General features: G+C 50.2%; 2 protein-coding genes across 2 annotated transcripts in view; one reads left to right on the top strand and one right to left on the bottom strand.

Annotated features, from left to right (window-relative positions):
- Window positions 1–231, top strand: part of Tmem37 (transmembrane protein 37) — a 7,262-nt gene extending 7,031 nt beyond the window's left edge. The window contains exon 2 of the mRNA XM_059280287.1: window positions 1–231. This exon is cut by the window's left edge and continues 612 nt beyond it. The gene's annotated coding sequence lies outside the window, so the exon portion shown is untranslated.
- A 3,537-nt stretch (window positions 232–3,768) lies between these two features.
- Window positions 3,769–53,114, bottom strand: Sctr (secretin receptor). Its single transcript, XM_059280203.1, has 13 exons — window positions 53,010–53,114; window positions 40,291–40,408; window positions 32,118–32,225; window positions 26,595–26,698; window positions 21,444–21,541; window positions 20,296–20,428; window positions 18,637–18,790; window positions 12,851–12,911; window positions 12,224–12,293; window positions 11,230–11,321; window positions 10,105–10,231; window positions 5,338–5,379; window positions 3,769–4,162 (listed from the first exon to the last, which is right to left on the bottom strand). The coding sequence occupies exons 1-13, from the start codon at window positions 53,112–53,114 to the stop codon at window positions 3,992–3,994; spliced, it is 1,383 nt and encodes a 460-aa protein (XP_059136186.1). The 3' UTR covers window positions 3,769–3,991.
- Window positions 53,115–57,064: the final 3,950 nt, after the last annotated feature.

Here is a 57,064-nt window from a genome sequence, read left to right on the forward strand (position 1 = left end):
GTCATGACGGGACTTCTCTGACATGGGACCTCTGGCTGGGAGTGAGTGGGACAATGACCTTGAAGCTGCCTCTTAGACACTAAGCTCTAGAAATGGCCCTTGGGGATCTCTCTTCAACTGCCCTCCAGGCCAGAGGCCAGAGGAGCACCTCAGAACCACAGCACAGCAAGCTGTAGAGGTTAGCCAAGCTATTAAGATGTCAATTCTAAAATAAGAATATTCTAAAACTTCTGCCTTGGGTGTTTTCTTCCCTGGACTGGAATAGACTGTGAAAAACACCAGCAGTCTGTTCCAGGCGGGCTGCCCAGCTAAGTCGGGTTCACACCTGTTTCACTGATTCCACCAGGATGTGGGCTGGAGGGGCCCTGGGATACTTTTTTAATTTTTCTTGTGTATATGTGTGTGCTGTGTGTGTGTGTGTGTGTGTACATGTCTTCACATATGTATGAGTTCATGTACGTGTAGATGTCCATGCAAGCATGTGCTGTGTGTGTGTGTATGTGTACATGTCTTCACACGTGTATGAGTTCATGTATGTGTAGATGTCCATGCAAGTGTGTGCATATGGAGATGTGAGGTTGATGTCTGGACTCATCCTCAATTGCTCTTCTACCTGATTCGTGCAGGCAGGGTCTCTCAGTCAAACCCAGAGCTCACCCGTAAGGCTGGTCTCACTAACCAGCTTGCTCTGGAGATGTGCTGTCTCTGCCTCCCAGGCTGGAATTACAGGTGAGCCACCACACCATCCAACACTCTGTGGGTTCATGCAACAAGCACTTTAACCACTGAGCCGTCTCCCAGCCCAGCCCTTGGGACTCTTGAGGTCTCTAAGAACAGCTCAGTCCTCCACCTCAGGGACCAGTCAGTGGCCAGGACCTCCCTCAGCTCTAGGGGGCTTTGCATACATTTCCCTGGGTTAGCAGGATTCCCCCAGAAAGCCTTTTGAATAGTAGGTTTTCGATCTGTTGACTTAAAGTCCTCCCCTGTCCCTTGTGTGGACCCACAAGCTCTGGAACACCCCAGTTTCTAGAGGCTGGACTCTCAAGCTCCGGAACACCCCAGTTTCTAGAGGCTGGACCCACAAGCTCCGGAACACCCCAGTTTCTAGAGGCTAGCTGTCCTCCTCCTGGGCTTAGTTTGAAGTCTTCCCCGAGCAACGTGCCTGCAAGAGTGCTCAGGTGATTTCCAGCATAGTCTTCCCTGAGGCCAGTTTAGACGCAGGACTGTTTGTGAGACTGTCATTTGTAAGGGTCAGGTGACCTCAGCGTCGGTTTCTGATCCTGGAACACATTTCAAAGAGCACATGCTTGCCCTGCTGAACTCCACAGCGGGTGAGGGGACAAACAGATGTTGAGTAATAATTAACAGCTTGCAGGGGATAGGTGGAGGTGAAAGGGGTCAAGAACCAGTGGAGATTTCCATACTCACTGGAAGAACTGCTCTCTCACGCACACACACACACGCACACACGTGTGCTCTCTCTCTCTCCCTCTCTGTGTGTGCACATATGTGCATGTGCATGTGTGTTCAGGTGCATGTGTGTACAGGTGCATGTGTGTGCAGGTGTGTGCAGGTGCATGTGTGTGTAGGCGCATGTGTGTGCAGGTGCATGTGTGTGTAGGTGCATGTGTGTGCAGGTGCATGTGTGTGTAGGTGCATATGTGTGCAGGTGCACGTGTGAGCAGGTGCATGTGTGAGCACCAGTGTATGGAAGCCAGAGGACAACCTAGGCTGTGTTGTTTCTCAGATGCTATCCACTTTTTTTTTTTTAAATCTTTGTGTGTGGATGTGGGCATGCACACACCATGGCACACAGGTGGAGTTTAGAGGTCAATATTCCCTACTGCCCTTCACCTTCCATGTTGTTCCCGAAAGGGTCTTTTTATTGTTCTCAGCTGCATATGCCAGGCTAGCCAGCCTGTGAGCTCCCAGGGATTTCCTGCCTCTTTTCACCCTACAAGCACTGGGATTGCAGATGTGATCACTACCGTACCCAGCTTTATGTGGGTGCTGGGAACCCCATCTCAAGTGGTCAGGTTAGTGCAGCAAGCATTTCTACCCACTGAGACACCCTCAGCCCCATTTTGTTTTTTGAGATGGTCTCTCTCTGGTCTAGAATTTTCTGGGTGGTCTATGTTGGCTGGTCGGTGAGCTCCAGAGACCTCTGGGTCTCATCTTACCAGAGCCGGGATTACAGCACACATGCCATCATGCCCAGCTTTTTTTACACTGCTTCTGAGGATTGAACTCAGGTCCTTGTGCTTGAAAGGTGGTTAATGAAGCCGCTGAGCCATCTCCTCAGGCCCCAGATCTGTTGGCTCATGGTGTTGCTCCATTCCCAGTTCTTCACCTCCCAGGAACAGGTGAAGTGTTTTGCGTTCTCTAAGGTCCTTTCTCCTCCAGCCACTGTGTGTGTGTTCTTAGACTTTGCCCTGATCTTGTCACAAGGGTTTCTTGAAGGGCTGGGTGAATGCACCTGTGATGAATTTTTTTTTTTTTCTGGTGCTGGGGACCAAACCCAGGGCCTTCTAGACACTAATCAAATACTTTACCACTGAGGGCCCATTTTATTTTGAGACAACATGTTGCCCAGGCTGGTCTCTCCTTTGTGGGCTCAAGTGATCCTTCTGCCCCAGCCTCCCCAAGTAGCTTCTATTGTGATTTTGTGTATGTATGCATACGTATTCACGTGTGAACACAAATGTGTGTGAGGGTACACAGGCATGCGAAACTCAGATGCTATCCCCTCCGACTGAGCCATATTGCCATTTCCACCTGAGGAGTTCATGGGAGCTGTCTGGTTTTACCAAAAGTTCATCGACCACCCATGCTGGGTCTCAGCCTGGGAAAGGGGTCCCGCAGCAGCCTGCAAGACGCAAATGGAAGGCCCTGTCTCCATTTCTGTTTCGGTCTCCCTGTTAAGTTTTGTTTCGGAAGAAGGTTCAAACATTTCGTCCTCTTACGGAGTCAAGGAGTGCAAATACTCAGGCATGGAGAGCCAGGGTAATGGGAGCTTAGAGTGCAGGGAGGCGGGCCTCTGTCCTTCCCTGTTGGAGAGGTAGGAAACCAACGCCAAGCTCAGATGTTTAAAGTAAAGAGCTATGCACTGGGGTTCAACAGAGATGGGAGCTCAGCTGGTACAGCGCTTGCCTATTATGCCTGGAGTCATGAGTCTGATTCCCAGGACCACACACACCAGGCTTGGTGGTGCACACCTGTAATTCTAGCACTTGGAAAGTGAAGGTAAGAGGATCAAGCGTTCAAGGCCATCTTTAGCCACCTAGGGACTAGCAGACCAGCCTGGGCTACAGGAGACACTGTCTCAAAATAACAAGAATTCCAGCTCGTTACCAAGTAGCTTGGGCAAGTCTTGGGCCTTTGAGGAGCTGTCTCCCATCCACAGAGAGCATGGCTTAACTTCCTGATGTGTCTACTTTCCATGGAGCCCTCCATGCCACATCAGGGATAAGGAAAGGGGCTTCAGGTGTCCCACGACTTCATCAGCTTAATTTAGCTACTGTCCTCAATGCACTGAGGCAGCTTTAGGGCAGATGAGTTGCTGTAGGGGACAAACGAGAGCTGTCTAAGGCCAAGAGTCTTGATTGCTCATGTTTTCTGAGCTTGTCCTTAAAAGCGAGCTGGTATCTGAAGGCAGGGAAGCTCCCTGCTCCTGCAGGGAAAAGTTGGGGAGTGGTCTAGAACACACCTCCTCCCCAGGTGGTAAAAGATTGATACACACAGACTAGGGTTTTCTGGGTGTCATTTATTCGCCTGCCTCTTCTGGAGCCCCTGACTTGCTCTCTCAGAAGAACAAGAAAGACCAGACCACAGGCCTGTTTCCTGTGCTCCGTGGTGACCCAGTCTCGCTTAGCTCTGAGGAAGCTCAGACCTGGAGGAAGGCCTTTCAGCCACCGGAACACAAAACGGCTGTTAGGGAGAGAGCCGTCCTACTGAGCGTCCTGCTTTGTCCACGGCCAGCCTTGCCGCAGCCTCAGATGACACTGGCCCTGGGAGTGCTCCGGCTCTGCTCCGAGGTGCTGGCCTTGGTGCTGTGGGTGGGACCACTGGCGGCGTGGCTGAAGGAGCTGCTGAGGGCCACAGGGCGCAGCGGGAACCCTTGCAGGTACCACTGGCGCCATTTTTTCTGAACTTCCAGCTGCACCTGCCCGAGACCGGCCGTCAGCTGCAGCAATCGCTTGAGAGGGAAGGACGGGCCTGTGCCTAGAACCTGACTCACTGATTAGTCCCGGTGCTCCTGTTCTCACGGCCCTGCTGTGTCCCCTCACCTATAGGTCTCTGACCATTTCCCGCCCATGTATAGAAGGTACTGAGAGCCCTCTCTACCCTGGGGCACTTGTACAGGCTATCTTTAATTTTTTTAAATTATTTTTTACTTTATCTATCTATCTATCTATCTATCTATCTATCTATCTATCTATTTGTAGAGACAGGTGTGAACACACATGCGTGCCATGGCATTCTTGTGAAGGTCAGGGGACAACTTGACCTCTCCTTCCTCATCAGTTCTGGGGATCAAAGTCAGACTGTCAGGCTTAGGGACGGCGCCCATTCACCTGCTGAGGCATCCTGCTGGGCTGTACCTGGCATCTGCTAACACTGTGTTCCTCAGAAAAGGTGTGAGATTTGTTCCATAAACTGCAGAATCAAGTGTCCAAACCTGCATGCTCGCTCCCGTAACCGCCTCTCTCTATCCGGGATCTGAGGGTTTGCTCTGTAGACATTTCCTCTGTGGTTCCCAAGAGAACACTCGGACCTCTGAATTCGGGTTTGATGTTTGATTTTTGGGAAACGTCTGAGGTCATATTCTCATTCAAGTGTGTGAACCAGACAGATTGGCCAACAGCCCCAGAGACACTTGGCTTGTACGTAGTACCTGTTTAACCAGGGTCAATGACTGGCACTTCATATCCTGAAACCTTAGTCTCTGTGCAAGGCCGGGCCAGTTCCAAGTGGCCCACTTCACTCAGGGGAAGACTGAGCTCCAGGCCGGAAGTGACCCAGGTCACCCACAGACCCAGCAGCAGAACTATCAGGAACTTGGGTTCTGAGTGGGAACTGGGCTCCTCTGGCTTATCTGAGCTTGCCCACAGATAAGAAGCACCCAGAGAGTTTGGTAAGGAACACTTAACAGGCCCAGCCCAGCCCCACAGAATCTATTTCTGCTGGCTCTATCCTGGGGACATTGCCCAAGATGTGACTTAGCATACTCCCAGGGGACTCTGCCAAGCACTGCCCCAGCACCCTTCCCAACCCCCTTCCACTGCTCTCTCCAGGGAGCTCCTGTCATGGAATTCCATGGTTCCCCAGGACACTCACCTCACCATTGAGGAAGCAGTAAAGGATGGCTACCACCAGCCCCTGCCAGAAGGAACTGTGTTAGTTCATGGGTTGTAGACTTAGCTGATGATCCCTCCCACCTGCTCCTGCCCTTGTCCTTGAGCGAGCACACACACACACACACACACACACACACACACACACACACGGACACGGACACGGACACGGACACGGACACACACGGACACACACGTACACATGCACGCACATTGAATGTATGTGCACACACGCACACCTCTCCCTCTCTTTCATGGTCTTTTAGCCTGGGGGGATTCCCTACCTTGGGGTCCACAGTACACTGATGTGACATCCTTGCTCAACACAGACAGGAGTCACTTGTATCTATTGACCCTGAGGCCTACCTAGCATATGGCCTCCCAACTCCCGTGTCAGCGGTGATAAGGGAAGAGCTTCTGACTTGGACCCTGACTAATGGCATGGTTCGGGTCTCTGGAATTGATAGAGAGGCCCATTCAGGACAACAGAGACAGGAGGCCCCGGAAGTATCACCCCTAGCCCGTTGTGAGGGCCAGGGTCACCCCAGTGGGAGATCCTGGGCTCACAAGGAAGATGACCAATTCCTGCTGAAGAACAGACATCTGGTCAGAGCAAAGCATGTGTGAGTGCAGGTCTAACAAGTGGGAGCAGCTCTGGGGTCCAGGCTGTGTCTCCGGACGTGGAGGGTGGAGTTTAGCTGGACCTTCTCTGGGAGCTCCTGTTTTCCCGATGCCATTCCCCGGGTCCCAGCATGCATCCGGCCCGGGTTAGGGATGTCAGTCTGCAATGCCTGCAGAGCCACGGGTGATGTGTGATGATTGCTACTGTCAACTTGATGGAGACTAGAATCACCTAGGAGGAGAGCCTCTGAGCATGCCTGTGAGGGGTTTTCTAGATTAATCAAGGTAGGAAGACTCTCCCCAAGTGTCCAATGGAGAGAAAGTCAACTGAGCACCACAGTGCCACCAGCTGCCTCAGGCCCTGCTGCCAAGATTTCTCCACCATCATGGGCTGTACCCTAGAACTGAGGCAAATTAAAGCCTGCCTCCTTTCCCTACACTGTTCCTGTCAGGGTGTTTTATCACAGCAATGGGAAAGTGACTAATCCACAGAGAACCTGCTTCCTCCCTCTCTTAGAGCCCACCTTACCATCCCGCCTTCTTCACAGGCCCGCCCTCTGTCTCCCTGATAATCTTCCTCCCCCAAGGGGCTTCCATACAACTTAAAACTTTAGCGGGCCTGGCCTCTCTTCTCTAGCCTTTAGCTACTTACCGCATTGAAGGACCCCAAAGGGCAATGGACCTACCCCTCCATGGTGGGCTTAATATCTACAAGTGCTCAGGAATATTGGCTTTGTGAGGTGTGTGTGTGTGTACGTGCGCATGTGTGTTTGGGTACACTTATGTGTAAGTACACATGTGCTGACTGATGAAGGCCTGAAGTCAACCAGTCCACACCGGTCATTATCCTCAATCAGGTCTCTGCAAGCTTTTAAAAGACAGGTTTCTTTGGACTCTTAGTGGCCAGACAGCTGACTCATGAGCTCCCGGGATCCACCTGTCTCGGGCCCCTCAGTACTTGGGTTACTGGCACCCCCACCCCAGCTTTTTACATGTGAGTCAGGGGTTCTAACCCAGGCCCTCAGACTTGAGCAGTGAGCATGAGCACTTTGCCCACTGAGGAATCTCCCCAGGCTGTTTCTGAAGGGGGCAGGACTTGAACCCAAGGCCCATGCATGCTAAGCATATGTTCTACCATGGAGATATGAAGCCAGAATACTCTGGTGAGTTGTTGTTGTTGTTGTTGTTGTGGTGGTGGTGGTGGTGTATATGTTTTTTTCTTAGAGATTTGTTTTTATCTATATGCAGTTATGTATATTTGTGTATATGTGTGTATGCTGTATGTGTTCAGGCATCTGTGGGAGCCAGAAGAGAGCATCAGATCCCCCAGAACTAGTTACAGGAGACTGTGAGCCACCTGATAAGGATGCTGGGAACCAAACTCGAGTCCTCTGCAAGAGCAATAAGAACTCTTAGGCACTGAACCATCCCTCCAGCCCACGGCCCCCATCTCTTTTCTTTTAGGAGACAGGATCTGGCTACATTCTCTGGGATGGTTGGTAGATGCAGGCTCATTCTGTTATTCTCTTCACTTTGGTACGTGGAAGAAACTTTGATATGATTATATATGAATACACATACGTATAGATGGGTACATATACATATTTCATTTAAAGTATTTATATACATAGGAACATGCACACACTGTTTTGGGAACAGAATCTCACAAGCCACTGGCTGGCTTGTGACTTGCAGTGTAGCCCAGGCCTGTGCCTCCCAAGGGCTGGGATGACCACCAAGCCCAGCTATTTATACATTTTTAATGACCTTCTCATTTATAAGCAAGTCCATGGGACATGAGGAAAGCGTTCCTATTTTTTTGTTTGTTTGTTTGTTTGTGTTTTTTTTAAATCTTATCTTCCCAGTTCTGGGAACAGGAAGTCCCTATCTCTGAACGCTCACTGCCCACTTTGGTGGTCAAGCCAAGTACTTCCAACGGCCTGGACCTCAAAGCCCCTGACGGGATGGGTCGTGGTGAACCCACTGTTACGTGTGCAGTAGGAACGGGGTGCTGGCAGAGGCCCTGGTCAGGGAAGCTTCTCAGAGAAGGGTACAAGGGACAGCCTGGGGTTGGGTTTGAAATAGGAGAGAGGTCAAGATCTGTGTCCCCAGTGAAGAGTCTTCCCTGGAATCCACAGCAGTAGTGATAGCTCTGCCTACCAGGAGCAGAAGCCAAGGGATGAAGGAAGAGTGGAGGCCTCACTTTGAGGAGGGGTCCCCTCCCCATTGGGAGGGCTCTGCTAGAGTCTTGCTGCCTATGGGAATATTAGCAAGGAAAACTAGCGGGGATGGGTGGGGGTTGGGAGATAGATGTCCTCAAGCCCTATAGCATGATCACAAGGCTTTTTTGGGGCAATGGGCTTGCTTTCATTGGTGTGTGTGCGTGTGCGTGTGCGTGTGTGTGTGTGTTGGTGTATGTGTGTGTGTATGTGTTGATATGTGTATATGTATGTCTCTGTCTACATACGTGTGTGAACACATGCATGCACAGATTGTACTGGGGATGGAAACTAGGGTCTCAGGCATGCAGGGCAAACGCTCTACCAGTAAGCCACAGGCCAAGTCCGCTGGCCTTCGTCTAATGAATACTGTAAGTCTGGAAACAAACTGTTCTTTTGGCTTCTGGAAAGCTCCAAACCCAGGCTGACCTCAAACTTGCTCTGTAGTGAAGGATGACCTTGACTCCCACCTCCTCCCAAGTACTTGGATTACAAAGTACACTACCAAACACCAGGTTTATATTTTTTTCCACTGATAAGTCATCTACATATTTTTTCTCCCTCTGTTGTTGCTGAAAGTGACTTTATGTTGTTTTTGGAAAGAAATGGCTACGTACAAAAAAATAAAGTAACAATGTGAGGCTTGAGACTCCAACTAGGAAATCTTCTCACCCTTTTTTGTTATTGCCGCCCTAACTTCACAACATCTTAGTGAATTAGAGGTAGGTGGCCTCCCCCACCTCCCGTCAAATGATTCTGGTGAAAACCCCAACAGCCAGGGGCTAAGAAGACCGCTCAGTGGGCAAGCACCAGGCCCTGAGTTCCAACCCAGAACCCATCTAAAGTATCTGCTGTGTGGCGCACTCAGGAGACAGTGATTGGCAGGTCTCTGGGCTGGCTGGCCAGCTAGCGTGGTCTAGCCTACTTGGGAAGTTCCAGGCTCCAGGGAGATCCTATCTAAAAAACAAACAACAAAACAAAAAACAAAAAACAAAACAAAACAAAAAAAAAAAAAAAAACAAGTGGGCAGTAGCTGAGGAATGCTGTCCCCTGGCACACTCACAAGCGCACACACACACACACACACACACACACACACGTCCAGCATCCTCTTGCCACCCACTCCCACTTCCTGCTCCTGGCGGTGACTTGAGTCCAGCCTGAACTCCCTTAACTGATTTTTAAATAACATGCTGACGGTGCGAGTTTCCAGTTTCTCGGTTTTCGGCGTTTCCTCTGGACTTTGCAGTAAGAAGAGGAGGCTCATCTGCCTGCCTGTGGCTCTCCACCGTGTGCCCCTCACTGGGGCTGGTAATGTCCTACCTGCTAAGGTTGTGTAACACTCTGTACGCCATGCTCGGTGGATTTCCGCTTTCTTTCTCCCAGGAGTCCACCTCCCCCTTTCCAGTACGCTTTTACTATTGGAGACTGAAAATCAGTTGGTATCCTAAGGTCCTCCCGCTGTGGCCCCTGGGTTGACACTGTATGAGACTGACGTTCGGGCTTGCTATCTCTGCAGCCTCATTGCTCTCTAAGGAGATTGAAAGTGTGTGTGTGTGTGTGTGTGTGTGTGTGTGTGTGTGTGTGTACATGTGTGCAGGTGAATGTGTGTTCATAGATGTGGAGGTCTTAGGTGTCCTTTGACTTTGTGTTTATCATAGGGTCTCTCATTGGCCTGGAACTTCTCCAAGTAAGCTAGGCTAGCTCAGTAGTGAGCTCCAGGGATCCCTGTGCCTCTGGTCCTGTCTCAGCATCAATGCGATTACAGGCATGCACTCCACACGCAGGTTTTCTGTAGGATCTGGGGGCTGAACTCAGGGTCCCCTGCTCTCCATGCCCATGCTCCACTGACTGAGCCATTGCTCTAGTCCTGAGGAATCCTCTCATGAGTCACAATCCCCAAAACTTACCTGGAAGGAGCCCAGGGCCAATTCAAAGAACAGCCGGACCTCCATGGCGTCCTCTGTGGAGAAGGCGAAGACAATGTAGTGGATGCCGAAGAGGGGGATCAGCAGGAGGGTGGACTTGGCGAGGCGCCTGGGGACACAGGGACATGCTGCCACTCCTGACCTGCCCCAAGCCCTCCTCACACAGGGCTCGACTCATCTAGGGCCTGATTGTTTCAAGTTTTGCTGCAATGTCTCCAGATATTTCTTCAATTTGGGGGTTTGTTTGTTTTTCTGGGTCATCTATCTATCTATCTATCTATCTATCTATCTATCTATCTAACTACATCTGTTGTCTGTGTACCTAGCAGCGATTTATCTATCATTTGTCGATTACCTTTGTATGTACCTGCTTATCTATCATGTACCAATCAACTGTTTATCACCTACCTATCTACCATCTTTGAATGTTTGTATCTGTATGTATCATCCATCTATATAACTACCTATGTGGCCTCTACCTGTCTACCCACCTATCTATGATCTGTGTATTTTGCAGTGCTGGGTGCTGAACCTCGACCCTCACTCACTCTAGGCAAGTATTCTGTGACAGAATAACATCTCCAACATGTTTTCACTTATTTTGCAGAGTCCCCAAAGTCCCCACAGTCCCCACATGCTCATCACCCAGACGCAACACTCGCCAGACTCATGGCCAAGTCTCAGTGCTTCCGGCCACCCACCTCTATCGGTAACATCTAAATAAATATCCATTCAACAACTTGACTAGCGTATAAACCAGAGGCCTGTGCTAGTGCTGCTGTGCTCAACAAATGTGGAGAACCAGCTTTCTGCCTTGCTGTGCCCTTTCTACCCCACCTCATCTCAACACCTCCCACCCACTTCCCCCGCCTCCCAGGCTTGCGGTGGTCAGATCTCTGCTTGCAGGCTTCCTGTCTGATTTCAGTTTTTTCTCCCCACAGTGTCCAAGCCTTCATAGTCAGGCATATTTCTACCTGCCCACCCCAGTTACACCATAGGTATGCCTCAGGCCTGGCTTTGTACTCAGCACTAGTGGAGTAAACAGTAGGTGCTCAATAGATGCTTGCTGACTGCCCCAGCAGGCCAAGCTTTTTGCCTTACACTTACTTATACTGGTTCACTTCATTTCCTCTTGTTTCTTGGCTTCTGAGTTTTCTCATCAGGATTCTTAGAATGTTTATGAAAAAGATGAAATTGATCTGTAAAGCACAAGACAGAGGTCAAGCTAAAGGGGTCTTGTTTCCTGAGTCCTCTGTCCTGGCCCTGACCCCTAGAGCTGGGGACAGGAAAGACGCCCCAGCCAGGACAGCAAATCATGGTTGTTCATCCCTGAGCCCAGAGTTCCGGTGACACATAAATCCAGAGACCACAGCTGGAAGCGAAGCACCCTGAGTCCCAGCTCAGTGGCTCATGGGTCTAAGAAGCAATTGCCAGCCAGACCACTCGCTCTTGGGGCTTGGAGTCCCCTGTAAATCTTGATGAATGCAGGTTTGGCTGAGCGTTGGATCCTTTTTTTTTTTTTAATTTTATTACTTTAATTATATCTGTGTTTGCACACATTCTCCCACATGCACACACATTCTCCCACACATGTGCACACACGTGCGTGTGGCCGTCAAAGGCTAACTTGCAGTAGCCACTTATCTCTTCCACTGCAGATTCTGGTGATGGAACTCCAGTGGTGAGGTGTGCACAGCAGGTGCTTTTTCTCACTGAGCATCGGACCAGCCCACACTTTTCTCTTTAATACAGCATTCTACAGCGGAGCTCAGACAAGCCCCAAACTCTCAACTCTCCTGCCTCTGTCTCCAGAGTGATGAAATTTGGGATATTTGGGAGTTGATATTCTCAAATCTATGAGCTCTAGGTCCTAGTGAGAGACCGTGTCTCAAGGGATAAGGTGAATGACTCCCGACAAGCCTTACTCACTCCGTCCTGCCACTCTTTAGGGAACAGTTCGTCTGCCAGCCTCTGGGATCCTGCAGTTTCTACCCTCATGGCACCCGCTAGGAACTCAAGCTCCAGGCTGTCCAACCCTGGGGTTACTCATTGGTCCAGTGTCCCGTACTTGTCCCCAGCTCAGGAGAGGATGGCTACTCACCAGGATGGACAGAATCACAGGCCCTCGAATAAGCCACCAGATGTAAGTGTTGGAGTTGATGTCCCAGCATCTATGGAAGAGAGTGTTTAGGCATCATTAGGAGTGGGGACCTAGGCTGACTGGCAGACATGTTTCCCAGGGCAACCCTTGGAAGGAAGACTGTGTTTATGCCTTTCGTCATCACAACATGTGCCCACCACCATTAAGGTCTGTTCCTCTCAGGGCTGGAGAGATGGCTCAGTGGTTAAGAACACACACTATTCTTGCAGAGAACCTGAGTTCAGTTCCCAGCATCCATGTAGAGCAGCTCACAACCACCTGTAATTCCAGATCCCAGGGATCCAATGCCCTCTTCGGCTTCCATGGGCATCTACACACACATGCACACACCTGCACATATGCACATAATTAAAACATTCTTTAATCTTAAGGATATATCTATCCTTCTCTGCTACATCCAGTTAATGCAGTGCTGGAATCAAACTCTGGACCTCATGCATTCGAGGCAAGCATTCCCGGGCCAGCAGCATGAGGCTGGTTGAATGCCTAGCTGCAGAGCCAGCCACTCCAGAGGCTGGCTGTAAATGCTGTGCCGGGATCTTGCTTCTCCTCCTCCTACCAGCTTACCCGATGTCTTCTAGAAAGTGCCTGGAGATAGCCCATGAAGCAACAAACATGGCCGGAGAACCTGACGGTCAAAACAAAGGGAGACACAGCATGATGTTTGATGTTGACTGTCGGCTTGACAGAGTTTAGAATGACTGAACACACAAGACTCTGGGTGTGCCTTCAAGGGACTCTCTAGGTAAGGTTAATTGAGGTGGGACGACCCACCCCAAACGTGGGCAGCACTATCCCATGGGCTGAATAGAAAGGAGAAAGTGAGCATCCATCTCTCTCTGCTTCCTGACTGTGGATATAATGTGAGCAGCTGCTTCAGGCTCCTGCTGCCATGATGGACTGTCCCTTCAAACTGTGAGCCAAACAAACCCTTTCTTAAGCTGCCTCTGTCAGGATATTTTCCCACAACCATGAGACAAGCGATTAATACAGGTAGGAGAGAAGGAACTCCTGCGTCAACACAAGGCACGGTGAGTGGACATTTATCCTTGTCTGGGTACCAGGCGGATGACAAGATTTTATTGCCATGGAAATCCCTTTGGCATCTTAGATTAGTATGCAGCCACATGCTTCCAGGGTTCTGTCAGCACCCTAAGAACTGCAGTGGGTTCATATGGAACCTAAGAGCCACATGGAGTTAGAATACTCTCAGGAACCTGGGCCAGATTCCTGAGGACTTCCGGAAGGGAGAGAAAGCATATGGATGCAGTTTGGTGAGGCCCTGGTTTGAGGTGGGATATACCTGGAGGAGTGGGGTAGACAGAGGAGGAGCCAGCTGGTGGAAAAGCCGTTAACTTTGCTGAAGTATTGCCTTATGAAAACCTTGTCCCCTGGGGCTGGGGAGACGCACAGTGGGTGAGAATGCTTGGCTGTGTGGTCACGAACTCCTGAACTTGAGTTCCCAGAAGCCATATAAAAAGCTGGCACCAGGAGCCCACATCGTCAGGTCTGGCTGTTTGCTTTGCTTTACTTTTTCTTTGAGACAATCTCATTTAGCCCAGGCTGGCCTGGAACTCAATACGTAACTGAGGATGACCTTGAACTCCTGATTTTCTTGCCTCTACTTGAGTGCTGGGCTGACCGGTGAGCACCAGCATGCTGGGTGCTAGAGACCGAACCTAGAACTTTGTACCTGCTGGGCAAGCTCTCTAGTATCTCACTGTGTGGGAGACAGGTTTCCCGGTGTTAGCAGTGGCCTCCAGCTCCTGGACGGAAGCCACACTCCCGCCACAGCCTCCCTGGTGGCCGAGGCCCCAGGAGAGCACCACTGTGCCCAGCTTGCTTAGTTTTTCACTGAAGTTTATGCAGTGATTCTATTGGATTTGCTGGTCTATACAGTGGATGGAGAGAGGTCAGGTGCCCAGGCTACTATGTTTTTAGATCTCTAGGAGGCAAATCTCTGCCTCACTCTGCTCCCCTGACTCCAACCAAAGGCATTAAAGGATGCTTTTCAGAATAAACTGAATGACCCTAGACAAAAGGCCTAGAAATAGGGCTGCTGGGATGGCTTGTTGGTAAGAGTACTTGCCACTAAGCCTCATAATCTAAGTTTGATCCCCGGACTGAAGAACCGACTCCCACAAACTGTCCTCTCACCTCTACATCTGTACTGTGGCATGTGTATGTACTGCACAACACACACACAAACACACACACACACACATACACAGATATACATACACACATACATACACATGCATACACACACATACATACACACATACACATATACACATACCTGTACATAATAAACAAATAAATGCAACTTTTCAAAAAAGCCTAGAAATCGCTGAGGACCCCCAATACAGTAGCCACTTCCAGGCTGGTTTCCCTGGGGAAATGGGGCTTTCCATCAACGCTGGACTGACTCATTCTTAACTACGAACAGAGAGCCAAGGTCACGGACGGACATCAGATTACATCAAAAGCTAGAAACAAAACAAGCAGAGAAAAGGGACTGAGAGGAAACAGACCATGCAGGGAGCAGAAGGAACTTGAACAAAACAACCCCAAGGAGATCAGAGAGAGTCGGGAAAGATTATATCTACAAGAGACAGCAGGATGCTGCCAACCGGGAGCATCCAGAGAACAAAGAATGAGGGCAGAGAAACGAACACACGGTTTCCAAAATAAACAGTCAGTGGAGGAGCTGGAAGATAACGCAAGATCCCCGGAAGGCAGAAGAGACCAACGGAACCTCGGGAGGCAGAGCAGGAGCTGAGAACAAGGGAGGATGGATCAGTGATTAAAGAGTTTCAGCAGAGCCCGAAGCCAGGGCAGGAGGAAAGGATCTAAGAGATAGCCTAGGAACATTTTCCAAAGCTACACTACATACACACACACACACATAGACACACACATTACACACAAAATTCAGGTTGACAAAACATATAAGAACTTAGAGATTTCCTTATTGCATTTAATGATTTGGGGAATAAGACTGAAGGGTTTTTCAGAGGATTTGGAAGAATTAGTAAAAATAGTCTGATTGGTCGCCTCTCTTCTGGTCTACCGGAGAGACGAGCCCCTAGCACCTGGAGACTTAGACAAGCGGAAGAGTCAGAGGAGGGCATTCCTCGGAGAGACATTTGTTAATTAAGTGCACAAAGGAGGGAGAGGAGCTGGAGAGACGACTTGATGGTTAAGAGTACTTGCTGCTCTTTTAGAGGATCCGGTTCAGTTCCCAGCACCCAGCTGGTTGGCTCACAACTGCCTGTAACTCCAGCTCCAGGGGATCTGATGCCCTCTTCTGGCCCCCACAGGTACTGCACTTACACACACAAAGCCACAGCAACACACACACACACACACACACACACACACACACAAAATTAAAAAATAAAATCTTTAAAGGCACCAGGGAGAAGCCAAATGAAGTTAGCAGTTAGGAAACATGATTATCTCTCTAAACTTTTGAGTCACTCACAGGAACCTGAATCTGCTTAAGCCCAATGGGTAAATTACATCTGTATCAAAATACTACTACTGATAATAATGTACAAATATAATGTGACTCCAGGAACAATAAAACATTAAATAAACAGAAAACAAAATAATTGCACACCACTTGGCTCACGGTAAATGGTATTTTCACAGCTCTGATAACGTTCACACTGGATATGTAAATGAACACGTGGGCTTACGCCACAGCTGTGACAACTAGCAATGAGGAACATAGGTGCAGATGAGGAGTTCTGTACCTTTATCTTCCATCGGAACTCAAAAACAATGTTTCAGGTGGAAGATCAAGAAAGCGTGGTGTGTTGTTCAGGAATGCGAGAATACAGGCTGGGGAGACGGTTCACTGGGTAAGAAGCTTGCCTTGCCAGCATGGGGGGGTCTGAGTTCAAGTCCCAGAACTCGAGAAAAAGCTGTGTGAGGTGATGCATGCTTGTAATGCCAGCACTGGGGAGGTGGAGACAGGCAGAGTCCTGGAGCCTGAGCACCAGTCAGCCTAGCACTTAGAAAGTTCAGCACCCATCTTCCTGGTGGATGGATCCCAAGACGTGAGGCCTGGGGTGGTCCTCTGGCACGCACATGGGTACCCTCTCAGGTGCACCATCCCCCACGGAGAGAGGAACACGAGGATGAACGTTCGGAGGAACAGCAGAGCTGAAGAGCAGGGCTGGGGAGTGTGGCCCAGTGGTAGAGCACGTGTGTAGTATACAAGAGGCCCTGGGTCCAATCCCAAACACTTTTACATCTCCCTTCTTGACTGAAGTCCTGTGGGTGATGGGATTGCTAATCTGGTGTTAGTAATCTTTACATTGCTTTAGTAAATATGTGTGGGAGACAGCATCTCCTGTTGCCCAGACTGTCCTCGAACTCACTGTGTGTGTAAGAGAACGGCCTTGTATTTGCAATCCTGGGATGACAGGTGTGCACCACCAACCAGGTTAGTGCCGTCCAGGGAGTCGATTCGTGAATGGAACGCAAGTGCTCTCCCAGCTGAACCACACCCCCCAGCCTTAACTCCTGTACTTTTGTGAGCCCTGAACACAAAGAACTGCTTGGCATTGAGTCAATTGGGGTCCTGATCTTATAGATTTCCCAAATACTGACAGATTAGGGCTGTGGAGCTCTGAGAGCTGCATTCTAAATCGGGGGCAGTCCAAGGCAAGTCCCTGATCCCCACGGGATTACTCGCCTATGCAGACATCTGCAGGGCCCCACAAGCCCCTTCTGGTCAAGGGTCATGTGCTAAATAGGCCGAAGTTCTGGAGCAGGAGGGGCAGTGTGTTTTGCCAGCCTCCCTGATGGTCTGATGGAGAGATGTGACTCTAGCCTGTGGGGATTTAGACATAGTTAAAGGCACTGGGCAGACACCAAACGAAGCTGTGAACCACTCGAAGGAACCTTAATTCTACCTAAAACCTTGAGGTTACTTACCTATGTGATAAATCAAAATAACAATAAAAGGGTAGGTAGATGGACAGATGGGTGGACTGATGGATGGGTTTGGGCTTCATAAGTGATGGCTAGATAGGTGTATGGGGAGGTGCATGGGTGTATGAATGGATACATGGGTAGGGGTATCGGTGTGTGTATGTATGTACGCATGGGTGGGTGGGTATAGATTGTGTTCACAAGTGGGTAGATGGATGGGTAGGTAGACAGATATTTGGCACCTAAGTGACTGAGTGGGTGGGTGAGTGGGTGGGTAGGTGGATGTTTGTTACTGGCAGGTAACCCTGGATCCACCCTAGTCTAGAGTATGAGTTGAACATATGTGTCCCATCTCTGAGCTCAAGTCTCTGAGAGACTTCTGGAGGTTTGTGACTTGATTAAGTGACCAGTGTAAAGCACCAAGCCACCACCTGGAATATAGTAAGTGATGGAGAAACAGAAGTTATTTCCCTTGGCCAGAAAGGACAGGAGAAAAACATGCTATGGGGCCTTTGCACAACTGGATTGCTATCATTGTCTCTTTCCTAGAAACTGAATCCTGAGCATCCTTTGGAAACCAGGTAGTTTGAGAGGCTTGGGGCCATCAGTGCATTCCAGTGCATTCCATTCTCTCAGGCCCCTGTGGTTGTCTCAGTCACATATATGAGATAAATGGGACTCTGTGTGTGTGTGTGTGTGTGTGTGTGTGTGTGTGTGTGTGTGTACCCAGAGGTTCCTCGTCTTTATCTTATTGGAGCTTGATAGTGAGAAAACAGGCATCCCACAAGCTCCTGGTGATAACACAGAAAACAGTGGGGATAAAGCTGCTGTTACAAACGGCAATGTAAAGGCAGAAGGGAAAACATTAAATGTCAGAATTCGGCTTGGTGTGAAGTTGGTGATCTCTGTACTCGTCGGTTATGTGGGTCAGTTTGTCTTCTGTATGCTGAAGTCTGTCTGAGCCATCTCTCCTGAGTCCAGACTTGCAAGGATCCCCATAAAGAGGGCACGAGAAGGAATCATCTATGGAAGAGGAGGCAAGTGCTGGGCAGAATAAAATTGGAAAGAGCTCAGATTCCCGACGTTGAGTTGATGCTAAATTACAGCTCTTATTTCACATTTGAAAGAAAGGAACCTGAGGTTGGTGGATTAAACATCCAGCACCTTGCCAAAGATTACCCAAGTTAGTTCAGTGTGGATCCGGGACTAGACAAGACATCCCCGGTTTCTTTCCCTGCATAGTCTACAGGTTGAATGGATAGGCAGGTGGGTGTATGGTGGATAGTTTGGTGAGTGGATTGATGGGTGGATGGATGGAGTTGCAACTAGAAACGGAATCCTCCCATCTCTCAAATTAGCATCCTTCCCTGCAAACCACACAGGTCCAACCCCCTGGGCAGACATACCCCATCCAAGGAGCACAAATGCCTGCAGGCTCTTCCTTTCTGAGAAGAAGGAGATGGCGAGGAGCGTGTGTAGGTAGAGGCCCTCCACCAGCAGCCACGCGTAGTTGGCCATGATGCAGTACTGGAAGAAGACCATGACCAGCTTACAGCCCCCCTGGAAGAGACAGGCATGTGAGCGTGGGCGGGGTGACTGAGCCTCCCTTGGGGAACTGCTCCCACAGAGAATAGCACTACACTGTAGGAGGCAGGAGGCAGGCCCAGAGTGAAACCTGAGGTGCACAACTATCTCCACAGGACTGTGGAGGTGACCCAGTGGGTGAAGTGTGTGCTGGCTAAGCATGAGGACCTGAGTTCGATTCCCAGAACCCTCATTTTAAAAAGGCAGATACAGTAGTGTATGCGTGCAATCCCAGCACTGGGAAGTTAGAGACAAGCAGGTCCCTGAGGCTCACTGGCCAGTCAACCTAACACCCTTGGGGAGCTCCAGGCCGGTAACAGACCCTGTCTCAAAAAATAAGAGGCAGCGTCTGAGGAAGGTATCTGAGCTTGACCTCTTATCCCCACATGCATGTGCACACTCATGCACAAGCATATATATACACACACAGGAATGAACACTCAAGGGTTCTCCTGAAGCCTTCCTTGGTCAGGAGACCAGGCCCACAGTGTTCTCTAGAGCCTACAAGTCCCCAGGCCCAGTGAAGATGACCTAGGATGTGCCAGAATCAGGAAGTGGATTCCACTTGTGAACTGGCCCTGAGCCTTGGTGAGGAAGACACTTGCATTCCTCCAGAGAAAACCACCCAGTACTGACCAACACCTTCATTTTCCAAGGAGGATACTTATAGACTAGGGAGGGAATGGGGTACTGAGTCAAAGTTAACAAAACTGCCTTTTCCTCTTCCGTGTGTGTGTGTGTGTGTGTGTGTGTGTGTGTGTGTGTGTGTGTGTGTGTGTGTGTACTTTCTGGAAGATAAATAAAAAAGCAAAATCTCTCAAAATGAAAATAAAATGTTTCATCAGCAACCTTCCTCCTTGCCCAGAATGTGGATGTGAAACTTGGAGCTGTAACACCCATATTGCAGCCCTGAGGTAAAAGCCTGAGGCCGCAGGCCCACATCCGGGCAGGACACACAGAGGGAAAGGTTGTGGAATGCTAGGGCTTCTTCAGCAGTGAGCTGTTTATGGTGGGCAGTCAGGGACCCCAGGTGACACACAGTGTGAGTGCCATGACTTAAGCGCCATCTAGACAGTGGGAGGGAGAAAACGGGTCGGACTCAGAAAATGATGTTCTTCGGAAGGCCTGGGTAGGCAGACATTCAGGCAGGAACTCACCTCCCAGACTTTGCTTTGTCTCTAGCTGGGAGTTGTCAGGGGTCCAAAGGAGAAGCCTAACCCCAGGTCTAGTTCCCAGAGTGGCTGGTCCACTCTGAGGCACTGGGGATTAAAGGCAGACTCCGCCAACTCCCGAAACACGTGACTTACATCACACTTCCAGGGCCGCAGAACCTTATAGAACCTCCTGGAACTTCCATGTCCTGCCAAACACCTCCTTTGACCTGGAGCATCTGTGTAATCTTAGTGGATGCTTGCAAGAAGGACAATGGACTACGGGGCTTGGTCCTCTCCAAGGCAGTCTAGGACACTTAGGCACATTACCCTATGGGTGTTACAGTAGGTGACGTCATCGGAGGGGAAGAGGACAGCATCCTTGATGAAGATGGACAGGGCGCGCAGGATGAAGGACACGAACAGGTGCATGTGGATGTAGTTTCGGGTACAGTGCAGCCTCCTGTCAAGAGAGAATGCGGAGCTGCAAGACCATGGAAAGAGGGGCTGGTGCTCTGACAGGGTGCACCTGCCCCTCCCTGCCCCTTCCCTTACATGGGGAAACCAAGCCCTGTCACAGCCCTCAGGTCCCATCTCTCTCTGTCGATGAACCCGCATGAGGGCACAGGTCCCGAGGTGGGTGGTTACAAAAGAAAAGAAAGCCAGGCGCAGTGGTGTGTGCCTGTAATTCTAGCATGTGGGCGGTGGAGGCAGAAGGATCACCTCGAGTTCTAGGCTAGTAGGGGCTACACGGCGATACGGTGACTCAGAACAGACCAGCCGAGAACAGAGTAACATAATCACTGGTTTTGCAACAGCAACCTGTCTTAGGCTCTGACCGAGCACTACCTCCAGCTCCTGAATTTTCTCCTGTGCAGGTTTGTTACTGGTCCTCCCTGTATTTTATTTTGAGATAGGATCTTAGGCAGCCTAGTCTGGCTCCCAATTGCCTACATAGTGAAGGACGACTATGGACTTCTGATCCTCCCACTCCACCTAGGGTGGCCACAGACCTGTGTCACCATGGCCAGTTTATGCAGAGCAGGGATTGAACCCAGTGCCTTGTACTTGCTAGACGGGTATTCTACCAACTGAGCCACACCCCTAGCCCCTCAAGGAAGCCCCTCAACCTTTTAGCTTCTCTGGACTGTACTGGATAAAGAATTGTCTTCGTATACACATTAAATCCGGGGCTGTCCAACTACAGGGCATACATATGTTTACATACAATCATTTTGCGTGACATTCTAACGGCACATTGTCATCTACAAAATTTACTGGTTTTTTTTTTCTGAGTTACAAAAAAAAATATGTTTTAAGTTTCGAATTTTGTGTTGAGCCACATTTATAGTTGTCCTCAGCTCCACAACCAGGCAACCCACCCAGACCTCCCTCTTTCCATCCCAAGAAATTAGGAAGACTTGAGAACTGTGTCCACAAGGGCTGGGGGTGCTGGAGAATGGGCCGTATGTTCTTACCGGAAAGAGCACAGGATGCTGAGGGCGACCAGGAGCATGGCCAAGGAGGAACTGTAGCCTACAGTGTACATGACCTTGAGTTTCAGCAGGTATGCATGCTGCAGAGAGAGGCACAGGTCAGCCCTACCTGCCCATCGGCTGTGGCTGGCCCTTCTGTGTCCCAGAGCTCCAGCTCGAGGCAGCATTGGTCCCCACAACCTTGGCGACTATTCCGATGGCCGTTGGTAGGTCCGTCCCTTTACCAGCACTATGAATTCAAGACTTAACTGGAATACTTTCAGAGACAAGCTGCTCACTACTTTTGGAGGAAGTCATTTGGCATACAAAATGAAAAATACCAGAATATATATTATATATAGTATATAATTATGTATATGTATGTATGTATATTGAGAAAGGGTTTCATGTATCTCAGACTGGCCTAAAACTTCCTGTGTGGCCAAACTTCCTGATGACCTTGAACTCTGCCTCCACTTCCTAAGTGCTTGGATTACAGGTGTCATGTGCTGCCATATCTGGTTATAAGGTACTGGGGGCCAAACACAGGGCTCCGTGCATGCTGCGCAAGCACTTTCAACGTAACTACACCTCCATCCCTTGTTTTGTTTTGAGAAAGGATCTCATATATTCCAGGCTGGCCATGAACCCATAATATAACTGAAGATGACTTTGAACTCCTGATCCCCCTGTTTATACCTTCTAAGTGCAGTCATCAAAGGTGTATGATAACAGTCCCAGCCAGAAACTTTTTGTTGTTGTTGTTATTTTTCAAGGCAAGGTTTCTCTGTTTAGCCCTGGCTGTCCTGGAACTCACTCTGTAGACCAGGCTGGCCTCAAACTCAGAGATCCACCTGCCTCTGCCTCCCTAGTGCTGGGATTAAAGGCGTGCGCCACCACCGCCTGGCTCAGAATCTTTTTGAGTAGCACTCAAAGTAGCTAACTTTTGCATTCCACCTATTAGTCTTTTCTTTTTTTTCTTCCTAGAACCACCTAAAATAAATTAGTCTTCTAGAGGAAGGCTGTCTGTCATATGTAGAAAAGTTGTGATTGTAAGAAATGTCTTGTCATTTTCCTCCCATTGTCCCTCGATTACCTCCTCTGCCTTCATGGTCTGTTTTCATCTCTCTCCACATCCTTCACCATCCAGTTCAATTAAAATGGTGAGGTTTGTTAGTGCCCTTGGTTAAGACACGCAGGGGCTGAAGCAATGGCTCAGCACTCAAAAGAGCTTGCTTCTCTTCAGAAGACCCAAGTTTGCTTCCCAGGATCTATGTCAGGCAGTTCACAATCGCCTGTAACTAACTCCAGTTCCTGAGGAATCTATCTGGAGGTAGAGGTTGAAGGATCAAAAGTTCAGAGTTCTTCCCGGCCACACAGAGAGATTAAAGCCGCATTTGACCACGTGAAAGTCTGATAGAAAAGAAATAAAGCAAGCCACTGGAATTTGCTATCTGTGCAAAGCATTTTTTAAAAATTGATTATCATGTTCTGGGGGTCTTGCTTGGGACCTGAATTTATATATCCTGTGAATGGATCTTACAGTCACATTTAAAAAATCTGTGGAGCCCTGTAATATAGTGAGTTTGAAGCTAGTCTATGCTACACAAGACCTTGTCTGGAAGGAAAAAAAAAAGAGGATATCAGGCAATCTGTGCTGTTCAAGTTCTTATCTTCATTAAAAATAAGCTTTTGAGCCAGGTGGTGGTGGCGCACACCTTTAATCCCAGCACTCGGGAGGCAGAGCCAGGCGGATCTCTGTGAGTTCGAGGCCAGCCTGGTCTACAGAGTGAGTTCCAGGACAGGCACCAAAGCTACACAGAGAAACTCTGTCTGGGGTGGGGTTGGGGAGCTTGTGGTGGGCTGGTAGGGTCGCTCTAGTAAAGACACCTGTGGACGAACTTGATGGCGCTATTTCAGTCCTTGGGCTCCATATCATAGAAGGAGAGAACTGATTATAGCAAGTTGTCCTCTGGTCCCCGGAGCTGTGGCACAGGTACCAGCCCTCTTCCCCCATAACACGAACAAAAACGTGTAATAAAAAAATGTGGTAAGGAGACGTATCACGTGTCAGGAGGTAACTCATATCACGTGTCAGGAGGTAACTCATATCACATGTCAGGAGGTAACTGACCTTGGTTTCATGGCTCTGAGCAGAGGTGTGATTTCCCCTCATCTTTTTCTCTCCTGGCATTTTCTACAGTGGCTAAGTGCTGTTCAGTAAGAGTGAAAAGGGGAATTATGATTCTAAGGCATAAGAACTGTTCAGGGGACCTTGCTGACTTTGCACAGCAATGGTCTTGGGATCGGAGTGGCCCACAGTGTCACACAGTAGACAGCAGAGAAACAAGACGAGCTTCCAAACCCAAGAAGGCCAGCCTGTCACTCACCAGCTGTGCAACCTTGAGCAAATTACTTAACTTCTCTGAGCCTCCAGTTCTTTGTCTACGAAATGCGAGTCATATTATCTCCCTGCAGGCTTGTTGGAAACAGGAGGAGGCTAGTAGATGGGGTGTGTCCACAATGCCTGGCATTCAGAAGACCCTCAGCACGTGGTCCTTCCCCAGCACCATCCACTCCTCAGCATGAGTCAGCAGGGTCAGACGGCAGGTATGAGTTAGCCTCCAAAAATAAAAATGGGCTTATTTTCTCTTTCACCAACAGAATGCTCTGAACAGGTGGCCATGTCACTGGGCTGTCATGAGTGAAAGTGTGTTATTTTAAGAGGCACCTTATTGAATCTTCAGGGCGCTTTTGGAAGACGGTGATCGGCGGCATCATCCGAAGTGCACAGGACCAGCCAAGCGTGTGGGGTGGCAGAGTGGTGACAATTTATGGGGAGAATATTAGAATGATTGACAAAATGAAAGACAACACTTCCTGTGTAAGGTCTGGTGGAGGAAGCTTCGAGAAAGCATGTAGATTGGACGTTTTGGCATCAGATGACCCTCGACGTGATGACTGTGTGAGGTGGAGCCTCCCTCCCTCAGTAACTGGGGTGAAGAGAAGAGCTGTGGAGGGTGATGAGTTGCCTTAGATTAATGACCTAGAGTCTGGGACACCAAAGAATCGTGTAGGGTTGGTGTAAAGACCAGCTCCAGCCACATAAATTGGGCATGGTGGCACACGCCTGTCACCCAACATGTGGGAGGCAGAGGCAGGAGGATCAGATGTTCAGTCACTTCAGCTACATGAGGAGTTTGAAGCCATCCTGGGCTGCATGAGACCCTTCCTAACAAAAACAAAATAAGATAACGTGGAATGCTTGTGGCTGGGAGTGGTTTGGGGAGCTGGGGAGGGGAAACGGAGTGGTTGGTTCAGTAGGTGTGGAGCGTCCCCTCCCTAAGATGACAAAGAGTTGATCAAACGCTTGCCTAGCAGGTTAAACGCTCTGAGTTCAAGTCTCATCACCACATTCATCAGGCATGGTGTAGCATGCCTGTAATTCCAGCACTCTGGAGGAGAAGGCGGAGGACCAGGAGTTCTAAGTCATTCTGGGCTATTTAGGGAGGCTGAGGCCAGCCTAGGTTGAACAGGAGTTCTAGGTCATTCTGGGCTATTTAGGGAGGCTGAGGCCAGCCTGGGTTGAATAGGAGTTCTAGGTCATTCTGGGCTATTTAGGGAGGTTGAGGCTAGCCTGGGTTGAACAGGAGTTCTAGGTCATTCTGGGCTATCTAGGGAGGCTGAGGCCAGCCTGGGCTATATGAGGCTGCTTTAAAAAAAAAAAAAAAGTAAGGAAAGAAAAAGATCTGTGGAATTTCACAAGTTCTTGGCTCAACCTGTTGGTGTGCAAATCCAGCTCCTGAGTTCATGCTCTTAACCACTACCCCATGCCCTTTCCTTCATTAGGAAACTTGGCACAGGGAGGCCCACACCACTGAGGGTGGCAGTCTGGTCTGGTGATGCCTATACCAGTTCATGGGAGCCCAAGAAGGCACAGGTTGACCGTGTGAAGTGTCCTGGCAGAAGAATTTGTCCTATTCGGTACCAAGTGACCTTCAGCCCCGATTTCCTATCTGTGAAGTCTGACTCCAGCATGACCCTGACTCCCAGGAGCTCTCATGTGACCCTTGTTCCCTCAGCTTTTAACATCTGCAGCTGTGTGTTGCCCCTAGAGGGCTCAGAGTCCAGGAACATCCCGGCTCTCTGTCCTGGGTCAAACTCAGCGTCTCTCCCTTGGAGCCTGGCAGTACCACCTGTTTGCTGTCCCTCTACCCAGCTGACAGTGAGTGTCTCCTATTCAGAGACAGACAGTCAATATTTTAGGCTCAAAGTACCACACAGTCTCTCACAACTACTCAGTTCCATCCCTGTCACCCAGAAGCAGCCTTGCGGAGCTAATGGACTTGGCTATGCCCCAACAAAACTTCATTTGCCAAAGCTGGTCATGATCCAAGGCCACAGTCCGGCAATCTTTGCTCTAAGTAGGAGCCCTAGACATTGTAGACGCTTAAGGGGCATCTGTATCTGGCCTTTCTCTCAGGCTGAGCACACTACTGACATTCGTCATCACTCTAGTGACATGGCCAGGAAGGGGACCGGAAAAGGAAGGAAGGAAGGGAGGGAGGGAGGGAGGAGGGAGGGAGGAGAAGGGAGGGAGGGAGGAGGAGGGAGGGAGGGAGGGAGGGAGAAGGGAGGAAGGGAGGGAGGGAGGGAGGAGGGAGGGAGGAGAAGGGAGGGAGGGAGGAGGAGGGAGGGAGGGAGGGAGGGAGAAGGGAGGAAGGGAGGGAGGGAGAAGGGAGGGAGGGAGGGAGGGAGGGAGGGAGGGAGGAAGGGAGGGAGGGAGGGAGGGAGGGAGGGAGGGAGGGAGGAAGGAAGGAAGGAAGGGAGGGAGGGAGGGAGGGAGGAAGGAAGGAAGGGAGGAAGGAAGGAAGGAAGGGAAAGCCAAGCAGGACCTGTCATCATCAGCAAGTGGAAGGAGGAGGGGTTTTAACAAAAAGAACAAAGTTCCAGCATAGATGTGGCTCGGCCTGACGAGCGCGCTGCTTGCCTAGTGTGCACAAAGCCCTGGGCTCCATCCCCCACACCCTGTGAACTAGGTGTGATGGTGCATGCTGATAATCCTGGCACCCAGGTCCTCTCTGACTCCATGTCCTTCCTGGACCTCATCCGGCGTTCACCCACCCACACGGCGGTGCAAGGTGACAGGCTTACCCGTCTCTCATTAGAGGAGTCATTCATGTTGACCCCGCAGGCCAGGTCAGGCCTGGGGAAGGTTTCTGACCAGCCATCCCACGTGCAGTTCCTGAACAGAGACCCTGAGGGTGACAAGTGGACAGCGGATGAGTGGTGGGGAGCAGGCGATGGAACCGTGACAAGAAAATCTCTGGGAACATGAAAGTATTACCGTCACTTTATAAGTGGGCAAATTGAGGCACGCAGTGGTGCTGTGACTTGCCCACATCATTATCTCAGTAAATGGAGAATGAGAGTTGGATCTGTAGGGCTCTTCACATCATGCACAAATTCCCTTTCTTGCTCACACCCCAGTTCTGCTGATATAATAGGTGGGTCCTGAAACATCTGGGTGGATGGTGAGGACTTGGTTTCTGTTACAGTGAATCCTTAGGGTCTCAGAGCTCTCTCTCTCTCTCTCTCTCTCCCTTTCTCCTTCCTTCCCTCTCCCTCTCCTTCCGTCTTTCTGTCTCCTTCCCTCCCTCCCTCCCTCCCTCTCTCTCTCTGTCCCTCTCTCTCTGTCTCTCTCTCTGTCTCTCTCTGTCTCTCTCTCTCTGTGTCTCTCTCTGTCTCTTTCTGTGTGTGTGTGTGTGTGTGTGTGTGTGTGTGTGTGTGTGTGTGTGTGTGTGTAGGTCAAAGGTCAACCTTGGGTCCTATTCCTCAGATGCCACCCACCTTGGCTTTTTGAGACAGTCTCTTACTGGCCTGGAGCTTGCCAACTCGACTAATCCAACTGGTTAGTGAGTCCCAGGGATGCACCTGCCTCTGCCTCCCTGACGCTGGCATTACAAGTGCATTTTACAAAGGTTCTGGGGATCGAACTCCGGTCTTCAAGCTTGACCACTGTGTCCTGCTCACCTCACCAGATGGAAACCATGAGAGGCCATCGAGTCAAAGCCTGTCAGGCAGCTGCCCCCCAGGGAAGGAATTGGGTTATTATTCCGTTAGCTGAAACACTGAAACTGTCTGCTGGGATAGCTGCAACTGTGTTTGCCCTCCATCCCTGCCGGGCACAGTGCTGCTGGGTAATGGTTTCCCAGAACCAAGAGTGTTGTCCAGAGTCCTTGGGCACCAACACTGGCTTACTACACAGGCAGAGTAAGGCATGAGGTTGGCAGACCTGGGCTGAGCTCTTTTTGTAGAGAACAGGGTTGAGTTTCCCACTGCGTGAGGTACACCAGGAGGCAGGATTTCCTACTGTGGGGATGCATGGGTGTCCTTGTGTATGTGCACATGTATGGCTCTGGGGAATCTCACCAGGGACTCTTGCATGCTAGACATACATTCTAACACCTACCCACCCCTGTCCCCCACCTGACCTTACAAAGTCAGGATCCAAAGACAAAGGGAAGGAGTCACTGGTCAGGAAGGATCCACTGGCCAGGAAGGAGTCACTGGTCAGGAAGGAGCCACTGGCCAGGAAGGAGACACTGGCCAGGAAGGAGTCACTGGTCAGGAAGGAGTCACTGGCCAGGAAGGAGTCACTGGTCAGGAAGGAGACACTGGCTGGGAAGGAGACACTGGCCGGGAAGGAGTCACTGGTCAGGAAGGAGACACTGGCTGGGAAGGAGACACTGGCCAGGAAGGCCTCCTACAGTTTCCAGAAATTTCTCTCCTTGTTCTGAATGACCAACTGAATTTTCATTCTAGTCACTGAGGACCTGTGTCCGTCACAGGCTGAGGGTGCCATCGCCAAGTTCCATGAATGAGGGCCCTGTCCAGTGGCCCCTTCACAGCTATTGCTGGGGCTGGCTTGGTCTCTCCTAGTGACCCCAGGGCCTAGGCTGCTGTTCGTGGTTTGGGGTCCAACAGGCTCCACTGAGCTGGAGAAACACTATCAGCTTTTCTCAGACCAGTCGCTGTTCTAAACTCCTTCTGTACAGATGCGTGTCTCACCCCACAGCCCAGTGAGGGAGCCCTGGATAACAGTGCCCACGCAGGGTGGGTCCCATTGCTAGTCCTTTCCCATCAGGAAACTCCCTGTGGTCCCTCCCACAGAGGCTCCTAGTCTCCGAAGGCTGTGTCTTTAGGGCCCTAGACATGTTCAGCCTTCCAAGGTTCAGGAGGCCTGAACCACCAGCCTAGAACCAGCCGAATCCCAGTTCTCTGCCCAGGGCCGTGTCTTAGTCTTAACGTGACTTTACAACAAATCACTCTCACCATAGTCGGGATGAGCAGGATACAGCCTGTCACAAGAAAGTGCCCAGGCTGGTGTCAGCCAGAAACGGCCTTCCCACAAGAGGCAGGCATGGGCAGGGTGTAGCGTCTTAGCATTCTAGGGAGGGGTGAAAGAGCTTTGGAATGAAGTCAGGGAGCGAGGTTGGGGGATGGGAAAGAATGATGGTCAAATGTGGGCTGACTGGATAGAAACACACCAGAGCCAAAGGCTATGGGCACATGCTGAGATGACGGCTCCCTGTGGGTCCAGCCCAGCACAGCTGCCCACCTGTCTAGGGCCCTCTATCCTCAGGGACCCAGGAGCATTCCCTAGACCTCTGACTGTGACTCGGGTTGACAAGGCTATGTGGTGCCTGTGGGGCACCCCTACGGGACAGCGAAAGGATGGACTCTCTCCCTGCCGTCAGCTCCACTCACTTCTCCTGGGATTCATTCTTAACGGGGACAGTGAGTCGCTCATAAGCGCCCTGAAGGCTTACATGTGCACGTCTGTGTGCACACGCATTGCAGTTCAGGGGAGAACCTGTCCAGAGCCTCCATTTGATTCTCCCTGGGTCCTATCTAAAAGGCTGGATAAGCACCCGGTCCTACCCAGAAACGTGTGTGTGTGTGTGGGGTGTGTGTGTGTGTGTGTGTGTGTGTGTGTGTGTGTGTGTATGGGAGGGCGGAGGGGAAGAGAGAGATTGGGGATTGAACCTAGGGCCTGGGGCATGCTAGGCAAGAGCTCTTTCACTATTTTTTCCCCCCTGAGACAGGGTTTCTCTGTGTAGCTTTGTGCCTTTCCTGGAACTCACTTGGTAGCCCAGGCTGGCCTTGAACTCACAGAGATCCACCTGCCTCTGCCGCCGCCTACGCTGCTGCTGCTGCTGCCGCCGCCGCCGCCGCCGCCGCCACCACCACCACCACCACCACCACCCAGTCTCTTTCACTAAATTTTATCTCTAACCCTCTTTAACTGTGTGTGTGTGTGTGTGTGTGTGTTTATGTGTGTGTGTTTATGTGTGTGTGTGTGTGTGTTTATGTGTGTGTGTTTATGTGTGTGTGTGTGTTTATGTGTGTGTGTGTGTGTGTGTGTGTGTGTGTGTGTGTGTACAAGGAGGCCAGACGGTGACATCAAGTGTCTTCCTTGGCCACTCTTCACCTTATTTTTTGAAGCAAGGTTTCTCACTGAACCTGAGCTCACCTAGTATTCTAACCTGACTGGCCAGCAAACCCCAAATCCTAATGCCTCTGCCTCCCCAGCACTGCAGTTACAGCGTGTGCCTCTGCGCCCAGCTTTGCCCTGGATGGTGGGATCGAACTCAGGTCCTCGTATTGTGTAGTAAGTACTTTGCCAACCACGCCGTCTCCCCAGCCCCTTCTTTTACTCTTTATTTTGAGACAGAGTCTCACTGAGTTGCTCAAAAAGGCCTCAAACTTGGGATCCTCCTGCCTCAGCTGCAGAGGAGGCTGGGATTACAGGCCCATAGGATCATGTCCTGCTAAATACACTTTAGACAGGAACTTTGAAAATACCAGTACTGTTTTCAAAGGAAAATAAATCAAAGGAATGTCTCCTTGAAGGAAGATTCTAGCCCGGGCATGAGAACTATCTGGGGTAGAAATCAGCCTGCAATTTTTCTAGTCACTCAGATGCCTGTCTGGGCCAGTATGAAGATTGTTGTGGCAAAGAACTCCTTAGGAATTAACTCCAGAATGCATTTTCCTTGTTCAAAAGGAAGCTGTCTGAACAATGACTGGTGTCCACGAGCATGTTCCTCTGGGGTTGGGGACACACTATGGGGAGCCTTCCCCTCTGGAGGGCCAGAGGACAAATGTCCAGTCGGATCCGAGATAGAGCTATGGGACAGAAAAGTTCTTGGTGACTAGCAGGCCCAGACAGGTCCTGACCTATGCTCTTGGGTCAGCCAACGCCCTGAGGCTAGGTAGGAGTCCACCCAGTGAGCTGATCTTCCTACCAAGCCGGGAGCCAGGCCAGCACCCAGAAGGCAGGGCCTCAGGGTAAACCTGCGGTCCCACAGCGACACCGTGTGGCAGCAGGCCAAGCTGCAGCAGAAGAAAACTGGGCTGTGAATCACCAACAACTCAGAGGTCTTCCAGTTAATGAGGAGGGCAGGAGTTCAAGCCGTTCAGTGGGAGGGCTGTGATCGGGCAAGCCTCGGTCACCGTTGTGCCCACAGGTGTGCCCGCTCTGAGAAGGCTCTGAGGGCGTGGCTGGTAGAGAGGACAGCCACAAGTCCTTTTCAGCAGGAACCTGGCCAGCACGCTGTTCCAAGCCAACCATGGGGGCGTGAGTGGCCCGAGTCCTGAGCTTCACAGACCCAAGTGCCCACGAGGGGTCCTGACAGGAAAGACCATTGATAAGATTGAAGGTGTAAGCATGACAGGAAAAGGGGGCTAGCGTGGAGGTTCCGAGGTTAGTGAAGAGAATATGAGAGATGGAAGAGAGGAGAGGGATCAGGAACAAAGGAAGGTGTTTAAAACTGACTCCCAGGGCTGGGGAGAGGCCGGGTGGGTAAGAAGCTTGTTGTGCAAGCATGAGCACCCAGGTTTGGATGCCAACACCCATGAAAGCCGGGTATGGCAGCAAGTGCCGGTAATCACCCCAAACTGCAGATGTACTCAGGTAAGGCATCCACCAGGAGGCCAGGGCACCCAGGGACACCTCCGGTTACCAGCAAGGCCCAGAATAATGGGCACAGAAAGTGAGTGTTCTAGAGGCACTCGGCTTCAGAGGCTGGCACTGTGGGGTATATGAAGTAAGGTGGCTGGTCACTAAGAGAACAGAAATATGGAAGAAGGGAAGAGGGTTCCTAAACTGGGGACACAAGGCACATCTTAGCCTCTGCTGCCTCCTCTTTCTCCTCTTCCCCTCCTGGTCTTCTCCTCCTCCTCTTCCTCCTCCTCCTCCTCTTCCTCTTCCACATCCCCCATCTCCTCCCCCTCTTCCTTTTTTATTATTACTTTTTTTGGACACCTGTGTGGAGGTTAGAAAACTGCTTGTGGGAATCAATTCTCTTCTTCCATTATGTGGGTCATGGGGATCGAACTCAGATCCACAGACTCGGCAGCAAGCATCTTTAGCATGCTGAACCACCTCCCTGGTCTCAGCCTTCTTCAGACTTCCCTAAAGACATTGTCTCCTGGTTCCTTCCATGGGACCCTGGAAACTGTGCTCTCACACACCCACACATGGATTCCAGTCTCCAGAGATTTCTCCTGGTCATTTCACCCACTGCTTGTCCTCAGAGATTCCTGGCGCCTGAGTTCTCATCCAGGAGCCATTTCAACCTCTGGTCAGGGCCCTCGGTGCTGAATGGTTACCATTTCTGCCCGTGAGCATCTGGAGGAACTTCGGACACTGCACTTCCACGGTCTGTGCCGGTGCCGCGGAGGGCCAGCAGTTCATGTTGTCCCACAGCCCCTCACAGCCTGCAGAGAAGAGCCCCACGCTGGATCAGGATGGAGCCTGGACCAAGGCTGCCACCATCACCACCCTTGAACCCCAGTTCCCATATGCGCTGGCTCCTTGAACTCCACCTTTCCAGGGTTGGGGCATGCATGGAAACCAGGGTCTTGCAAGAGCCATGCCTCTGAGAGATTTCTTCAGTTCCTGGCTCCTAGATTTCAGAACCTTTCAAAGTAGCACCACCAACCAGAGGCCCAGTGTTTAACATGGGAGCCCATGGACACCATTTCCTATCAACTCCTAACAGTGGGGCTGGAGATGTGGCTCAGGTGCTGGAGCACCTCCTAGTGTACCCAGGAGCCCTGGGTTTGGTCCCCAGGACCACAGAAGCTGAGTGTGGTAGCACATGCCTATAACCCCAGTAGGGAGGAGGCAGTAGAATCAAGGTCATCCTCAACTACATAGAAAGATGGAGGCCATATAAAATTCTGTCAAGAAAACAAAACAAAACAAAAACATTGCCATCCAAGTAAAGGGGCTCCCCCAGGACAGAAACATGTCACATGTGACTTACCTTCTTACCTCCCCAGACCTCTGTACCCTCTGATGACCCATTCATCCTGGCCAGGCCCATCCCTTGTGTTACACACACACACACACACACACACACACACACACACACACACACACACCTCCTTGCCTCTTCATCCTGGCCCCTGAGCCTGCCTGGGGTTGACCAATGCCTCGACACAGGTCAGGTGGTTGGAGACTATAAAATGGCACCAAACGGTGAGCTAGGCAGACACGTCCTGCCTCTGTGTTTCCTGGCTGTGCTAACTCAGTAAATCACCCCTCCTCATTCTACTTCATGGCTTCTACAATCACTGTAAAGTGGGGGTTGAATCATATGCCTTGTGTTCCCCCCACAAATACCAAGCCAGAGAGTGTAGAAGGCCCAGATGAAGACATGGACCTGAGAAGTTGCAGAGATGTCAAGGACAAGTCTACATGCAGAAGGGACTGTGCCAACACTGATCCATCCACCAGTCCATTGGCCACATACCGAGGACCTTCACTATGCCAGGCCCATGGGAGGCCCGGGAACTCCAGTTATGAACCACCAGATAAGCGTCTGCTCTTGGGGACCCTCTGCTTGGTGGACAATGGTGTTTGGAAACTAAGTCAATAACTGCCTCTGTCACTGTATGCTGGAAGCTGGGGTACTCTGGACCCACAGATCAGGAGGATGGGAAGGCTGAGCAGATTCTCCAAAGTCCTGATGCACATAGAGCAGCATCTTTGGGGAGTTTATGAGATGCAAGATTCTGGGTCCGACCTCCCAATGGCTAAATTAGAGTCCTGTAGACCAAAACCCAGAGAGTTGTGAATTGGACATGTTTCCAGCTGCTTCCGGTGCAAAGTAAGGGGCAGAGCCTCTGTGGTGGGGCAGGTTACCATGGGGTAATGATGTCATGAGGACACATAGCATGGTTGGACTGATGCTTGAACATTGTCTCCTCTCTCTCTCTCTCTCTCTCTCTCTCTCTCTCTCTCTCTCTCTCTCTCTCTCTGTGTGTGTGTGTGTGTGTGTATGTGTGTGTGTGTGTGTGTGTGTGTGTGTGTGTGTGTGTTTGTTTGTGTATGTCAAGTATCCCAGGACAGCCTTGAACTCAATATGTATTTCAGGCTGGCCTTGAACTCCTGATCCTCCTACCTCCATCTCCTGAGTCCTGAGATCACAGATTGGACCACGGTTCTAGTTCATTTCTGTTGCCACGATACAATAGTCTAACCAACAGTAACTTAGGGGAGAAGGAGTTTACTGTATTATACCTCCAGGTTAAATCACAGTGGCAGAACTTGAAGCGTTTAGTCACATCGCATCCCCATCAAGAGCAGAGAGGAATGAATGATCACACGCTTGCTTCCTTTCTCGCTTATTCTCAGCTCAGCTTCTCCACTTTTATACAGCTTGGGAGCCCTGCCTAGGGAATGGTGCTGCCCACAGCAATCAGGGTCTTCCCACACCTATCAACTCAGTTAAGACAGTCCTCCACAGACCAACCCAGTCTCTTCTCAGGTGAGTTGAGCTTGATCAAGTTAACAATTAAAGCTAACCATCACAAGCGCCATGGCACACCCGGGGATGGAGGCCAGGGATTCACGTGTGTTAGATTATCCACTGAGCCACATCCCAGACCTGAGTGTCTTGATATGAATAGAAATGTCCCCTATTGATCATGTACTAATCAGTTGGTCCCCAGCAGGTGGTGCTGTTCTGGGAGGTTCTGGAAACTTTTTGAGTGGGGCTTAGTTGAATGGAGTAGGTCACTCAAGGGCAGTCTGTGAAGGTTTTGCACAGTACTCAATCCCTTTCTTGTGCTCTGCCTGTGGTCCACCATGAAGCGAACAGTATCCTTCTGAACATGTTCTTACCACCATGGCCTTCTGCCTCACCACAGGCCTGAAATCAGTAGGACCAAGGACTGCAGATGGAACTCTCAGAAACAATGAGTCAAAATAAATCCCTCCTCTCTTGGGTGGTTTATGTCAGAGCAACAAGAAAACTAATACAGATAGGGTTCTGTGGGGCAGCAAACGCGTCTACAAGACCAAGGACTAGGCATTGGTCCTCTGAGGAACCCAGGAGGTGAGTTACCCTTAGATGCTTCTGAATCTTCACCCAGCATCTCACAGTGAGCCTGGCAGGTGGAAAGCCCTGTGCATTTCTGCTTTGAAACTGCCACAGAGTGTCTGTCTGTCCTACCATCCCAGAGGCTGCTCTTCCTCCAGCCAGTCATGAATGTTCCCTCCCCATCTTAGAAGGATCTTCCCAGGTGTCCCTGGGTATGAGAGTCCATGTTCACTGTCAGCTTGATAGGCTCTATAATTGCATAGGAGGTCAACTTCTGACCTGTCTGCTCGAAGTTCCAAGATGGAGTTCATAGAGGTGGGAAAAGCGACCTTGAATGTGAGCAGCACCATCCCACGGGCTGGGGCGAAATAAGAAGGAGAAAGTCAGCCGAGCATGGACATGCATCTCTCTCTGCTTCCTGACTGTGGATGCCATGCAACCAGCTGCCTTATGTCCCTGCTGCCCGCCTTCCGCACCGTGATGGACTGCGATGCAATGTGAGCAGCTACCTCAAGACCCCGAGGCTGTGCCTACCCTGCCACGATGGACTGTACCCTCAAACTGTGACCACGTCAGCCCTCCTTCCTTTAGCTGCTTTTATCACAACAATGAGAAAAGTAACGGAACGGGTGTGATTTGATCCTGGCTGGGTCCTTCCCAGAAGATGCTGCTCTCTATTTCCAGCATCCGGAGTCCAGGAGGCCAAAGAGGAACCTGTGTCCCCTTCCTTAAGCACACATTTCCAGGTGGCTGCAGGATGCAGCCTCCTTGTCTACTCAGTGGCTTCTCCAGTACTTCCAGGGCCTATCAGTCACCTGAGAAGAGGGACTCGGAGCTGTGTGGGGCTGGCCAAGCCACCAGGGCACTAGCCAAAGGCTCCAGTCCATGTGGTAGATGACCTTGTCTGCTTGGTCAGACAGAATGAGGTGTCAGAATGTCTGAGAGCCTTCTGGAAGTCATGTTGGGCAGGGACCACAGAACAGTCAACCTAGAGCTGACTGAGGCCTGGTAAGAGTGCCTGGGGTAGGTAGGAACCCCTGCCAGCTGGCTCAGAGACACTCAGTCAGCCCCTGGCTGGGGTGGAACCATGCCAGGCTTGAGCAAGGCGTAGCAGACACTCTGGAGCTGACTGTCCCAACAGCCCAGGTGTCATGGAGTGTCATGGGGTTTTTAGAGGAAGAACAGAGGACTCCAGGGTGGGGGCACAGTGACAAATGCAGGGGGACTGATAGAGTGGGAATCCCACACAGCTTTCCTATCTTCTCAGCCCAGGGAAGGGTGACCCTGCCAAGCTGCCCCTCCACAGCACACTTACTGAACACCCACAGATGCTTGTTCAGCCAGTTCAGCTCCACCCTCGGGGCAAAGAAGGTTAAGAGCAGACCCAGGAATTCCTGGCTGGTGAGGAAACTGTCTACATGGAGGCCCTAGCTTTTGGGTGGTACTTTGAACAATTTTTATATTACTAGTTTTGTGGGGCTTTTTTTAAAAAGAGAATTTACTATGTCTTCAAATGGTGAAAAAAAAAATAGTTAACAGGGTGCTGGGGCTTTAGCTCCATAGGGGGAGCACTTGCCTAGTGTATACACAGCCCCGAGCCTTAGCACCACATAAACCACCGCATAATGGCACAGACCTCTTATCTCAGCACTCAGAAAGTGGAGGCAGGAGGATCAGAAGTTCAGGTCATCTTTGACTACCTAGTGAGTTTGAGGCCAGCCTGGGCTACATGAGACTCTGTCAGGAAAGAAAGAAAGAAAGAAAGAAAGAAAGAAAGAAAGAAAGAAAGAAAGAAAGAAAGAAAGAAAGAAAGAAAGAAAGAAAGAAAGAAGGGAAGGAGGGGGGAGGGAAGAGGGGGGAGGGAGGGAGGGAGGGAGGGAGGGAGGGAGGGAGGGAGGGAGGGAAGAAAAGGAAAAAGGCCCAAGCCTGCTGGAAAGCCGTACAACTGATGTGATGCACGGCCCAGAGAAGAACGGCTATGGAGATGAGACCACAGACAGCCTTGCAGAATGCACTTCCCCAGCCATGTGCACACGGGCCCTGTGGCCAGGGATAGGGATCTGTTAGTTACTACCCACACAGAGCAAAGTTTGAGGTGTTTTTGAGAAACTGCCAAGGTTTATGTGTCAGCCACCCCAGGAGAACGGAGTTAAAATAAAGGCCACAGTGAAGAGACAATGTTCTGTGGCCACCCAGTGGAGGGTGTAGGCTCCTCTAGATTTGGAAAGTCCCTGAGTCGGCTGCAGGCCCAAGGCAGACACCCAATACCATGTGTGCCTGCGTCTTGCCTAGAGATGGCCCCCAGAGGCTGGTCTAGGGTGAAGCTGGACAGGGATGTGGGAGGCCAAGCTGGAGGACAGAATGTGGCTTTGGGGATCTTCAGGGCCCCAGCCAGCAGGGTCACAGAGAGGCAGCCCTTGGGCAACTTTCACTTTTCCCTGCGCTGACCCACAAGGGCCACCCTTCAGTCCCTGGCTTATTTTTAAATCAGCACAGATGGCCTGATGATAACCCGGGACTATTTCTGGAGCATATGACAGAGGAGTCGGAGCAGCCCTGCTCTGGGGCCCTGCATCTGCTGATGGAGGTCAGCAGGGAGCCCACAGTTCCTCCTTGCCCGATGAGAGCATTTTAGAACTTGATACAAGAGACTGCATAGTATGACCAGTGACAGGAGATTGTAACCCTCCAAGGGGGTGATTTAATATGAATTTTATCTCCATAGAAAAGTACAAGAGTACAAAACGTCCCGTGCCTTCCCACTCATGCTATGGGGAGATCAACCCTCTGGTAGAGATAGAAGAAAGTGCTAGCATGCTCCACTTGAAGGAAACAGTAGGGCACCAAGGTCCAGAGAGGCACAATCTTGCTGGAGGTCACACAGACCCTATGTGACAAAGCTGAATGGATGCCCAGTTCTGTTAGGACCACAGAACCTACAAATATCTGGCCACCATACAATCTTTCCAGAATATTCTTCTTGTAGGGAGAGTCAGAAACATCCCCCAGCCCACTCTGAGAGGGTGATGGCTTCTGTAAGCCAAGGAATAAACATCCCAGTAGAGTGGCGACCAGGAGGTAGGGGGAAGGGTCATGATCCTGAGACATTCCCACGGAGTGGACTTGGTCACCTAACTCAACAGATCTAGAGAGTTAATTTTTTATTTGTTTTAGTATTCCAGGCTTGGTGACACTCCGTGAGTGGCATTTCCTGTCATTTATCTAGCTTTCAAACATTAACCTCTACCCGAGAGAATCAACAGCTTAACCATTAACCCCAGGCCCCCAGCAGAGAGTCCCCTGACCGCTCCTGAGTGAGCCAAGATGGAACCTTGGGAGGGATCGAGGGCTGAGTTCCTTGGGAACCCACTGAGGTCACAGGGCAGGATGAGGAGCACACCTCAGTCCCTCCTCAGAGCATATGACACCTGCCTGGTTCTAAGAACAATCCTCAACCGTGTGTGTGTGTGTGTGTGTGTGTGTGTGTGTGTGTGTGTGTGTGTATGGTGTTCCAGTGTATTAGTGTATGTGTGTTCTTGTGTATTTGTGTGGTGTGTGTATTTGTGTGTGTGTGTGTGCACGTCTGTGTGTGTTCCGTATGTGTGTGTGTTACTGTGTATTCATGTGTGCGTGGGTGCATGTGGAAGACAGAAGACAGCCTCAGGGTACCACCATCCTGTTTGTTGAGTCAGTGTCTCTCCTTGGTCTGGGACTCGCCAACATGGCTAATCTGGCTGTCCAGTGAGCCCCGGAACCTGTCGGTGCGTGTGCCTCCAGTCCGGCACCAGGATTGCAAGCGCATGCCACCGTGCCCGGCTTTTCAAAACCGTGAGTTCTTGGGATCTGACTCAGGTCCCCATGTCTGCAAGGCAAACACTTAGCTGACTGAGGCACCTCCCCAGCCCCAGGTTCTTTTCTTAATGACACACTCTTAGATGGCAGACTGCAAAGAAGAGAAGAGGACAGGAATGCAATTAGCACTTAAATACAAAGTTATAATAGTGTTGATTGATAATAATGGTAGGTATTTATTGATTGACTGACTGACTGACCGACCATGGTGCTAGGCATTGAATGGAGGGTCTTGCCCTGTCCCATACCCACTTTACCACACTTATCATCATAACTCTGAAGCAGACATGATAGCCCCATTCTAGAGATCAGGGAACTGAGCCTCAGAAGGTTAAATAATTTGCTACAGTCACACAACCAGTGAGTGCCCGTCAGCACTCCCTAAACAAGAAAGCTTGGGTGATTAGCGGTGCCCTCTTTGGAAGCTGGGAGTTGAAGGGTGCTACACATGACCATGTTTGCTAAGATGCTCCCTGGTAGGGCTGGAGAGGTGGCCCAGTGGTTAAGAGCACTTATTGTTCTTACAGAGGATCTGGGTTCAAGTCCCAGCTACCACATGGTGGCTCACAACCATCGATAACTCCTGTTCCAGGGGATCCAATGTTGTCTTCTGACCTCCTCAGGCACCAGAAATGCCCAGGGTACACAGACATACTTGTAAGCAAAATCTCATGCATATAAAATAAAATAAATAAAAATTTGAAAGTGTAAAGATGCCTTCTGGCCCTTACAGGGCTTTCAGAGAGGGGACATCAGGAGTCATCCAGCAACGGAAGACATGTGTCTCTATCTGGTGCTGAATGGAATCCTCTCAGCTTGGTGCTCTCAGGCAGGGTCTCTTTTGAGCTTCTTGGTCTGCACCATCAGCAACAGGTGTGTTCTCTTCAGCTGTCCTGACACCATACTGCCCCTCCCCCTACTGATCACAATTCGCCAAGAGTATGGATTTGAGAACAATGACCCTGGGAAGCACTTCCCACCAGACCTTTGCTTTGGGTTGGGGAGATGGCCCAGTGAGTAGCATGCTGGTTATACCAACATGAGGACCTGAGTTCAGAGCCCAGGACTCACATAAAGCCAGGTGTGAAATCACACATCTATAATCCCGGAGTTCCTGGGGGAGGAAGAAACAGAAAAGTCCCTGGAAGTGCTCTGGCCAGCTAGCTAGAGTGGCATGCACGGCAGTGTTGAAGCTTGTCTCCAACAAGGGCCAGTTGTCCTCGACTTCTACACATATGCCCTGGCATGTGTGTGCCTACGCACACACACACACACACACACACACACACACACACACACACGTATGTATCACACACACACACCCCATACATACACACACACTCAAAGACTTAAAAACTAACAAAAAACCTCACCTTGATAAACTGTGTGCAGAAGCAGATGGTGAGAAAGCATTGGCCATCTCCAGAGAAAGGAGGTCTGACGCTTCAGAGTCCATGTAGACCATGGACCCGATCCCTCAGCTGATGGAGCAGACAAACCTGGACCCACCCTGGACAGCCCACCTGCGGGCAAGTTCCCCACCCCAGATGACTGGACAGGATCCACCTGCAGAGTGCCCCCGGGGTGGGGAGGTCTCCTACCTGATACTGTCTCCAGCCCCAGGTCTCCTGTCTTCTCTGAGGAGAGTCCCTGCAGGCACTGGGCCCGTTCCTCTTGCAGCACTCGGAGCACGTCACACAGTCGGGGCAGAGCTCCAGCCTGCGAGGGGAAAATTAAGAGTGTCATCAGTGTCCGTCAGCTGCTGATGGACCCTGACTCCTCAAGCAAGAGCAGGCAGGCAGACCAATGATGGTGAGGGCGGGAGCGTCGACTCCCGCGTTGGTCTCTCCAACATTAGCTCCGACACTGCAGTGGGATGACCTCCTTATCTCTAGAAAGACCTAACTCTCCACCGGCCTCCTCATAACCACTGCTCGGTAAGGAAGGGGACCTTTGCTACCTCTAGGACAGGGTCAAACTCATCTCTGTGGATACCAGCCCTCCACCTCATGGCCAGGAATGAGAGAGAACGAGGAAGAAGAGCGTCTGGGGTCCTGCTCCCCTCTTCAAAGGTACACCTACGATGACCCGGAGGCCTCCCATTTGGTCCCCACTTAAAACTTCCACCATCTCCCAACAGCGCCAAGCTTGGGTAACTCTTCAACACCTGGGAGTCGGGGAACATTCCAGAATCAATTTTTAGAAAAATAAAAATAAAAATTTAAGTGTAATTCTAGCAAACATGCACAAACTTGTGTGATAAGAAATATATAATGTTGATAGCTCTGTATGGGGATGTGCATGAGTGCAAGTGCCCCTAGGGGCCAAAAGAGGGCGCCAGACTCCTGGAGCTGGAGGTTCAGGTGGTTATGGAGCCAGGTTCTCTTGCTGAGAACCAAACTGTGCAGTATAGTTCTGCTTCTTAGCCCCAGCTCTCCAGCCCCAGCTCTCCAACTCTTAAGCCAACACTATTTCTTGGGTTATTGGGATGTCCCAAACTTCCTATTAAGGAAGTTAAAGATTTAGATGTTTTAAATTCTCCCTAGAAGTATTTCTCACCCCCGAATTCCGTACACTCCGTTCACATCACTTTTAGTGAAAGCAACGCTCAGTGTTTATAATGACTTCTTTTGACAATGAGATATTGTTAGCTGTTGAGGGGAGTCCCACAAGAGGATTATGTGTCCCTGGGCATTGTGTCCCATCCCCCTCCCCCCAGGTCGATGATTTTTTGTTCCGTTCGATTAGTTTCTGTGTACCGGTGCTGACTTCCCGTTTCCCCCTCCCCCTGTTTTTCTAGAACCCCTGCTGGTTGAATGATGCCCATCTGAGCCAACCCTCCAGCCTTTCATCCTTCTGAACTTTTTCCTTCCATTTCCTCTTGGCAATCATCCCATGAAAGAGTTCCTTGATAGTATCTGGGGAAGCTCTTTTTACTGTTTTGTTCTCTTGTGAGAACACACATGCCAGGCTAGCCTTAAACCCCCTGTGTAGCCAAGGGTGACCTTGAACTTCTGATCTTCCTGTCTCCATTCTACTCTCCCCCCATGCCCAGGGCTAACAGCCTCTGGGACTTGAACCCAGGGTTTTGCGCGTGCTAGGTAAGCATTACACTAACCGAGCCACACCTTTGGCCCACTTTTATTTTTTAATTTTCCATATTTTAATTCAATTTTGTTATTGCCGGGGTATGTCCTGTACTAATTTGCTTTTTTAAAAGATTTATTTTTATTTATATGTATGTACCCGTGTGAAATTATGTGCACTATGTGCATGTAGTGCCCTTATAGGCCACAAGAGGGCCCTGGTCCCCTGGAACTGGAATTAATAGGCATTTTTAAGCCACCATGTGGGTGCTGGGAATTGAACCTGTGTCCTCTGCAAGAGCAGCAAACACTCTTAACCACTGAGCCATCTCTCCAGCTCCAGTGATTTCCTTTCTAAAGCATTGGTATGTGACATGTCATCTGTGTATCTGTGTGAGTCTTTACACATCCAACAGTGTCTTTGTGGGTAATGTTGAGGTTGGGCATGCTATCATCACACACAAGCTCACATTTGTCTCTGGGCAGTCCTCTGATATCCACCATCTCTGTCTTCGGGATGTTTTCCTAAATCTTCTTGACCTGAGAGCCAAAAACTGCCCCCCCACCCCCCGGGAGCAGTCCTGCAGCTCCTGCAGCTCTGTGTGTCTCCACCCCATTGATTAATCCAAAGGAGTCCAGTTTGGGGCAATCTCTATGCTCTTGGATTCCTGGTCCTGCAGTGGGGTGAAATGTCAGCCTACCCTGTTAACTAAGCAGATGGACTCGAAGCTATGGCAGCCATAGTCTGTCCTTGAGAAAGCAATGGAAGAATGCAGCCCAGCTTGGAGGTGGGCAGGGGGTAGTGAAGCAAACATCAGTAGAAGAAAAGAAAGATGCTGAGTTCTATTAACTGTTGTGAGTTTAATTTTGGACTCTTAAATCTGAGAAGATAAAATATAAGATGAGCCGGGCGGTGGTGGCGCACGCCTTTAATCCCAGCACTCAGGAGGCAGAGCCAGGTGGATCTCTGTGAGTTTGAGGCCAGCCTGGGCTACAGAGTGAGTTCCAGGACAGGCGCACAGCTACACAGAGAAACGTGTGTGTGTGTGTGTGTGTGTGTGTGTGTGTGTGTGTGTGTGTGTATGATGACAGAATTTAGAACTCTGCTAAATCCTTGGAGGTGTACAGGAGGGCTTGGTTGGTGAGATGCCGAGCAAGCTTGAGGACCTGGGTTCGGCTCCCCAGCACCCATGTAAAAAGTTGGGCATGGCAGTTTCTGCAGGAATCCCAAGGCTGGTGATGGGGACACAAGAGGTCTAAAGAGGGTCCCTGGGTCTTGCCAGCCAACCTAGCCACTTTGGCAAGCCCCAGATGTCTTTAAAAAAATAAGGTGGGGCTGTGGAGACGGCTCAGGAGATAAAGTGCTTGTCTGCAGCCATCAGGACCACCAGAACCCATGCAAATGCCTGGTAGGCATGGTGGCCTGCCAGTAGTCCCAGTGCCCAGGAGGCGGTGGCAGAGGATCCCCAGGGAGGCTGTTTCGGTAAACAGTTGTCCAGCTCTGGGTTCTGCCTCTGATAATAACGTGATGGGGCCAGAGAGAAGGCTCAGCAGTCAGGAACACGTGCTGCTCCTGCAGAGGCCCCAAGTCCAGTTCCCAGCACCCATGTTGGCTGGCTGGCAATCACTTGAAACTCCAGCTCCAAGGGATCCAACACCCTCTTCTGGCCTCCTCAGGAAACTGCACTCATGTGATCATGCACCCATGTAGAAATGCATGCATATACATAAATAAAAATAAAATAAAATTTAAAAGAAAAAAATGTGGAGAGTGATTAAGGAAAACACCCAACATCAACCTCAGGCCTCCACGTGCACATACACAGTGTGCGCGCGCACGCGCGCGCACACACACACACACACACACACACACATATGAGCACACAGAAACACATGCGTTCACACTACATACACATGCAAAGAAAAGAAACCAAAATACGGTGGAGATCTACTGAAGAGGGCATTTGGTGTAGAACTCTGGCTTCCACATGCACCACACTTGAAAACACACACACACACACACACACACACACACACACACACACACACACGCGCGTCTAAATGTTGAAGACAGTTCAAAGATTCAGCATCATCCTGCTGTTTACATCCTATAATGCCATTACTTGCCTAACAACTTGAGTGTGCCAATGAATGCTTTTGGTAGCAGAGCGATAATTTAGTTTGTACAGTGAAAAATTAGAAGGGAACCCAGCAGTTCAGAACATGAAATGTCACCGTCAGACGCTGATTGGCACATCTATATGCCCAGCAGTCTGCTTACCTCCGAGGACACCAAGGGAATGGGATATAGATTCCACTGCTGGGCTTCTAGGTCTTCAGTGGGTGCAGAAAGGTCAGTGGCCAGAGTGTGTGGTGGTAAAGGCTTTGAGGGAGGAGGTGCTGGGTGGAGCATGGGGGTGGGCATGGGACAGCAGGAAAGGACAACGCTTCACCTGGGTGCTGAGGTGAGAGTAGTGTGTCCAGATGAAGAGGTGCAGATGGTGAAGGGCCTCCAGGTGGGGAACCAAAGCTTGAGTGGGATGATCTAAGTACAGAGAGGTGAGGAAGCTGGATGGACAGATGGACGGATGGATGGATGGACGGATGGACGGACAGAGGGACGGATAGACAGATGGATAGACAGACAGATGGATAGATGGATGGACGGACACACAGACAGACGGACGAGTGGACAGATGGAGGACTGCTGCTGAAGGTCATTTGGTAACATCAACAAAGCAAGGGGACAATGACCACTGGGTCCTATGATATGAAGGCTCTTGTGAGGCTGAGAAGATGCAGCATGAAGAAGCAGGCAGAGGCAGGCGGGAGACAAGAACAAAGGAGCAGCAGAAGACAAGGAGGCAGAGAGTCCAGACAGAGCCCCAGCAACACAGGAAGCAGGAAGCTGTGTTCCTGAGCCCCTCTGCCCGGGACAGCAGGGTGTGGGCTTCCTGACCCCATGTCCCCATTCTGTGTCCTTTCTCCTGCCCAGATGATGTGCTGCCGTGAATGTGTCACCAAGGTTCTTATGCTGGAAATCAATTCCCAGTGTAATCGTGTTGAGAAGGGGACTCTGGAGAGGAGATGAGGTTATTATGGCAGCACCCATAAATGGATTAATGCTATTATCATGATATATTAATATATTGTTAAATAATAATATCAATATATAATTATATTATACATTACATAATTATATTTAAATTATATATAAGTTAAAGTATATGATATAATATGTTAATATAATATAATTAACATATTGATAATTTATATACACATGTATATATTTCGAGAGTTAGTTATATAGAAGTGGGTCTCAAATAAAGGGATGTTTGCTTGCTCTCTCTCTCTCTCTCTCTCTGTCACACACATACACACACACACACACACACACACACACACACACAGAGTCTCTTGTCCTTCTACCTTCTATGATGACACGATGATGTAGCTTGAAGGCCCTGGCTAGAAGCAGCTCCTCAGTACGGGATTTTCCATCCTCCTAAACTGTACTAAATAACTCTGAGCTGGAGAGATCGCTCTGTTGGTAAAGTGCTCACCATGCAAGCGTGAGGACCTGGGTTTGATTGCTAGAACCCATATTGAAAAGTCAAACAAGGCTACGAGCTTTGCGATTTCAGCCCTGGAGAAGTGGACACAGGTGGATGCCAGAGTCTCGCTGGCCCACCACCAAACTGAGTCAGCAATTACAGGCCAAATGAGAGACCTGGTCTCACAAAAACAAGGCAGATGGCACTTGATAAATGACACCCAAAGTTAGCTTCTAGCCTCCATATGCACGCACATCTTCATATACACACGCACACACATGCACACGCACACAGGGAAACAAAGGAATCCCTACCATGATTGATGGCACACTTCAGGGTATTATAAGCCGGTCATGGAAAGACAAATTCTGTATGATATCACTTCTACAGAATCAAAACAAGTCAGATGTGTAGAAACATGCTTGTCCGTGATGAGTGAGGCTCTGAGTCAAGCCCCAGCATACACATACTCCAAAAAAATAAATGGATAAAAAACAGTAAAAAGGTGATTACATGGAGCTGGAAGATGGAGGAAAGGGTGAGATACTGAGGGTTGATATCAAGAGCTCTTCACACACACACATACACACACACACACACACACACACACACACGCACATGGGGTGGGAGCTCTATGAAGTGACAGATGTAAATTTGCTTAATTGAGGCAATCATTTCATAATGTACATCAGAACATCGAGTCCCCTTAAACACACTTGATTTTTAATTGTGTGTGCATGTGTATGTATATTCATGTATGTACAGGTGTGTGCACATGTGAAAGTCAGAGGACAACCTTGGGTGTCTTGCTCAAGAAAACCTTCTACATCCTATGATACAAGGTCTCTCATTGGCCTGAAGCTCACTACCTCGGCTAGACTGTCAGGCCAGCAAGCCCCAGGGATTCTCCTGGCTCAGTCTCCCTAGTGCTGATATTGAAATCGTGAATGGACCGCCATGCTTGATGCCTTGACATGGGTTGTAGGGATGGAACTCAGGTTCTCATGGTTGCCAGGAAGCGTTTACCAGCTAAGCCATTCCATCCTGAGCCCCAAACACATACACTTTTAAAGATTTTGTCTTTAAAAGACGTCTAGCAAATGTGGCTGAATGGAGGCCACTGAGGAGCCTGATTCTGTGGATGTTGAGAAGGAGCCAGGCTGCAGTGTGACCAGTGAGTCCAGATACATCGTCCAATGAGCTGCCACCAGGGGGCAGAGGTGGGACCAGAAATGAAGGGTCCAGACTGTTACCAGCCCTGAAGGGACAGACCAAGGTGGGCATCTAAAGAGAGGGAACCTCTCAGTGTGACCTTGCTTCTGAGTGGACCCTGAAGAAGTCAGACCCAGAAGCAGGGCTGGGACAGACCTCAGGGGCTGGTTACGCAAAATTTAGTCACCCGGGGAAGGAAGTTTCTGAGGTGTGAGATGGTGCTGGAGTTCGGATCTAGAATGTTCCCCCAGGGCCTGTGTGTTAGAGACTGTTCCTATCTCAGTGTTTTTTGGGAAGGTTGTAGGCCTTTTAGAAGGCAGGAACTGGTAGAAGATTGGTCAGCGGGAGTCCGCTTAGCTCTGTGTCTATTGCTGCCATAAAATACTCAGTCAAAAGTGAATGAAGGGAGAAAGGGATTGTTCTAGTTCACGGTTCCATGATACGGTCCACCGTGGCGAAGTCACGGCAGCAGGAGCTTGAGAGAGCTGGTCCCATGACATCACAGTCAGAAGGAAGCAGCAGTGAATGTGTGCACACCAATGCTCTGTTCCTTCCTCCACTCTGACACAATCAGAACCCCTACCGGAGAATGGCAACTCCCCACATCCTTCCACCTTAATTGATGGGATCTGAATAATCTCTCAGAGATATGCCCAGAGGCCAACCCAATCTAGACACCCCCTCAATGATACTCCCTTCCCAGATGATTCAAAACAACCATCCCACGGTGTACATTTGAAGGGGATTGTGGGGCCCCAGCCCCTCCTGTCTTCATTTTGCTTTCTGGCTATAAATCATGAAGTTTTGCTCCTCTGTGAACTTCTACCATGATGCTGGCCCCACCACAGGCCCAGAGCAGCAGGCTAACTCACTGTGGACTGAATCTCCAAAGCTGTAAGCCAAAATCAACCTTTTTGCCTTCATAAGTTGATCATTCCATGTGTTTGTTTTAACGACAAAAAGCTGAGCAGCACAGGCAGGCAAGGTGGAGGGACTGGGCACGACGAGAGGGCAGTACCCCTCCTCAAAGAGTGGCATGTCACCCCAAATCCATACACTTTCATACACTGAAGCCCTCACACCCGGTGTGGGCGTGTTTGGAGACAGAGGCACTCAGAATGTAATGTTAGTGAGGTGGTGAGGGTAGAGGCTGGACTCTAAAGGATTCATGTTCTTGTAAGAAGAGACAATATCCACCCACCATGCTCCCTGGAAAGGTCATGTGATGACCGAGTAGATACCAAGAAGCCAGGAAGCGAATCCTCTCTAGATGCCACACCTGCCGGACCCGGATCTGGACTGCGGCTCCAGAACCGGGGAAAGGAAATCCTAATTGTTTCTGCTGGTCAGTCTGTGGAGTGTGTGTGTGTGTGTGTGTGTGTGTGTGTGTGCATGTGTGTGTATGTATGTGTATGTGTGTATGTGTGTGTGTGTGCGCGTAGGTATACCAGAGATCAACCTGTCATATTATTAGTCTTCACATGCTGTGTATCTTGTTTTTGGTTTTTTCTCTCTTCATCTCTTGTTTTGTTTTGTTTTGGGGGGGGGGGGTCTCTCACTGGCCTGGAACTTAACAAGCAGGCTAGGCTGGCTTTCCAGAGGGCCCCAGGGGACTCTAGTCTCCACTTTTCCAGAGCTGACATTATAAGCATGAGCTACATCTGACTTTTTAAAACACGGGGATCTGGGAATCAAACTTAGGTCCTTGTGATGGCTAGACAAGCACTTTCCCAACTGAGCACCGCCCCAGCCCCTAGAACATGGGTTTGTTAGGGCGCCTGGCTGGCCTAGATGAACAGGAAGGAAAGAAGCAGAGGCTTCACTGTAGACACATCCATCAGAGGAATCTGTCCAGGTAGTCTCGACTCTCTGCAAATGACAGGCAAATGCATCAGCTAGGAACGAGAGTGTGAATCAGGGGGCCAGGAATTCAAATAGACAGGTCACATGAGAGGGCCTCTGAGAGCTGAGGGTGAGGGGAACAATGTGGGGGCTCCAGATAGAGTCCTTGGGGGTAAACTGAGGTTGTGGGCTAGGTCCTGACCCTGACAGACTCATGTAAGGGACAGGATGGTCTGGGTTGCAGACACAGTTGACCAGGTTTGCCTATCCCCGTTAGAGTTCATCTGTCAGAGCAGTCTGCTGAAGCCCGCAGCCCCAGGACAGTCTCCTTTTTTCAAGTCCTCACAATCCTAAGCAGCCTTCTATTTATTATAAGCAAGTAGACAGGATCTGAGTGTTGTGGGTTTGCCCTGGGCTGCAAGGTACCCCAGAGGCTGGTGAAGGTCAGCGTCCTTGACAGAAGAGAGACTGGGGTCCAATGAAGACACACTGGAAGGGGCCACCACAATGGCAGAACTTTAGTCTTGGAAAGTCATTCTGGGCTGTTCAGACCAGCAGGGTGCTGGGAGGATTTTCCAGCTTCTGTCTGTCAGGCTCTGCAGCTGGAGAGTTTCTGTTTCCGGGGGCATCAGCTAAGGAGGGGGGGGGTCAAGAAGGAGAAAATGCAAAGGCAGGAAAGGGAAGCAAAGAATGCGTTCCCTGCGGAGTCTCTATCCGGTTTGGAACGAGGCTGTGATTCTGTACACTCGCGTGTTAGTTAGCTTCCCACTGCTGTGACGAAGCACCAGAGAAACCAACTAAGGGGCCGAGATTTACTTTTCTTAGAGTTTCATTTGGGCCCATGTGTTTTGGGCCTGTAGCAGCAGAGTATATCATGGTGAGAGCATGTGGTAGAGGATGCCGCTTACTTCAGGATAGCCAGGAAACAGAGAGAGGTAGAGGAAGGGCCAGGGTCACATGTCCCCTAACTTCTTCTCATCACTCTCTAGTCTATGGACTGGACACCAAGCCTTCGACACCCCTTTGGAGAGTATACAAGATCTAAACCCTAGGGTCGGGGAGATGGCTCAGTTGGTAAAGTGACTGCATTCTGAGCACAATGACCTGAGTTCAAGTCCCCAGAACCCACGTTAAAAAGCCAGCCTAGTGACAAATACTTAAAATGTCAGTGCTAGAAAGTAGGAGCAGGCAGGTCCCAGGGGGTTTTAAGCCTCTCAACCAGCCAAATCAGCAAGTTCCAAAATCCAGTGAGAGACCCTGTCTCACAAATCCAAGATGGGCAGGGTCCTGAGGAAAGACACCCAAGGTGACCTCTGGCCTCCACACACACAAGATCCAAATCCTAACAGCCTGTTCCCATCACTGGGCTCGGATTCTCTGTCATCAACCTCGGTGCCTCAAATCCACTGCGCAGCAAACACCTGCTTTTAGTCCTGTTGATGTACCCTCAGAACCATGACCGCCCTCAAGGCAGTAGTTGTCACATGGGCAATTTCCTCCCCTGCAGTCATAGAGCATTTGACAGACATTCTGCTGTCACGGCTTTGCAGAGATATTCCCGGCCTCAAATCTAGAGAGGTCAGAGACGCAGCTAGAACGCATACAACGCGTAGCACTGCTATGTCTGGTCCCCGTGTCAATAGTCTCAGAGTTGGGGATGTGGCTCAGCTGGTACAATGCTTGCTCGTATGCATGAAGCCCTGGGTTCTAATCCCCTTGCACAGCATAAGCATGGTGGCACACACCTGTACTCCGTAGGTAGAGGCAGGAGGATCAGAAGTTCAAGATCATCCTTAGTTACATAGGAAACTGGAGGCTATCCTGGGCTACATGAGATCTGTCTCAAAAAAAAAAATTGTGTCAAAGCTAAGAAACCCTGTTTGAATCACGAGGCACAAAGGTGACAAGAGCCGGAAGTTACAGAGGACTGTCATAAGGCAGTGCTTTCCTGATACACGGGGCAATCCGACATACGAACTTATTGCAGCTGTGGTTGCCTAGACAAATCAAGTCAGTCAACATCCCAGCATGGACGGGGAGGGATTTATGAGACGCCACCTGCAGCTGAGGAGCTACTGGCAGGTAGTCACTGATATGCGGATCAGTTTTCCTCAGAGATGTGCACCCTGGTAGGTTCCCCATGCTCCAGTGGATTGTCCTATCCATGAGTATATGGGCAGCATAAATTACACTCGGTGTGTTATTGGACTGAGAGAGAGAGAGAGAGAGAGGAGAAGAGAAATTTGGGAGGGGATGGGGATGGGTCTGGGAGAAGTTAGAATAAGTAGGGAGTGGATATGATCAAAACACATTGATAAAATATTTCAATAAGAAACAGCAGAACTAGTATAGAGAGCATAATAATCTTTAAAAGCTTTTTATATGTGTGGTCTGTGCACTGTGTGCATGCCCGATGGTCATAATTTGTGGCAAGTTGACATAAACCAACCAAACTAACCAGTGTTGGGAAGTGGAGACAGGAGGGTCCCTGGGGTTCACTGACCAGCCAGCCTAGCTTCCTGAGTGAGGCCCGGGCCCGGGAGAGACCTTGCCTCAATAAACAAGGTGGGCGCACCTAAGGCATAAAAGCCAGAAGTTTCTCTCTGGCTTCCACATCCACACACATGCACCTGCACACACAAACATGCACACCCATCCGTACACACAAGAGACACTCTCCTGTGGACGCCAAAGTCATTTCATCCCCCACCGTCATTCATTGAACACACGCCTACTGAGTTCTCTCTTACCCTGAGGCAGGTCCTAGGGGTAAAACTGGAAAAGACAAAGCTCACTGCTCAAGCTACAGCATGTGTCTGGTGGGACACTGTGTGGGGGGAGGCAGGTATTACTGTCCCAGGTGAAAGCCCTCATGAGCTTATGGAGCAAGGCCGGAGAGAAGGTGGTGTGCTCCGTTTCTTATGGAAAAACAAAACAAAAAGCAGCCCCCTTCAGCGGTCAATAATTTTCAGTTTCTACTTGCAAAGGACTCTTCTGGTACCTCCCCTGAAGAAAGGGGCAGGGAAGGGAGGTAGGGACAAGCATTTCAGCCTCAGTGGTCTCTTTGGAAGAGGCCCACGATGTCCCTCTGAGGGAAATCCAAAAGGAAGGAAGAAATTACCCTTGAATTTCAAGATCCCACCTCTGGCCACCCAAAGTCAAACAAGCCAAAGGAAAAGGTTGCAGAGGCTGGGAGACTGTCCAAACAAAGGAGGTCAATTCCACCCTCATTTATTAAAGGCGGTTTCTGCCACAAACACTAACAGATAGATGCACAATCAGGATAAGCCCATGCAACAGAGGCCCACGTGAACCCTTCTAGAGACACACGGTGCATATGTGTGTGTAAATAATGTACAAATACAAGGGGCACATGGGACAGAACATACCTCCGACTGGCCAAACCCCCCACCCCAAGTTAGGAATCTAGAGATCTGGGCCCTAGACCCAGCCCCGCTCCTGACATGCTGATCTCAAGCAAGTCCCTCTCTGAGGGCTTTTGATCTGTAAAATTAAGGACTTGAATGAACTATACACAAGCAGCGAGCGTTCCGAGGTGCAGTGAAGATTTGAGATAACCTGGAGTATCCCTTCCAGACCAAAAAGAAAGTGAGCTGACCTGTTTCTGCAGCCCTGGAGCTGCACAGAATGCCTCAGGAAACGGGAAACTAAGTCGTTGACCAAGACGGGAGTCTCAGGATCTGTAGTTTCTTAGAACCCAGACCTGGGGGGTGGGGCACTTTGCGGAGCTTGCCCAGAGGAGAAACCCTGGAGTCCTCAACCGGGCAGCCTTGACCTTCTCTCCAGTTCCTTCCATTCCCGCCAGCCTCAATTCCAGCCTGCCTCTCATTCGGATATCCCAGGGGAAGCCGCCCAAAGTTCCCAGGAGTTTCTATGGGAAAGAAACACAAACTATCCCCTGGCTTCTCTCTCCTCCAACTTCGTCCTTCTCCTGCCCCGAGGTTGTCGCGACCCGCTGCTCCCAGGAGCCCACAGGCACAGACTTTAGAAAGCCAGTCCCTCCAGGCGGGGGGATGTGGGGCACGGGACGGGACACGGGACGGACCCGGGACGGAAAACGGTCCCATCACAGACGCAAAAACTCTGCTCATAGCTTTCTGAAATTTCCCATCTGCAACCCGGAGTGTGTAAAACCGTCAAGGCTCTAGCTAGCCTGAAGAATGTGGGTTCTGACTTTTTTTCTGATGTGGGATAAGCCTCTCCCGCCCCTTTTCTGAGCCTGGGTCTCCTTGCTTGTGAAGCCTGAGTGACCGGGGTCTCAAAGGGGGAGGAGGGGGTTTTGATGAAACACTGGAGAGCAAGTGTCCAGCATACTTGACATTGCTGGGGCCGCTGCAGAACTGTCTCGTGGAAAGAAGTGAGCTCAGAGGGCGGGAAGGGATGAGTGAAGGGCGAGGGGACTCAGCCTAGCTCTGCCTCACCTGGGACACAGAGCCCAGGAAGTTTTTGCCTTCGGAGAAGGGGACTCCGAAGGGGACTCCGACGGAGTGAACGATATTATTGTTGAGGGAGGGGAGATCGGCTACTTCTCATAATTCCTAGGACCCAGTAGAGGAAGGCGGGCTGGTCCCTCGGGTCCATGTCCTGGAGGGGCGCGGTACTCACTGTGTGCGCTGCTCCGGCGAGCAGCAGCAGCAGCAACAGAAGCAGCGACCGTGGCCCCCACGATGACGGCCAGGATGACGGCCAGGGGCTCACGGTGCCTGGCATGCTCGCCGATTGTAGTTCGCCTTTGCGTTCTGGCCACTCGGGAGCTCGGTGTCTATTTCGGTGACTCGTTCAGCGTCCTGCACGGCGTCCAGGACCCTGAGCGAACCCCAAGCCCAGAGAAACCATGGCTGAACCTATCCAATCCGACCAGGTCCACGGCTAGGCTAGGGTCTGCTGCTCCCTGAAGGAGGAGGCTAGAGTGTTAACCTGCCCAGTGCCTATTGATAAGGACTGGACGCGGCTCGAGACTCCACCCGCTGGGAATAGCAGGGAGGCGATGGGGGAGCACAGAGCTGGCAGGGAGGAGAGAGGGGGAGGGACCCCAGCCACTGGCCTGGAGGCAGCCGCAACCTCCCTCCTTCCCCTCCAACCCAGAAACTACTCTCTGGAGTATAAAGATATAAGTCATGCACCTTGAGCAATGACAAAGTAGGCAACATTTTTCTTTTTTTTAATCCTCTGAGGACTGAGGCAGCAGCTTACTATATAGCCCAGGCTGGCTTTGAACTCACAAACCTCCTGCCTCAGTTTCCCCAGGGCTGGGTTTACAGATGTGGGTTCCCACACCTGGTCGAGGCCATCTCTAATAATCAGCTAACACTCCCCAGGCTGACGTTGAGACAAACAGAAGTCAATGTCTACTGTGTCCTACAGGACAGCTTGAAGTGACATAAAAATCTCTTATTAGTCAGCTTTCACTACTGCAGTAAATGCAGCAGCTAATCCACGCAAAAAGAGAAAACGGTTGATTTGCTCATCGTCTGGAGGGTTCGGGTCCAAGACTGTCTTCCCATTGCTTTGAGCCTGTGCCTGAGCAGCCCACCACACTCAGGGTGTTGAGAGTGCATAGTGGAGCCAAACTTCCTGGCTAATGAGTCCTGGGGACAAAGAGAAAGAGGTCAGGGCCCAGCACTCCTTATGACCAAAGACCTCTGACTAGGTCCCACCTCCTGGAAGCTATCACTTTCTCTGTTCCACCCCAGGGACAGAGACCACACAGGGGCCTGTGGGCAAGCAACACTTGACACCCCAAACTGTAGAAGTTTGTTTTTTTTGTTTGTTTGTTTGGTTTTTTTTTGAGGTAAAGTCCCATCCTGACTCCAAACTCATTACATAGCCCGGGATGACCTTGAACTTCTGACCATCCTACCTCCACCTCCTGGATGCTAGGATTGTGTATATGCCGTGCTGGAGATCAAACTCAGGCTTCCCTAAGAGTTAGGCAAGCACCCTAAAAGTCTGGCAAAGAGCACTTGTTGGTGTGAGCACGGGACTGTAGATACCGTGGTAGCCACTTCAGGGAAATACCATACTGTACATCCTCCAAGCTCCAATGTCAGCCTCCCTGTGAAAGAGAGGGACCACTCTTTTATGTCAACGGTGTCTTAGTTCTTAATTCTAATCCAGTAGCCTCAGTCACACAACACAGGAAAGTGGTTCATCTAAATTGAAGTCCCAGCTGTCAGAACCCTAGAAAGTCAATCTGTTCTCCCATGAGAGTCTTAAAGGTTTTCCTGAGGACAGGGGAGTCTGTTCTCAGCTTCAGGGCAAGTCTACAGACACTTGTGGTGTGAGAATGTGTGCCTGTGTGGAGGTTTGCGTAGATCAGCGGGGGTGGGGGGTGGGGGTGGGGGTGGGGGTGGGGGTGGGTGTCGTCCTCAATCACTCTCCCCTTACTTTTTGAGCAGGGTCTCTCAGTGAAACTGAAGTTCCTTATCTGGCCGCCCTGCTGGCTACCCACCCCAGCAGTCCCCTTGTCTCTGCCTCCCCAGTGCTGGGTAACAAGCGTACTCCACTGTGCCCGACTCTTTATAAGCTCTCATGCTTACCCGGCAAGCACCTTACAGACTGAACCATCTCCCCAGCCCATCTGCACACACACTTAGAACCCCACTGAAGCAGATTGTAAGGGTAAACACAATCTTCTTCAAGAAACAAAAAAGTCAATGAAAATTTTACCTGGTGCCAAAAGAGAAAGAAATCTTTCCTCCTCTTCCTTCAGTGTGTTCTTCAGAGTACTTTCTGTCTCTCTACAGTATATACAAATCCTTAAAAATCTAAACAAACCTCTTGGCAGTTCTAAATTGCAGTACCCCTCCAACTCCTTCTAGCCCTTGTTTTTTGAGAGTGTGCCTCTAGCCCAGATTTGCCTTTAATTCCCTAGGATACAGCTGAGGATGCCCTTGAAGGTCTGGTCCTCCTAGCACTCCATCCCAAATGCCGGGATTACAGACAGGTTCCATCATACCGAGTTTTATGTGATGCTGGGACCAAACCCAGGGCTTTGTGAATGTCAGGCAAGCATTCTGCTGGAGCTTGGTTACTGCTTGGAGCTTCCTACTTGTGGGAATGGGCTGAGGAGTTTCTTCTTTTGTTTAGCTAAACATAGTCCCGTGAGCGTAAATAAGCATCCTTTCTGACTGTATCAAAGGGTGAGGCTTCTGTTGCTTTTGTTGAGGGCTGGTTATAGCACATTCCGCCTGATTTGATGCTGACTGACCGTGCTAGTCATTTTTTTCTGTTGCGGTGATAAAATACCACGACAAAAGCAACTCAGGCCACAAGGGTTTGGCTTGGCTCATGGTTGGAGGGCACAGTCCACCATGGTGGGGAAGGCATGGAGGCAAGAGACAGCGGGTCACATGGCAACCACAGTCAGGAAGCAGAGAGATGGATGCTGGAGCTCAGCTCACTTTCTCCTTTTTATTCAGTCCAGACCCCTGGGCCATGGGATGTGCTGCCCACATCCAGACTGGATCTTCTCATCTCATTTAACCTAATTTCCCTCACAGACATGCCCAAAGGTTTGTCTCCATGGTGATTTTAGATCCTGTCAAGTTGATAACATTAACCATCACACTGAATTAGAAAATTGTCTAATTTTCTTCACTTCGTAAAGAGGATTTGCCAAGCCGGCTGGCTTGTTTGTTTGTTTTTAAATTATTTTTCCAGTTATCTCTTTTGTTGGTTTTTGTTTGTTTTTTCTTTCCCCACTGTGGTAGAATATTATTGTAAGGTGTGTTACTTTTGTTTATGTTAAATTTGTTTAACTCTGTGAAGCTGTGTTACTGTGCCTGTCTAAAACACCTGATGGTCTCATAAAGAACTGGTCAATGGCGAGGCAGGAGAAAGGATAGGTGGGGCTGGCAGGCAGAGAGAACATATAGAGGAAGAAATCTGGGAGAAGGAGATCTAGCAACCAGAGGAGGAGGACTCCAGGGGCCAGCCACCCGGCTACACAGCAAGCCACTGAGTAAGAGTGAGATTTACAGAGTAAGAGGATGGGAAAAGCCCAGAGGCAAAAGGTAGATGGGATAATTTAAATTAAGGACAGCGGGCAAGAAACTAAGTCAAGCTAAGGCCAGGCATTCATAATTAAGAATAAGCCTCTGTGTGTGATTTATTTGGGAGCTGGGTGGTGGCCCCCTCAAAAAGAACAAAAACAAAAACACCCCACAGCAACAAAAAAACATGGTAGAGAATTAACATTATTTGACAAATATTTGCTGAGCACCTGCCCTGCTCCAGGTGCTACATGGTGGTGCTGGAAGCCTGGGGAAAGACCTTTGCCAACCTCAGTCCCATGTGGAGAGACTAAGGTGCTCTGCCTGCACCCGCTCTAGAAGGCTAAAAGGGATAACTGAGCTGCCATTTAAGAGTCCTGTATCACCACAAAATGAGCAAGCCTGTTGGTTGGCAGATGTAAGCAACTGTAAAATGCAGTGGAAAATTTTTTTCAGCCTGCGGTAAATGCTACGCAAAGTATATAGTGAAGCTATGAACATGGTTCCCTTGGTAAAGTGATTGTAAGACAAGCATGAAGACCTGAGTTTGATCCCCAGCACCCACATGAAAAAACCAGGCTTAGTGCTGTATATCTGTGATCCTAGTTTAAGGGGGTGGAGATGGGCAGATGGGGGGGGGCTTGCTAGCCAGCCAATCTAGCTTTA

The sequence above is a fragment of the Peromyscus eremicus genome, chromosome 15 (genome assembly GCF_949786415.1).
Source record: "Peromyscus eremicus chromosome 15, PerEre_H2_v1, whole genome shotgun sequence".
NCBI lineage: Eukaryota > Metazoa > Chordata > Mammalia > Rodentia > Cricetidae > Peromyscus > Peromyscus eremicus.

What these genes read in the sequence shown, in the direction of transcription:
- Sctr (XM_059280203.1), bottom strand. Translation starts at nt 53,114, where the DNA reads ATGCCAGGCACCGTGAGCCCCTGGCCGTCATCCTGGCCGTCATCGTGG. An exon ending in CCTACTGTAACACCCATAGG is followed by an intron (nt 18,791 to 20,295) that starts GTAATGTGCCTA and finishes TGTCTCTTCCAG; the next exon opens with GGGGGCTGTAAGCTGGTCAT. An exon ending in ACTGCTTCCTCAATGGTGAG is followed by an intron (nt 4,163 to 5,337) that starts GTGAGTGTCCTG and finishes GGTCTCGGGCAG; the next exon opens with GTGCAGCTGGAAGTTCAGAA.